The 72,089-nt window shown below is 44.4% G+C and overlaps 1 protein-coding gene across 1 annotated transcript; it reads left to right on the top strand.

Moving 5' to 3' along the window:
* The first annotated feature begins 5,833 nt into the window (after positions 1 to 5,833).
* On the top strand, positions 5,834 to 32,829 carry CDH26 (cadherin 26). Its single transcript, XM_090020497.1, has 17 exons — positions 5,834 to 6,315; positions 13,122 to 13,184; positions 14,307 to 14,429; positions 16,189 to 16,350; positions 19,178 to 19,325; positions 20,865 to 21,031; positions 21,223 to 21,354; positions 22,925 to 23,110; positions 23,251 to 23,519; positions 24,715 to 24,857; positions 25,281 to 25,514; positions 27,213 to 27,440; positions 27,611 to 27,741; positions 28,118 to 28,195; positions 28,465 to 28,533; positions 29,336 to 29,419; positions 30,356 to 32,829. Exons 1-17 carry the CDS (start codon positions 6,241 to 6,243, stop codon positions 30,557 to 30,559), a joined length of 2,496 nt encoding a protein of 831 aa, XP_089876623.1. The 5' UTR covers positions 5,834 to 6,240; the 3' UTR covers positions 30,560 to 32,829.
* Positions 32,830 to 72,089: the final 39,260 nt, after the last annotated feature.

Below are 72,089 nucleotides of genomic sequence, written 5' to 3' on the forward strand. Positions count from 1 at the left end.
GAGCCAGAGCCCTGGGGTTCTCCCAGTCCTGGATTCAGCAGCCCCAAAATGTCTTATCAACTTTGAAATATCTACATGACTCATCCACCTTCATTTCACTGTTTCCCTGTCCCTGAAAACAAATTATGCCCCTTATTCCCACTAATCAATACAAAAAGGAGTGGAAGGAAACTTTTCACATTTTACACAGAAATGGTGATGTGTCCCCATGTCTACAGCATTGAAAGTGCATCTTTTCATTTACCAAAGTTTGCCATGTTCTTCACACTATTCACAATTCATATAGACTTTGATGAGACTTTTTTTCATTTTGTTCCCTCTTTGTGGTTTCATTGAACTAATTCACTATTGTGTTGGTTGCTGGGATGACAGAGCTTCACTAAACAAGTCTTAATTGTTGCTTCTGCTTTCTTTGCAAGAGTTCCAAGTTTGAATGCAACACTTCTGCAGAGCAGAGTTTGAGACAAGCTTTTTACTTAGACCCATATATGCAATACACTTTTGGCAGCAAACCTTGTTTATATGGCTTTTGATAAGCACATGCAGAATTATTTAGACATTATCAGATTTCTGAGCAACCAATGTAAATAGCATATTTCCTTAATTTATGTCATAGCCATAAAAGGTGTAATAAAGCAAACACTTGTTTCAAATGAAATTAAGAATGCTATTAACAAAGTCCAACAGTCAAATGTTATTTTTATTCATTCTCCATAAATGATATCTCAGCCATTGCCCATTTTTTCCTATGCTGTAGGAACTCTGGCAACCTAGAAATGACTGCTTCCTTCTTGGAGCAGCTCTAATGACTGCGGAGCCATAGATAACTAGTTAGTGAAAAAACTACATACCTGACATATGCTATCGTGTACACTTTACAGAACAATCCACTTTCAATATAAGAAATTGGCACAAGCCCAGGATTTGTTCCCTAGGATCAGGAGGGATCCCAACAGGTACAAATCTCCCATCTTCTGATGGGGAAGCAGATGAGAAGCTCACCACTTTTATGGCACTATTCCTCCCATCAGTCTGTATCTCAGAGGCCTTTTAACAAAATTTGATCTGCCCAGTAGCAGAGAGCTGGGACAGTGGGTCCTGGACAGACAGAAGAAGGGAGCCCCTCACAGGCTGCCTCGCAGAGATACTTTAGAAGATATTATCTAACCATTTTTTTGCAAAATTCCTCCCATTGCCAAAGGAAGTCCCCCTTAATACAATTTCCCTGAAGCCAAATGATTGTGAAGCTCTTTAGTAAGACTTTTTTTCCATCTTACAGAACAGGGATTGGAAGGACTGCCACTAGCCAGCAGCAGGCTGTAATACTGAATACACAAGTTTATTTCAAATAAATACAAAAAGCCCAACTACCAGGCTTTTCTCAGCTGCACTGTTCAGATGGCCTTATGGTTCCTTGAGTTTATGGACTTAATTACCTTGGCCTTTATGCAGGGAACACAAGCGGCGCAGCAGCTTGTTGCATCTGAGCTGAGAGCACCTGATTTATTTTATCTCATGGGATTTTTTTCCATTCATTTTGACAGGTTGGGAGGGGAGCGCAACTAAGTTACATACAAAACAGGTGGTGGGGAAGGGGGAACCGCAATGCTTTATGGAGTCAGGAATATGCCGTAGCCCCTGCACAATGATGCCACATTCGGGTGAGGAGGTGGTTTACAGAGAATGCACGCTCAGCTACGGGTAGCAGGATGTGGGATACAATTGTAGGGGTTGGGAAGGGTCCAGGGTAGGTGAGGACCTTCAGAGAACTACAGTGATCTTCGCCCACAGATACACCACAATGCTTCCTCCCAGAGCAAAGGCAGTGTGGTTGCAGTCACACGGCAATGCATGCACTAACTAGCCCTGTCATTCAGCAGTGAGAGAAAGCCTATCTGCAGCACCCCACAAATGTATTCAGCAGTTGCTGTCAGGCATGCTACATTTTCAGTGAAGACACAACTTATGTTACCCATAGATGCCTCCAAACAGGCTATTGGCTCAATTCTTTTGCAGCAGAAAGGTCAACACTGAAGACTAAAGCCATGTTACCACAGTGGGAGACTTCAGCGCTGTCAAGTGGTTTAGGGAGGCCCTGAGGACAACTCACCTGTTGACATTGCCAAATAGCTTTCAGCAAACACAACACCCTACCTCAGCATGTGAAAAGAGATTATTTTCCCCCATTCAAGATATTATTTGCCAACTGACTTCCAGTGTAGGAGAGATTTGGCAATTGCAGACACTCTGTACTGCATCTAATGAAAGTACTATGGAGCAAAGTCCAGGGTGATCTAATACCAGATGTCAACTCTTGTCAAATCCTAAGGAGAACTAAAGAAGCTTCCAAAAATGGACTGTGTATTTAACACAGTTAAATGTAATGCATATGCATTAGTTGATCACATATTATTAAGCTGAAAAGGTTACCTGGACTGTATTAATGAACTAAATGGCTACCTAGACCACCCTATGACTATATTAAGCCAATGAAAGGATAATAACAGTCAATAATTAAACCCAGATAGGCCCTAACATAAAGTCTTGCATCTCTTGTAAGACTGAAAGGAGACACACTCTCTGAATTAGAAAAACGGCACATTCAGCTGCCATCTTTAAACCTCAATGATACTCCTGTCTTAGCTCCTATTTTAGCTCGTTCTCATCCTTCAGGCAATGAAAAAGCAGCAAGAAGAAAACCCACCATGACCAATAGCCCAATACAGCTTCAAGGAAAAGTAGCTCTCCAGGACAGCATCACTTCTGCAAAACAGTATCACCTAAATTTCAACATCAAAGCCAAGAAAAGATTGGCCAAAGCATTACCCACTGTCAGAGCAAAATTTTGATTAGATGCTGCCAACGCAGAAGATTGAGACGGACATGCATATTGGACTCTGGGAGTGGAAAGTTCCAGGGCTCACCCAGCCCGTGCCCCCCGGGTGACCTGCGGGCCTGTCAGTCATTGCTGACCTACTTTCCCCACAGACGCATGCTCAGACTGTGTCAGCTTCTGACTGAGAGCATGCTCAGTCAGAACCTGACCTGAGGTAATCTGGCTAGAAATTTCTCGGGGGAGAGCGTTCTGACGGCTACCAAATTCAAATAAAAGTTCAGTGAGCCCCTCCCTCGGGGGGAGATCGCGTTAGCGGGAGACAGAGGCTGGTGCTGCAGGGACTGTCTCTCAGTCAGGCTTTAGAGCCTAGCGATCTCCTCCTTCGCTTGGCGTTTTGTATTGCTTGTGTTATATTACAGCTTTGACTCTACGCACCTGGCTTCTGACTCACCTTGGCACTGACTATCGACTACAATTCTGGATCATACATTGGACTTTGGTTGCAACCTTGGCTCACCTCACTTGATTTTGACCTCGGCTTCCGATACCACAGCTTCTCATCTTTGTCCTACGGGACTTACATGTGCAGCGTGTTACAGTTTACGTTTTGTTGCTTGTGTTTCCCGTTTATGAGCTGTTGACCAGCCCTGGGACTTATCCGACAGGCTTGCCCTGTTGGTGAACCTTGTGGGCCAACAGACGCCTTTGTTGATCGTTCGTATTCGTTCTGTTACTGTAACGGAAGATTCTACCTACGCCATCAAAGCGTAAGTGAAAAAAACCATTAATTTGGAACTATAAGCGTGCGTACCACTCAGACTCGACCGCCGCTAATCCCAACCCATCCGTATCTGATCGCCACCCCAGCCCACCGCGACCTTGGGGCCCGATTCATTCTGTTCGGTTTACCCCGACACCCACAAATGAGAATATGCAGATTCTAAGATGTTGAAAGTGTAAAGCAGTTTCTCTTACAGCTTTTTCTAATAAAATGTTTTTAATAATAAAAAAAAAAAAAAAAAGTTTCTCTTGCTAAACCCCAACATGACCTATTTGTCCTTGGACAGATGTACATCAATCGTGTTAAACGGGAGAAAAATTATTAAAAAAAAGTGGAGAAAGATTTAAATACAAAACGATAGCATCAACTAACCTTCCTATCACTGGCTGCTGACAGAAGAAGTCACATCTATGAAGATATCATTAGTTAGGGAAATATTTGTTCAACTTAAATATTAGTTAACTATTAGCCAGTCTCAATCAGTTTCCTGAATTTAAAATACATTCTTTATTCTTTAGTTTCAGGACTTTGTTATAACTGCTCACCATACGCTTGCCCGTGATAAATGAAAAAGGACGCTTCTATACTTACATGAACCTCCTTTGTCTGTCTCTAAATTCTTTTTGTTACAGATGATACACTAAAGAGGGCTTACTCCTCATTTAAAAAACAACAGATTTTGTTATTAACTTATCTCAGGGAAGTCAAGTGGCCAGTTCTCCAAGACAGAAACTCTATTAAGTTTTGTATTTTGTTTCTAATTCCTTTTAAAAATACTTCTTGTTAACAATTTGATTGGGTTCTCTGCCATGCCAAAGACGCAACATGTGACAGATGACTGAAAGGACAGTTAAGATTTACCCTGCACTTTCCTGTTTCTCTGGAATATGCATTTTAGTAATTAAAAAATAATGACTTGATGTTTAATGCCTTAAAACACTCATTTCTAGTTCAGAGACTGCAGAGAAAAAAAGTAAGTTGGAATGAACATGAAGGTCATCTAGGGACTGAAAACTGAAAAGGGTGGACATTTATACTGGTCTTGGGTGACAGTGATGGAGCTGTCAAGGCTTGCCACATATGCCAGAAATAGAGACCAAGTCATCAGAACAACCCTTGTTGCTGACACAGGAAAAAATATCTCTCCTTGGAGCAAAATAGGCATAGATTTCTTCACAACGATTAGAAAAAAAGCTATGTACATCTTGACTATTATTCTCAATTCCCTGAAACTGGTTTACTAGAAGATACTCCAGCTAATTGGGGTGATTGTGAAAGTCAAATCTATTTTTTCCTAGAGATAGCGTACCTGACATAGTAATGTCTGACAGCCGGCCACTGTAGAGGGCATGAGTTCAAGAGGCCATGAGTTCAAGACACTGTAAGTGATGTTTGATTTCAGACTTGCAAAAAAGCAGTAGAAAATAAAAGTGCCTACTCCAGAAATCCAGGGAGGGCAGACTCTGACTCTGCGTTTAGCCCCGTAACCAGACACAGGGCTGTCACGCCAGATGAGGACAGGTGAGCCGTGGGACATAGTACTCCCATAATAAGTGGACTTGCCACCTTCTGCACAGAGCTGTCTTGAGGAGGCTTACAAGTTCAAGTGACCACCCAAGCCACTTCACAAATTATTTGAATATTCTTGGTGATTTTAGGCTGTTGGTTGTAAGTGTTTGCAGTTCGGCATTCTGCAAATGCTGACTGTTCCCTGGCACTGTTGCTAGCAAGGATTAGTTGGGAAAGGAGATGTGGTAACCACACTCTGAAAGAGCTATGTACGTTACTCTGGCATGTATAGCCCAGACACTGAAAGCGGGTACCTGTCAAGCAACCTGGCGGTACTTACCTAGCAGGGGAAGTACCGCAGTATTAGTCCAGGGGGTTTCCTGCTGTGATCCCCTTCTTCCTGAACCTCTGAATGACTATGTGTAGTAGAGGGTGGGGACCTGTCCTTGCACTGAAGGCAGCCCCCTTCCCCGCCCCCCCCCCCCAGGGATCTCAGCTTCACACCTACTTTATGGAGATGGGAGATTTCCCCCTAACTTGCTCTTTCAGGCTGTTGGTTCAGGGCAAATGACATGGCATCCAGACTCCAAGACCTCCCAACCTGGGCCTGCACACAGGCTGCCCGCCACGGCTTTGGAAGGATCTGAAGCTCCAGGCAGGCGGAAAGGTCTGGGAAAGAGGAGGCTTGCCGGTGGTAGCGCCACATGGATTTGGGCAACTGAGGTCAGCTCAGTGGATAGGATTCGGAACCCATTTGGGTAATTTATCCAGGCACACAAAATCCAAACCAAAAGTATCCGTCAAGCCACCGCCAGGATGGACAGGAGTCCCGTGTGGCTCAGCGGAGGAGTCCTTGCCTACCGGACAGCAGCCCTGCTTCACTCCCGGACACGTGTGCAGCTGCGGCCAAACCGCCCGGCCCGTCCAGCGGCGGGAGCCGCGCGCCCAGGCGAGGCCGGTGCCGGGGCCAGGCCCGAGCCTCGCGCAGGGGAGACCCCGGCGCCAGGGCCGGGACGCGCCGCTCGGGCTGCCGGGGGCGGGGCGGGGCGGGCCGGGGGAGGCTCCCGGCGCTGCTCGGATAAAGCGGGAGCCGCGCCGCGGAGGCGCCGCTGCCATGGGGCCCCGCGCTGCGATGCTGATGCTGCCGCTGCTGCTGCCGCTGCTGCTGCCGCCGCCGCTGCCGCCGGCGGTAGGTGCGGGCTGGGGCGCGGGCACGTCGCGAGGGGAGGGCTGCACGCGAGATGCCTTCTTGCCCGCGGGTCGGGAGCCCGAGCCCCTGCTCCCCTGGCACCAGCGGAGGCCGCGGCCGGGTCCTGGCCCGGGAGCCGGGACCGCGCGATCCGCGCTTTCATGTGCTGCCTTGTCCCGGCGACCAGTGCATGGCATCATGCTTGTCGAGGGCGCTTGTGGGGCCGGTTTCCTCTGGTCTGCTTGACTTCAGACTCCCCCCGTCACTAGTCCCCGCTCCCCCCGTCACTCTCGGCGCTTTGGAGCTCCCGGGTGTCCAGAGGCATCAGGCTCGCTTGGCCCTCGTGGAAGGGGGCTCTGTCCTTTATAGGCAGAGTCCCCTCCTGCCTTGTAGGGTGAATGAGCATCACGAAATTACTACCGTGGCGGGAAGGAGTCTCAGTCACGGGCCAGGGCTCCATTGTGCCTGGTGCTGCATGAACAGCAGAACAAAAGGATGTCGCAGAGGTCCTGTAGGCCAAGTATAAAATGATCGGGAGAGGGGAATATAGCCAGATGGAGATGTGAGTGCAAGGGAACCAATTAAGCTATTGTGATCAGTAGTGATCTGTGGTCTAGGTATTAAAGTTGAGGTTCATCCTCACTGGGGTTTGTGCATTTGCTTCACTCAAAGTCTTTCTCCAGGATCCAGCTTCTATACAGGTGCAGGGAGAGGCCATAAACTTGACTTAAAGAGGCAGGTTTGGGGTTTTTTTTTTTAATTCCTTCCATTATGAGTAGAAGCTGTATCACGTAGGAGCCTCATTTAAGGATTTGCTGGTATGCTTGTCCTGCACTGCAGATGCTTGGGGTAGACTCCTGTTGCACAGGACAGCTGACGTGGTAGTTGTGTGGCTGCCTAACTCCTGTTTTTGGCACTCCTGCATCATTTCAGACTCCACAAACCCCCATGCGGTGAACTGAATGCACCCTGCTCACCTGTACAGGTGCTTGATAGTAAAACCAAAGGACACAGTGGGCCCTTCTGTGTTTTAGTTCAATGCCGTAAACACTGAAGTACTTGTTCAGGGAGCAGGAGATCCAGGTTTTAAGCTCCCTTCGCTCAGAGGGAGGTTGAAAGGGAGGTTGAACCCTGTATTTTTTGCTTATCAGCAAACAATTCTCATTAGCAGATCAAAGGTCTGGTGTTATCCAGACCCTCCAGGGAACCTCCAAAATGAATTGACCTTGATAAACAAGTCACTCGGTCTCTTGAAGTAAGGGGCTCCATTCTGTTGGACCGGCCTCAAGTTATATCTACCTCACTGTCCCTGAAGCTTTGCCCAAATACAGTCTCTCCTATTATCCCAAGCATGTGCCCTTTTGGCCTGCTGTGCCCCCATAAGCTATGTGCCATGGCAAAATGTTAAGCCCCTTGAAAGGGGAGCTAAGAAGTCTAAAAGACGACTTCAGTCTCTGGCAGAGTTTATCATATTGGCCTGACTGCCCTCCCCAGAGTGTAGCTGGCTTAGCAAGTGAAGAAAATAGTGGGTCAGTGTCCCCAGTCCAGACTCCAGTAAAATGGAGGATGATAGGAGCTGTATCTTCAGTACAAACTGCAGACTTGCCTCTGATATACTGGACTCTCTCTGAAGTTGATGGTACCATTCAAGTCTTCATCTTCGTCCCTCCAAACAGGTGTCAAATCCAACTTAATTTAAATAAGCACCACTGTTTCAGGGTAATTTTCATGCCTTTCTCCCAGCTCTGCTTACCACCCTGTGAATGGCTACATTTTTGACCTATTTTCTTAACTGAGTATTCGCTTTGTAACTTAAGAAAATTCAGATCCTAAGCCACTACTAGGAGCTTTACCAAAGTCATTTGAGCGATGCCAGTTTATACCAGCCAGGAGTCTCGCCCTTCATTCCTGACCTGTATTTGAAGCCAATTTGTTCTGAAGAATTAAAAAAGACCACTAAAATTTGTATGGGCTTATATGAGCTAGGATTTTTTATTTCAGGCTTGTTAGTCGCGAACGCCGGTTCTCCAGGGAATGGTTGCAATTGTGTGTTGATGAAATTAAACTGACAACTGCATATTCCTTCTGAGACAAAAGAATAAGCTTGACCTGAGTGGGATGGGGATGGGGCTGATGGGGGCTGCAAGGTGGGGGGGCTCCAATCCACACCCCCTCCAGCTCAGGAAGACTCTAGCCAGCAGCTTGCTCCCACTCCCCTATCCGTCCTGCTTTCCTGCAGACAGGCCCAATCCTGCAGTAGATTAACCCTAGGGAGCCCAAATTCCCTAAGGCACTCGAAAGCGGAGTGCCTTCATCTGATCCCTCCTTTGATGAGGGTTAATTTGTTGTAGGATCGGCCTCTTTAAAAGCACTCTGCAGCTGTGCACGTATCACGGCGTGGCTGTAGAGTACTTTCAGGGGGCCGATTGCGTGACAAACATAATTTCCGTCTGTGCCCTGTGAGTGCTTATCCTCAAAACAATGTGAATAGTCTTGCTACACACTATAGTTCGGGCAGTACTGATCCCAGTGCTTGCATGAATGATTGTCAGGACTATGTAGGAGCGCAAGAGGATTGCCATGGCAAAACTCATGAAAATAATGTCTATTCAGACACTAATTTCTGTGCGTAATCAATCTTTCTGCACCCAAAAGTCAAGGTAAACACGCACCGGCTTTATATATGCACTTGTGCACTTAATGTGCACTTTAGGCAGACTTAAACATCTGTCGAGCTATACACATTAAAGTGGCTTACGCTAAATATGTGTAAAATTACAAACTCAGTTAGAACTATCATGGCCAACTGATGCTTCTAGTCACATGGATGTGCAACTGCCAAATTTGTATGTATATTGTGGTGACTGCATACACAAATCAGCTCTGCAATTGCCTTGAAAACTGGCTAATGCTAAAAAGTTATCACATACAAGATGAAATGAGATTTTCTTAAAATCACACTTCCTCAAATTGATCTTTCCCTTAATATCTTGAATGATAGTAAAATATTTATAAAGGTAGTGCAATTCCTCTAGCTATTTTAGGCTTATGCATAGCACAAAGTGTTCTTCTGGGGGGCGGAATAAGAGCTAGGTCTTTAAAAAAGTATTTGAATGGCCCTGATCCTGGCAGAGTTTATCCAGCCAAGTAATCCTCATTTAGCTTTGCTTCAATTTTTCTTTGGGGAACATTTTTAGAAAGGCAGTTGTATCAAATGGAAAAGGCTCCTTAAGGGGAAAAAAAGAAGCTTGAGAAAGAATAAGTTTATCAAGGGTTACGATCAGTATGACGAGGGATGATGAGGTCGAATGGTCATAAACTACTACAAGGCCGTTTCAGGCTGGAGTTAAGGAAGAATTTCTTTACCCTCCGAGCCCTCAAGGTCTGGAACAGCCTGTCATCGGAGGTGGTTCAAGTGCCTACACTGAACACCTTCAAGAGCAAATTGGATGCTTATCTTATCTTGCTGGGATGCTATGACCCCAGCTGACTTCCTGGCCTGTGGGCAGGGGGCTGGACTCGATGATCTTCCAAGGTCCCTTCCAGCCCTAATGTCTATGAAATCTATGAAACCTATGAAAGAGAAAACATTGATAACCACCAGTGCTAGATATCCTTAAAAGGACAGTCTTGCCCTGGAAAGTCATAGTCCCAAGTCAAATGTGATAACAAATGAAAGACGAACGAGGTTCTTTGGGTGGATCTGATTTTTGATTAGATCATCATAAATAGTTGGAAGAGAACATGCCAACTGCAGAAACTTCCTCAGCCTGACCAAGACATTTTTGAAAGCTTGCTAAAAATTTCCACCCCCCAGCCATTTAAGTTGGTTTAATACAAAATGTCAGATTCACCCAAAGAACCTTGTGTGTCTGTGTCCTTAGATCAACACGGCTATAACCTATGCCCCTTATAACAAATAGAAATAAGAGATAGTTGAGCTAATATAGAGGCACAGGAAAGTCATGCCAAGGGTCTGCTAAACTGATCGTATAGTAACCCTTCCTGTGGGCTCAAAACAGAATTTATGAAGAAGTCTAAGGGCTGGATTCTTCAAATCCAGTCTCTTTCTTTTTTAACTCTGTTATCCTCCCTTTCATTTCCTCTGTTTATTGTAATATTCTTGTAGCACACATTGATTCTTGTTCAGCATGGACATTCCCGTGATATGTAGCAGGTAAATCATTTCACCTTTCTTATCTAAATCCTGAGAGATGCATATGACCTGAAGTCAACTTCTAATGCAGGGTGAGCTTAGTCAGATCTAGTTGTGTCTAGTAAGACTACAAGCCTTTCAGCCACCACTGAATTTTAATACATTTCCTTTCACTCTGCAAAATAATAATTTACTTATTTTTAATTTCTGTATTTCCTTCTCTGCCAAATATGACTCTAAGTTTTATCTGTTCCTTACAACAGCAATATTTCTCTAAGAGTCTCGTTCTGTTGAACATCTAAGATCACGTATTTGGCTTCTCAGCCCTTGTTTTTTTTTTTTAGGCTCTGATCAAACATAGCTCCTTGCTATCTCCAGGCCAGCCACATTGTCAGAATTAGCTGATATAATAGGTTTCACAGCATACTGTTAGAAAATGTTTCCTGTTATGCTGTGAAAAGTACTTCCAGGTTTCCGTTCACAGCGGGAGCTGTCCTTAACAGCCTGTCTGGTAATGGCACAGTAAATGCCACTGAAGTAAGTTCCTACCTTGTACCCTATTATTGGTCAGAGCTCTGCAATTTGTTCAGCTCTCAGGTTCAGCACTGTTCAGTTTTTTTTCCTTAAAGCACCTTTCAGAAGAGCAGGGGGGAGCACGGGAGCAGGGGAAATAGAGAGAAACATTTTACCTCTCTAGAGTCCTGGACCAGATGCTCAGTGCACATAAATCACTATAGCTTGACTGACTCCAGCCATCATTAAAGCATCATTAAAGAATGCCTGAAAAATCCATTGTAATGCAAATAAATATCCATTCACAAAATGTCCTTCTTGAACTAAGTAACTTATAGAGAGAACCATTCAGGCTGCTCCTTTCTACATGCTTGGAGAGTATCTGCTTTTTGGAGCAAGCCGGCATGTTTCAAAAACTAGATTCTTACCTGCGTGTGCGAGCCCCTGGATGTAAAAGGGGGAAACAGAGATGGTTGACCATTTAGTTATATAGAAGTAGCTTTGCACATCCTTGTACTTGTAGGGGCTTCAGTTGGGAAAACGTTAAGGTAGTAACAATCTGCAAAACCAATGTGGAGCAATAATAATACAGGAAATCTGAGAGCAGCTGACACCAAATGAGATCCAGGAGAACAGTACTCCCTGCTCCCAGCACTCCTCTCAGCTGCCTTCTAGAAACATACCTACCATATGTCAATAGAGAACAGTATCCTTCCTTATTTAACTTAGTACGGGAACAAAACTCTTGAAAGGATAATCTCTGTTGTGTTGGCACAAGCTGCTTTATCCACAGCTGAATTGCAGTGTTAAATTGATGGTACAAGGAGTGGAGCTACTCTTGCAGGTCACTTTGTAGGCATCAAATTAGATTCCAGTTTTGTGGTTATAAGTGCCTGGAAAGAAGATATTTGCTTCTTATTTGCTGAAGATATAAACCCACTGGATGCCCAACAGAAATCTTTCATGCTATGCTGGCAATATTGTTTATTGTAGATTTTCAGTTTCTAGAGGAGCCTAAAGGATTTAGGTACTTTCTCTCATTCCTTTCCTTTTTCAAGGAGTCAACTGCAGACCAAGTAAAGTTGAGGTATGTTAAGCTGAATAGCACCGGACTCTCTTACAGCACAGTCATTTAGTGCACCAAAATGCAAGTGCACGTGTAGATGGTGACTGGGACTGGCTGGGGCATGGTGGGACTACAGTGTGGGGGCTGCCCACCAGCTAGCCCCCATACTGTAGCACCCTCATGCCCCAGCCAGTGCTTCCTCATGGGACAACGTGGCCCCGGGCTGGCAGGCTGACCCTCCTGGCCATCTGTGAGTCTGGGGCTGCTCTACCCTGGCTCAGTGTGCTGCAGTCCCAGGTGCACATGTAAATACTGTGCCTGGGAGAAATAAACTCCAGAGCTAACTTTGCCAAAGTTTATTTCTGCATGCTAATTGCACACTTAGATGCACCCAGTGGCTGTGTCCACATGAGCATGGATGTTGGGCTCCCAAGAGTCAGTTAGCAGTGACATCTTGTGCTGCTGCTGCTTATGCTGCTCTGCTTTTTATGCATGGGGTTTTTGACCTGTGGATATCCCAGGGTCAACCCCACCCCCAGTGTTATTACCTTGCAGTGCGGAGAACAGTTGAATGTGCAGTATGTAGGACCACAGACCTGTCTATGGCACCATATACTGCATGGCTGCATACTTCTGGACGTGGCCAGTGATTTCTTTCAGGAACAACAGTAAAAGCAACTTAATTAATTTAGAGATAGAAAGTAGAGAAACAGCTGATCACTGAGTTGCATAGGATTGGCCTTGTGTATCAGGATCTTTGCATTTTCTAATGGTGGTTTGGACTGGGAATGTTAGCTAAGTAAAAGCTATGTATGGAATTGGGCATGGGGTAGTAATAATGCAGAAAGACTACAATAATCTGACAGTATCACTTCTAACTTCTGTACAGAGAAAAGCATCTTTAATCAACCAGTTTTATACCCTTTTTCTATCTGATAAGTACTTGAGCCAGTTGTTCTTTGAACCTGTTTTCAGGTGATAAGGACACATGCCTTCTGTTGGGCAAGCTCAGGTCTCAGTTAATATTTTATAATCACTATCCTCCTAATTGTCACCATCTTGTTTTATAAGGTTACTTGTGCCAGCAGCTTGCCTTATGAGAAGGAGGATGTCACCCGAGAACTTACCAACGAGGTTTGTAATTCAAGTTATTTCATAAATGAGATATCTGAAGTCAGGATCGGAAAGATAGGTAAACTTCAGCTTGGTTTACTTACAAGTCAGCAGTCACCAGGAAGTAAGAAGGATGAAGCAGAATTGCTTATAATGCATGTATTAAAAGCCTTTATCACTAGGGGTCTACTTAATTCACGATTTCTATGGAAACTGCAACAAGCTGTTTATTGCATTGCATTGCACTGTTGCACTGTCTGCAATTTCCTGCAAAATCAACCTAACCCGCCCCAGCATATTTTTCATGTAATATTCTGTGTTTGAATGTCCCAATGCTTACTGGAGTACAAAGACAAAGTGATAATCACTGTAGGGATAGATCACATGATTTAGAGTTACTGTCTGTTAGTAACATAGACTAAGCGAAGGCACCAGTCACAGTAAAGTGAAAATAATGTTTCAGCGCCATCTTTTAAGGAGTTAAATGCAATGCAGCAGTCTGAAGTTGAGTGAAAAGAAATAAAACTATGCTAAATACATTTCTGCCCAGGATCAGGTAATGCAGTTCTCTGTAGGAACCTTGCATTCTGATGGTGGTAAATTGTTGGTAAATTGTTTTGTTCATCTTGCAACATGACTCTGGATGTATCAAGGAAAAATAGTGTTGATCGCCATTTATAATATATTTAAATTTAGATTTAAATATTTAGCTTTATAATAACATTATAAATTATGATATAATCTACCTTCTGCAGAATTTGCTATTAAATTATATGGCATTATCATTTACCAACGTTATTATGCCTGTGTCTGTTCATTTGTATATTTGGGGAAAGGCCAGGTCTCACTAGTGGGGGTATTGCATAGTAAGCTGATAAATCACTTTCCTCATTTTGTCTGTTGTACTGAATATTAGGCTGGGGTAATAGGAATGGAGAGGGGGAGCGGGGAGTCAGGAAATGATCAATTCTCATCTTAGGTCTATTGATAACTTCAATTCAATACTAGGTTTATTACAATTTCACATTTGGTTATAGCTACATTTTGCTTTTCTGATTAAATCCTGTGTCAAGAGAAGTATTCTGGTGTAAGAAACTAGAGTATGTGAGTTTTGTGTCACTAATGTACTGTTCTACCTAAAAGGCACCAGAGCTTTATCGGTCAGACAGTTTACGTCCCCTCTGGCGCACAAAGAGGGCGTGGGTTATCACCACTATGGAGCTTCAGGAGGAGGACAAAGGACCATTTCCCAAACTTGCTGGAGAGGTAATTAAAAACAAACCAGAAAACCCCATGAAACCAAAAGCAGACACCAAACACGTAACACCATCATAAAACACACATTTTAAATGAGAACTTTGGCTACTTTTCTCTGTCATATGAGGAGGTCCTTACAAAATCAGGGGCTGAAGTGACAGAGAATTAGCACCACTAAATTTGCTTACTGTATCTTCTTTTCACATGGTATCAGACAGAAATACAGGCTAGATCATGACAGCTCCAATAAGCAGTCCAGTATTTCTTCCCTGACAGTTTCCCCTCCTAGTTGCTTCTGGGAAAGGTTAAGAAACCCTGCAATGCACAATTCTGTAATGAACTTGTGTCCAGCTATCCCCCAAAGCAACCCTTTGGGCTCTGCCAGCCTCCCACAATCACCTAGGCTCCAGTCTTAAGCAGAAAGTCTGCATATAGAAGTCACAGCCCTCCGGATAGGTCTGTGGGAGCCCATGTCTCCCAGGGCTGTCAAAGATCAAGAAGAAACAAAGATTTACAAGAGCATGCCATGACTCTTTTTTTTCCTCAAAGCTTCTGGCAGGCCATGGCACAACTCAGTGCCCACCAGCAGGTTTCTAGCTTTCTATTAGGTCCTCCTGTCCCTCAGAGGGAAGCACAGGAGGGCCCAACAGCCAGCTGAGAACTTCTGCCCACCTCCCCAGGAGCCAAGGAGAGGATACCTGCCCTCCCCTGCCCCCCATTTAGGACCTTTGCCATAGGTTAGACATGCCTCCTTACAGGTGTGGTAGGGGCAGGGCTGTTTGAAGCCATAGTTCCTCCTTAACCCCGTCCTGTGTGGTGTGGGATTTGTAGTAATCACACACTTGCCCATGAAGAAGTGTCTTCCTAACCATTAATTCCTAAGGCATTGAGGTTTATATAGGGGAGAAAATCCACAGAGAATTAAAGCTTGTATTTGTCTATGCCTTCTCCTACTTAACAAGAATCTTTTGTTTCTCATCTGTAATGGGACTTCACCTCTGACCCAGAGCTACTTACTTTTTTAATAGCCTTGTGTGAGAGGCTTTGAGCAAAGTCTGAATCAACTGTTACTTGGTTATCCTTTAGCTTGCCATCTCTGGATGCATTCAAAGAATACAAGGGGAGAAGTTTCTAACAAGAACAGGCCTAGTCTCCCCTAGTGGATTCATTTAGGCATTTCTGTTTTTAATTGGTTTTTCAGTTCTGTTTTTAATTGTGGTTTCAACCAATTTCATGGGTACTGATGTGAAGTTTCAGTAATTGTCGCTCCCAGTGCCTCTTTTAAAGACAGGTGTATTAGTCTAGCCGCTGATTCTAATGAGATGCAATAGGTGGTTGATAGCAGTTAAGATACGTTTTTGTTAAGCTGGTTCAGAACGTGTGTGTGTATCATCCTGAGCTGGTGAGCTGTTGTTCTTTAACATATCAGTTTGTTACAACTGCTCTTTTGAACCATTTATGTAGTAGGCTTTCATTAGAGCCTGACTGAATTGTCTTTCTATCAATTGCTATCATGGTCTTAATGTCAAGGCCTTGATCACTATTTTTAAGATTTTCTATTCCAGGCAAAATCTCTAAAAATTATCCCATACATCATTCATTCATTCTCCAAATGGGAGGGCACACAACCATGATTACAGAGTGCACCAAATCAATACATTATCTTAACATTTTAATGGTGTCTCTTTTTAAAACCTTTGAATTGGGTGTTGAAACTTCATCCTTCTAATGTGACCAAATTTTCACTGCTATTCTGTTTCTTTTGTAGCTGTTCAATAACAATTCAATCCACCATTTCGCAAAATATCTAATCAGTGGACCTGGAGTAGATATGTACCCAGACATTGGGTTGTTCAGTATAAAAGATGATGCCTATGGGCATGTATATGTACATCGCAGCATTGACAGAGAGAGAAACTCCTCTTTTTTGGTAAGTATAGTTTCATAGATTTCATAGATTTCATAGACATTAGGGCTGGAAGGGACCTTGGAAGATCATCGAGTCCAGCCCCCTGCCCACAGGCCAGGAAGTCAGCTGGGGTCATAGCATCCCAGCAAGATAAGATAAGCATCCAATTTGCTCTTGAAGGTGTTCAGTGTAGGCGCTTGAACCACCTCCGATGACAGGCTGCTCCAGACCTTGAGGGCTCGGAGGGTAAAGAAATTCTTCCTTAACTCCAGCCTGAAACGGTCTGGTAGTAGTTTATGACCATTCGACCTCATCATCCCTCGTCATACTGGTCGTAACCCTTGATAAACTTATTCTTTCTCAAGCTTCTTTTTTTCCCCTTAAGGAGCCTTTTCCATTTGATACAACTGCCTTTCCAAAAATGTCTCCCAAAGAAAAATTGAAGCAAAGCTAAATGAGGATTACTTGGCTGGATAAACTCTGCCAGGATCAGGGCCATTCAAATACTTTGTTAAAGACCTAGCTCTTATTCTGCCCCCCAGAAGAACACTTTGTGCTATGCATAAGCCTAAAATAGCTAGAGGAATTGCACTACCTTTTATAAATATTTTACTATCATTCGAGATATTAAGGGAAAGATCAATTTGAGGAAGTGTGATTTTAAGAAAATCTCATTTCATCTTGTATGTGATAACTTTTTAGCATTAGCCAGTTTTCAAGGCAATTGCAGAGCTGATTTGTGTATGCAGTCACCACAATATACATACAAATTTGGCAGTTGCACATCCATGTGACTAGAAGCATCAGTTGGCCATGATGGTTCTAACTGAGTTTGTAATTTTACACATATTTAGCGTAAGCCACTTTATTGTGTATAGCTCGACAGATGTTTAAGTCTGCCTAAAGTGCACATTAAGTGCACAAGTGCATATATAAAGCCGGTGCGTGTTTACCTTGACTTTTGGGTGCAGAAAGATTGATTACGCATAGAAATTAGTGTCTGAATAGACATTATTTTCATGAGTTTTGATAGAACAAACACATGGAACCTCTTAATTTTTCTCCTAGTGCTAAATATTTCATGTGAAAGAAATTCCAATAATAATTTCAAGTCTGTATTTGTTTCTACCTTTGAGTTACTATTTGTATAGCCAATGGTGCCTATCCAGGCCAATGGTGCCCGCATTATTTAAACATCAATCAGTGTCAAAGCTTAGCTTTTTTTTTTTTTTTTTTTTACTTTTTCCATAGTTACAGTGACTGTACTGTGAACCAGGTCACACTCTGAAGGCAGAGACTTGTTCAAAATATCAAGATAAGTTACAGGCATAGAAGATAAAAAACTGCATTGTAAAACCAAAACTCTGAATACTGTCAGTACTACGGCACTGTTGCTTTGATACTGGAGGCAAGCTTCTGCTGTGGCGTATGTGAAGTGTCCATGATGATTATCAAAGGAGTTGAAGACTTATGATGAGATTGCGTTAGGGTAGCCAAAAGGTTGCCCTATAAGATCGCGTTCAGATGAGCACGGCCATGCGGTGCCACATTCTGCACGCTCCATTGTTCTCTTCTTTGCAAGGGAGCAGCATGGAGGGGTGTTTTTTGACTCTTGGATATCCAGGGGTCAAAAAAAAAAAACTGGGGAGAAAAAAAGGGTGGAGCGATGCATGAGGTGGCAGTATGCGCTGCCTGAAGGCTTTGCTGCCAGCCAGGCTCCACGTGGCAGGAACGCTGCGGCTGCAGTTCTGGAAGGCTTGCAGGCCCCCAGGTAAGGCTGCTGGGGCCAGCCCAATGCTGGTCCCAGTCTCTCCTACCCCACCCAAGGTAGTTGGTTTTTACAAAATGTATGAAGCATTCACTTTTTATTTTCAGTTCAAAGGATAACTGAACCATACTTACTTAGCCAAGTGGAGTAACTTTTATTATTTGTTGGTGAAGCAAGGTGCACACCCACTAGTTGTCTCCAGGGAACCAAATGTCCGTGCACATCTGGACACAGCCTAAGAGGAAGCACTTTATTATTGGGCAAACTGAACAAATAGTTTGGATTATGTATCTGCTAGCAGGTATCTTCAGTAGATTTCAGCTGCCTCGTAGCAGTTTCCCTTCTGGATGTTCAGTATTTCACGGTGATTTCTGGACAGAATTCTGCCCTCTGGGTTAACCAGAGTAAATCTTTTTTCTGATGAGATGAACATGTCAGGACAGAAGTTCAAGCTATTTGTTTGAGTCCACGAATGTCTGCAAATGGGAGTTCAAAACTTAATCACTGAAGTGTTCATGGAAAGTAAACCTGCAAGGTCCACAAATTTAGCTACAGCAAATTCAGTGCAGTCATGATTACTGATATTTTCCCACTTTTTATTGCTTGTTCCTTATTCCCATCTCTCTCATTTTAAATATGTATTAAGAGCCAGCATAAGATCTCTTTAAATTGTACTTGTTGTTAAAGTTCTTAAAAGCTCTTTGCTTGCTTTGGGTAGTTATGAACAAAATAGTTGCATGACCAAAACTGAGTCCATACAATTAGAAACTAGGGTTGAAAATCTAGCCCATGAAAGAGCTGTATTCCCTTGTCTGTAGTTTTCCTGAAGTGCCTCAAACACACAGCTGCATTTTTTCCTGCCCTAGCAGGTTTTTACAAAATGTATGAAGCATTCACTTTTTATTTTCAGTTCAAAGGATAACTGAACCATACTTACTTAGCCAAGTGGAGTAACTTTTATTATTTGTTGGTGAAGCAAAACAAAGGCATTATCAGGGTATAACTGAAACAGGACACAGCAAAATGTGACCTACTTGCTTCTGAAATTTAACTTGGTATCTGCATTGGTGTCCATTTTAGATACGTTTTGATGTTATAAACAAAAAGACTGGTGAAAAAGTAGACACATCTTTATTCTTCAGAATTAAGATTAAAGACATTAATGATAATGCACCTGAGTTTCCTATGGCAGAATATAACGTTACGATAAAAGAAAATCACAGTGCAGGTAAGTAGATATATAAGGGACATCATTGGCTTATTCCCGGCTATATATTTTAAATTGCTTTTCTTCTCCCTGGATTGTATGCAAACATAGATTGTTTCAGGGACTCAATGAACAACATCCCATTGCTGTTTGAGTCAGAAGTAATATACTGTAATATATATTCCTGGTTAGTCTTGAGGGGGTTGTTTCTGTAAACTGTTGCTCCTAGGTATATTGCTTGCTACTGTAAGTAAAATGACTTCAGTCTCATCCAAAACCTGCCAGGAAGTGCAGGGATATTGTAAATCTCTCCCTCAGTCACCCTTTGTGACTTCAGTATTGTAACATTAACCAAAGAGATAATCAGTCTGAAATTCATGCTTATATGAAAAATGCAAGAAAAGAGGGAATGACGTATTTTTGGTGGAGTTGCCTTTAATCTGAATCTGAATGGTGTTGCCAAGAATGAGTCTGAAAGTAGAATCTCTTTCAAGTTTAGAGGAGCTTTTATAATGAATGCTTCCCTTAAACGTCTTGGTGCAGATGTGCTTTAACCCTAAAGTTTTTGCTTACATTAACTTTAAAAAGAGAACAGCAACACCATGGTGACCAGACAGGGATGGTAGCTCTTCAAAGCTCTTAGGTCTTTTACCTTTCACAAGGTTCAGAAATCAACGGTGAATAAAGAGAGAACCTATGAGATGGGAAGTAGGCAGGGTTGATTCAGCTTGGAAATAGTTGTGGGTCATATGCTCCCCAAGACTATAAGAAAACATGTGCTCTGGCACTGGAAAAACACATATTGACTTTAGTGAGAATAAACAGTCCTCAAGACTATTTATAGTGAGAATAAGACCTCCATAGATGTAATCCATATCCCATTCCTTTTACAGTCCTCAGTACAGAATGATTGTCTTTCAGTCTCCAGGTCTCCACATAGGCCCTTTAACCAGCTTTTTACAGATAATGAACAAACAGAAATGTAGAGAGATGTGCTCAGTAGTAGCAGTGATGGGAGCACCCAGTGGTGGGGTTAGTTTCTTTGAGGCTGATGGACAGCATGCCTGGATTAAAAACTGATGAACCATTTGTTTCCAGAAACACTGAAATCCAGTGAATACCTAAGAACTGCCATTTAGTGGATCAGACCATAGGTGCACCCAGTATCCTGTGACAGAGTGGATACCGAAAGGGAGAGTGAACAGGGTATGAGCAGGGTTTTTTTCCACTGTCCCTCTGTTTTACAGCCTCTAGCATATCCTTATTTGCTACAGTATTAGATACAAGCTGGTCTCCCCAGCGAGGTAGTTAAGCATGATTACAGAGGTAATTATCGTGGGGGGGGAGAAGAGGCAGGAGCTGCAGAGGAGGAGGTTCTCTAATGGCAAATATCAGGTCATTTGAAGAGGCATGTTGTGTAGGGATTGAGAGGACGTCTCTGTCAGACAAGCGGATGGTGAGGCATGGAAGTGGTGGAACATGATAAGGGCCATTGTTAGGCCTGAGTAGCCTACATCAGTACTGAGCACTTGTAATAAATGCCTTGATTTTTCATCTTAGATGAGCCAGTACTCCAAATGACAGCCTTTGACAAAGATGAAGAACGCACTGATAACTCTAGAGTGGCCTATTACCTCACTAAGCAAACGCCGCTCTCAGATGAGCCCAGATTTACTATTGATCCTACCAGCGGGCTGATACATATTTCAGGATGCCTAGATTATGCGGTAAGGTACATATTACATTCTTTTATTTATTGTGTGGGTGCTTACTTGCCACAGGCATCTTTAGTCTCTTAAGGAAGTCTGTGGGGCAGTGGGGCTCTCAGAAGTATGATTAGTTGAAAGGATCAGCATTGTAGCAATGATCAGAAAAATGAAGTCATTGTTTCTGAACCTGAACTGTTTTGTTTTTCCAGGCTGCCAGCTCTTTCCAACTCCTGATTGAAGCCAGAGACCATGGAAGCCCACGGATGTCGTCCACAGCTATAGTTAACGTTGCTGTTGAAGATTCAGAAAACAACTACCTGCCTGTGTTTCTTAAGGAAAAAGTGAGAAGAAAGTAGAGCTACTTTACTGAGCCTCCTGCAAAGGAGCACATTCAATTGTGCAGAGTGTTGAGGGCATGTACTGGTGAAATTAGGAGCTCTTGGCGTCTTATTAAATCAGGCCCAAATGTGTTTGAATGTGGGGTCTGGATTAAACAGCACTGTGTCAGGAAGGGGAAAAAACCTCTTTGAAGGCCAGAACATCAGTGCCTGGGTGTTGTCAGCTGTAAATTTAGTGGCTGCTAGGAACTGAGACTGGCTTCTAAAAGGTTTTGATTAGTGCCATTTCTACATGAAAGTGCTAAAAAGCCTGGGGTAGTTCCTGGGAGAGTAGGACCACTTGGGTGGTTTGGTTTCATAGTCAGGATCAGGGCATTCCTGCCACTTTTCCCTTCTACTCCAGTGTATTGGTTGAATTAGGCTGCTTATTATAACTTTTTGGAGCACAGGCTGAATGTTACTAGAGTTTCACAATGCATCTTAGAGCCTGCGCTCTTAACTGTTTGTTGAATCCTACCTTTGCTGGGCCTCGAGCTGAGAAGCAGAGGAGCTCCAAGAACCAAGGAGAACCAGACCTCTCCTCGGGATGCAGCCTTCCTGACTTCTCAGGGAAACAAAGATTCTCTGTTGGAGAAAGAAGCCCTGGCTTTGACCTGAAGTGAACGTAGTTGTAACCACCCACCTATGTCTTGATTTCTAGGGAGCATGCTATCCTCCATCACAGTCTTTTCTATTTATTTATTAGTGGGACAAGAGCTAACAAATCAGCTTGTGAACAGGCAGAGGAATTGAGGGTTGTAGCCCAGCAAATATTTTCCATCTGTGTAACAACAGGTTAAAACTGGTTTTGTAACTTGCAAGTTCAAGCGCAGAAAGGTGGGAGGCTTCATTGTCAGTGTTGGCAAAAAGGACTGAAACCACAGACTATAAAAAATGTTCCTTCCTGGAAGTATTTGTCACACATTGCACAAGACAAACCTCTGGCTTAAGTTTCAAATCCGAAGAGGTATTCAGCTGTGGTCCGAGAGTTTGCTAGAGGTTGGTAGGACAAGGTTATATGCATTTGCCCTAGCAGGTTTAAAGGCAGGGTTTGGTTTTGGGGGGATGAAGTCCACACTAACAGCTATGGCCCTAGTAGCAGTGGTGATTTCTCCAGTCTACCAGTGTTATCCTTTAATTAATGTTTAAAGACTGAGGCCGAGTGGAGGTGGAGGGGTTGGGGTGAGGAGGAAACGAGACTCTCAGGAAGCCTAATGATGGCAGTTATCTTACGTAAGTTAAGACTGAAAAAGATTCTACCACAGTCTCTCTGAGTCCTTTAATGGAAATCTGATTGAACAGAGATCACCTAGCCGTGGGTATTCACAGCACCTCCTTTTTATTGATGAAGAGGGTCTGGTAAAGAGTGGGACCGGGAGCTGCTAGAACCACTGCAAATGCCGAAGGCCTCTGTACGAAGCAGATCAGAAGGACCTGGCATTGCAACTGTGATATAGAACCTGGCCTGCCTGGTTAGATGAATGCAGTGCTTCCTGATTAGACAGTGTTGAAACAATCCGTTTTTTTCTTTCAGTATGAGCTGCAAATTCCAGAAGGCAAAGAAGAGGCAGGTGTGCTGAGGCTCCAGGTGAAAGATCCAGATTCTCCCAATACACCTGCATGGAGAGCAAAGTACAACATAGTGCAAGGCAATGAAAAGGAAGAGTTCATGATTGAGACTGATCCTGAAACAAATGACGGGATTTTAAGCGTTATTAAGGTAAGAGTATTGACTAAACGTGGGATGCTACAGCAACATCAATAATTTCAGCTGCTGCAATGTGGAAACATCTTCTCTTGTTTACAGAGAGAGAAAAAGAGTCATGATCACTAACGGAAGTTTCTGTTTGGGATTTGCAGCCTTTGGACTATGAAGGTGCCATACAGAGGAGACTTGTCATTTCTGTTGTAAACGAGCAGCCTTTTTTTACATGCAACGCAAGTAAGAAGTGGAGCCATCCTGTCACACCCACCACTGCATCTGTGAGTGTCAACATTGTAGATAGAAATGATGCTCCTCGATTTGACCCTTCCAAACTTATTCTTCAAAAAGACGAAGGTGTGAAGCCTGGGACGAAGCTTGGAAAATACACTGCGGTGGATTCAGATGTGGTGCCAAATAAGATAGAGTGAGTGGAGACACTGCTACATCTTGGCTGGGGAAGGCATTAAGAAGTACAGTGAGCTTTTTCATCATCAGCAAGAAAACCTCCTAGTGCTGCTGTTGTAAGGATGCTGGAGCTTCAGATTAACTGAATGATTTTAGACTTGAGCAAAAAATGATTGGTCCTACTTCGGCAGCTGTAAGTGCAAAGGGCCTGATTTTGCTGTCCTTGCTTGAATAAAGTGGACGCTAAAAATGCTAAGGACATTATTTAGCCCACAGTATGGGCACAGAATTGAGCCCGTAAATAAAATTATGGCACCTTTTGATGACTCTCTTCTGATTCAACTGGTATGGAAGTTAAATTAACTTCTTGCTGTAGCAGTTGTCCTTCCAGGTGAGGGATGAGGGATAAGCCATATTACTAGCAGGTGGAATACTGCCTATACAGGGTCTTCATAAAGTCCTGGTGCACTTTTAAACTTTACTAACTTAGGTTGCAGGTATGATGGAAACAATCTGTAGATGGCATTTAAAAGCAAATTTATTAAAGTTTTATGACAACTAGAGTACACAATGCTAGACTTCATAAGTAATAACAAATTTATTCTTAAATAAGATGGAGCTCTGTGCCACTACACTCTGAATGTATGACAGTTCCTAAACGACTTTTTCCCAGAGAAGTGGATAGGCAGAGGTGGACCAATTGCTTGGTCACCTCGTTCACCTGACCTCTTGCTGTTGGACTTCTTTTTATGGGTACATGTTAAAAAGTGTAGTCTACTTGTCAAAACCACGTTATCTGGTGGAACTTAGGGCTAGGATCACCAATGTAATTAATGCAATAACTTAAGAGCAATTGGGAAACATTTTCAAGGAGCTGGAAGATAGTATTGATGGTGGTTTTGTTGAAGTCTAGCATTACGTACTCTAGTTGTCCTCAAACTTTAATACATTTGCTTTTAAATGCCATTGACATTGTTTCTATCATACCTACAACCTAAGTTATTAAAGTTTAAAAGTGCACAAGGACTTTATGAAGACCCTCTATGGAAGCCTTTTCACTGGTAAACCAAAACGTAGTCCCTACTGACTTCTCCATTTTTCACCAAAAATCGGCACTAACAAAAAATTGGGAACCCCACTGTTGCATCATAATGATATTTGAATCCCAAAGTGATTTTAATTATGGGGTTTTGGAACCTCTTTGACTTTCTTAGATACAGACTAGTCCATGACCCAGCCGGGTGGGTGAATGTCGATAAGAACACTGGACTTGTTACTGCTGTAAAAGAGCTTGATCGGGAATCCCCATATGTGAACAACAGTCTGTACTCCATTATTGTTCATGCTGTTGATGATGGTAAGTTCCTGCACAAACCACAGAGAAAAATGCCACCATTCCTGAACAAGGGCTTTAAGTTGTGACCTAAGGGGATGAAAAGTATAAAATAGCTCCTACTATCAGGGTGAAAATGAACAAGGAAAAGCGCTCCCTCTACCCCTGCTTCTCCTTTGGGAAGTGGGGATGCTGGAGCCAGGGTAGAGTGAAGAGTGTGTGAGCAGATTGTGGGTTCATTCATTTTTATTGTTCAGAAAGTACATCTGAGATGCCAGATGGGACAGAAATACAAAGTACTGCTCATGGATCTGAAGAATCACAGTGCAGAAAATCCTAATATCTTTACACCTTACTAACTGAATAATAACGCGATCTGGGGAGAGGAACCACACCAGACTCTTGGTTCTTGGCACTCTTTTAGTCACGCTCTTTCTTCCTGACTAGGTATTCCACCTCAAACTGGCACCGGCACCATTCTGCTTTACCTGTCTGATATTAATGATAACAAGCCAAAATTAGTTGCCCCATTCTTGGAAGTTTGTGACCAAGAAGGAAATATAACCCTCGTCGTAAAAGCTGAGGATAAGGACTTGGATCCATATTCTGGTCCTTTAATATTTGAGCTGGCAGATAACTCTGATACTGTTAAGCATAACTGGAAATTAGGAAGGCAGTTCGGTAAGTTTTTTTTTTTTCCAGACATTGTGAAATCCCTGCTTATGTTGTCATCCTCTGTCTCACAATGGCACAGTCATTTTTAAAGCTTACAGTATGTTATCATGTAATGGGTTAAATTTTACGCTTCGGTATCATTCAAGCTTGTGTTCAAGCTGCTCCAAAAATTCTGATGGGATGGAAAGTTTTCTTTTGAACTTTTCTTCTGATTATCAACACAGTACATTAACAAATAGACAGTACATAGAAGCATTAAGTGCTGCTGTTTTTTGGCTGTGGTAGCCAGAGGTTAGCAAACACTAAACACATTTGTCCACATGGTTATCCAGTTTGCACCTGCAGTCTTGGTAGCTATGTATCAAATCAACACACACCTGTGCACCTAGCCCAGGGGTGGGCACAGGCAGCCTACAGACTGGAACCAGCCCATGGAGGGGCTTTGTCCAGCCCATGGCCGGTCCTACCTGGCCCAGGTGCCACCTAGCCATGGCACATCCTGCTGCCCCCTGGGCACACAGCGAACCTGGGGTGGCTCCATGGCTGGACTGCCTTTCTAGGCAGCCCAGGCAGTGGTAGCTCCTTCCACCTGCTGCCACTGGCTCCAGCCCCACGGTTCCTGTGTGCACAGCCCCGACCCTGCGCACCCTGTGCCTGCTCCGGACTCACCTGTCCAGGCTCAGCAGTGGCAGCAGCAGCAGTAGTATTGGGCAGAAACTCTTGGTCAGCACAAGGGAAAAGCTGACCAGCTCGGGGGCGGACATGCGCGGGGGGTTCCCATGTATACCATACCATACCCGCAAACCCACCCCCACAAATCTCACAACTACACGCAATCATACACGCACCAAACATTGCACCCATCCACACCCTCCCTCACCCCCCCCCCCACAAACCTGACATATTTGCACATCTGGGGGGAGCCCCACTCACTGCTACACCCCCCCCCCCACCACACGCATGCACCCACACAAACACTCCAGCCACCCTCCTCCTCCCCACACCCACCCACGCATACCCCCCACCTTCTCCAACTCATATCCACTCACACACACCCCATACATCCCCATAAACCTCCCATACCCACACACCCACAGCCACTTCCATGTCCCCACACCCCCCACAGGCCCCTTACTCCCCCATCTCTCCACACCTCTGCAATATACTAGAGTAAGACTGCATTTTGAGATATTATTCAATCACTTCTGTATACACAATGCAAACGCACACAAATCAGGACAACAATTTAAAAAAAAATAAAATTAAAATATGTTATTGAGAATGTAACATTTTTAGCATATATAACTTTTCTGATTCCAAGATGGCAAACCTTCTTCTCAGAAGAAGTACTTCTGGGGGTAAGGGTGGGGGGAGACTTCCAATGGCAAAGGTCAGGGGGCTATGGGGAGGGACTTCCAGCCCCAAGATGGCAATCAGGGGTCAGGAGCTTGTTAAGGGGTGGGGTCACCCTTGCGGCCCTTGACAGCCCACAAAACCTCGTTAAGCAGCTCTCCAGCTGAAATAATTGCCCACCCCTGACCTATCCTTGAGCATTCTGCTTTTTGGTCCTACAGATAAGTTTTCCCATTTTGCATATGTAACTTAGAAGGATGCCAAGTGGAAGAAATCCCCATCTGCCTCAGTACTGTGTTTTCAGGCTGTTTGTTGCTTTTAATTGAGAAATTTTTGTGCTTCTTTTTCCAGGTGACTCAGCTGAGCTTTTAATGTTGCGAAGCCTCTCGCCTGGTGATTATTTAGTGCCTCTCAAGATTCTGGACAGACAAGGATTTTCTGAGACAGAGATCCTGAATATAAGACTCTGCCTTTGCCTAGATGGGCAAACGTGTCCAGGGCAGATTGTTGAACCCATGAAAGTGAGGTTTGGAAGTGGCGCCATTGTTGCAGTTTTGGCAACTCTCCTGTTGTTACTATGTAAGTAATTGCCTAGGATTTGCAGACAATTGCCCATTGCCTGTTGCCCATTTTTCAGAGACTTAAGGGGCTGGTCACGGTCAGAAACAGGGTATTGGACTAGATAGACTACTGACTCAGTATCTTAGAGTATCAGTGGCAGCTCTGGTGACCTCCTCTCCTATTTTCAGTGGTTACCTGTGTTCTACTTTGGTGTACTTGTGCATCAAGAAGCAAGGAAAGAAAGGTCTACCCACCATTTGTAGAAGGTGTTCAGACTTTGATGAACTACAATGCAGAAGGCGGAAGCTCTTGGTCTCAGGTAAGGTATGCAGTATGCATTTACCAGGTCCAATAGACATCAAATCTGCTAGAGATGTGCAAATTAATTGTATTGCTCCTATTTCCTTTTATTTGCTATTGAGCAGAACACTGTCCCCTTTCTTAGCTGAACATGGTGGAAGAACGATGCATTTTGTGGTGCAGGTTATGGTAGCAGACAGAACGCTTTTCCTACCTTTCCAGTAGATTTCCAGGCATTTCCTGGACATCTTATCTTAATGGTGTGTAGTAAGGCAGGATGGTTAGGTACTGAGTAGAAATCTTAATGGCTTTTATGTTTTTATTTGCAATGTTATACCAGCCTGTTTATTCACTATACTCAGTACATCTGATTAATGTATTTCACTCCTGTGTAGGCTAATCCAGATGCTGTAGATCATGCTATGCAACCCATACTGCATACAGAAATTAGAGGAGGAAAACAAATCGTTCAGGTAATCACTAATTCTTGCAAAGGCAACTGTCTCTTTTTGTACAACTGTAGTTGTGGCTGGCTTGCAGCATGGCGTAGAACACAAGAACTTAATATAATCCAATCTGAAAATAACCATACTGTCACTGTTCAAAAAAGTTTTTCTTAAGCTGACACAGTCTATTGAGGCTGACACAGTCTATTGAATAGTCTTTAAAATAATTTTTTTCCAGATTTTTAACTAAAATTTCTGATAAGATAATTATGAAATTTGAATTTTTCCCATTTTAGGTTGGAAACACAGTGTCATTATCAACCCCCACTACACTGACTCAAAGACATTATGACCTGGGGTCATCTGTAAGTAAATTTTACAAGCTAGTTTAGGGTTCTGAGGAATGTTTCAGGTTGAGCAATTTATTTTGGTGGTGCTGGGTTTTTTTCCTTTAGTATTAACCAATAATCCCTACTTCAGTCGTGCCACCATTTCTCGTTTGTTTAAAAGAATGCCAACAGACTAATGTAAAGTTAGAGAAACACAATTGGGATGGTTTAGTCAGAGATGCTTCTGCCTTGAGCAGAGCATTAGACTAGACCTCTTGAGTCCCCTTTTGGCCATCGTTTTCTGTTTCTCAGTTTACACGTAAGTGACAATCACAATTCTCATGTAACTGTAATGCCTATAATTGCATTACATTCACTGGTGGGCCCCAAGAACAATCTGGGAGACAGTTAGAAATAATATAAAGCATAATATCATTTTTATTTTGTGTTGAGAGGAACCCCATTCCATCATACTTGCTTAACTTGCTAGTCCTGTAAGTAAGGACAGTTTGCATGGTTGTAGCATGGCGACCTATATTTGGAGTACTTCACTAGAAAGAATACTGTGAATCATTATTAGGAAGCTGGTTGTTGCCATAATCCTAAGGACTAACCAAGGCTGGGGGCTGCATTGTGCTAAGCATAGAAACTTAGAGTAAGGGACAGTCTCTACCTAGAAGAGCTTGCATTTTAAGTAGACAAGAACAGGTCCCCGGGGAAGTGGGTGTAAAGGTACAGTAAGTGCAGATTAGTTTCTTTATGACCTGAGTGACAAATGTAAAGCCTTCCCCGAAGACATTCGCTTTGCTGAGGCTCTGAGGCCATGCCTGTTTTTCAGGGTATCCCTTATTCCAGATCGGATGCCAGTTTTGGGAGGCTCCTCAACAGGATTACAGAGACAGTGGGTGAAATGCTGAATGAGGTAAGGAAAGCTGCTTTGGAAGCCTTCCCTTGACATATGGCTCATGGCTGTTGAGCACAGGAGTCGCCTGGGGAATTCAACAGTTCTGCTGCAGCTCCTCTCGGGAAAATAACACTCTCCAAGAAAATGGTACTGGCATCGAAGGAAAGCCCAGGGAGGAAAGGATGTGCCCTTCCATATCCCACCTCCAAAATAAGAAGTGTAGGCGAAGAGATGAGATATATACACGAAGGTAGAGCAGGCAGGATGTTTTCAGTGACAGTGATGTGAGCCACTTGATGAGAGCAACATAGAGGAGGAGGGAGTGAGAAGAGGTGGCCATCCACCACTGGCTGTGAGCCCCTGCCACAGAGGTCTCATCACAGCACTTCTTGCTGGGTCATGCAGGTTACCTGGCTGCTGGCATATCTAAATGCATACACCTCTTTCTGTATGGGCCAGCTGTGGGTGCCAGGGTGCTGCCTGCTCTAGGACTCGATGATCTCCCGAGGTCCCTTCCAGCCCTAATGTCTATGAAATCTATGAAAGCCAGGCAACCTTGTGCTCCAGTCTGTGCTGGCTCTGACCTTGTATTTTGTATTCAAAGCCTTTTCTTACCACTTCACTGTGCCATTCTGTACAGCTGCTGCATATGCATTGGCATTTTTTCTTCCTGGCCAGGTTCATTATCTTTGTGGGGGAAGATCAAATCGACTTTGCAGCTCTTAATTCCAGGGTAGGCTTGGGTGGAACTGATGCTTCTGTCACTGTTTGACAATAAAGCGAACGCTCAGACCACTGAGGGAGAGAGTACCCGTATTTCTGCAGTATCATCCTGGGTATCATCCTTGCTGACATGCTGCTTGTTAAGAATCCCTTTCACTTCCAAAAGGACAGAATAGTTTGGGAAGCCTCTATGGTGGTTTGTTGCCTGAATGTTTTCTTTCTCCTTTGCAGAAGCTCTTTCACATCAGTGACCTGGAGGACAATGTAATCATGTACCAACCTCATGTATATGTCGAAGAGGGAGAGCTAGACAGATATAGTTCCTGCATGTCCATCCCCGTGACTGATGATGAGTTGCCAGTGGATTTCTTGAATACTCTGGGACCCAAGTTTACAGCTCTGGAAGAAATCTGCCAGAAGGGATTTCAATTGTAGCAGTGATGGAGCTGCAGGGCCTATATCAGACTAGCTTGGATCTGAAGAGACTCATGCTGAGCACAAACATCTGCTGAACCTGGCAGGCTCTCTGCTTCAGGGAAAGTCCTGGCACAAAGCTCTGTGCATGGCTGAGCAATATCCCACAAATGCAGCCAGACAGTGGTTTGGGTTTTACTGTTTTGTTTTCATTTTGTTTAAACCTTTGCTGGGTTTGTACCTTGAAGAGCTGACAGGCAGATGGTGGAGACTTCAAAGAGTAGCTTTTCATCTCCCTTCCCTTCTCTGCCAGGTGTGCTGGGTCCTTTGGTACCAGCGGAAGGCTTTTTTAGTTTAACTAGAGTTAATCCAGTTGTTTTAGGTGAAGAGACTGAGGTCCAACGTCTTTGACATCACGTAGCACATCCCTGGCTTCCTTTGGTAACCGATCAAGGACTCAGCACTTTCCGCTGATGTTTTCCAGTGGCTGAGTTTATTTTTGAATCCTCTTAAACTAATCTGACAAAGGCTTTGTATGCATGCAGCTATCTCTAGGCAGACCTGATGACCAACCTCAGCTGCCACCACTGAGCCACAAGCAGCTTCTCACAGTGCTCTTACAGCCACTGTGCCACCAAAGTGCCAAGTACTCCCTGGGAGAGCACCAGGTGCTGAATGGACTGATCTGACAACATGGAGGTGCCTACGTACACCTTCATCTGGGCATCAGCCTTGCTCCAGCTGGCCGAGATGAGGTGACTCCATGCTCATAGTAGATGTGCTGGGGATTTAGGGCAGTCAGCAAGCCCCAAATTGTAGTAAAGGCAAAGTTTGACTTTGGGAGACAGTGAAGGCTGAGTTCTTGGTCGTGCCCAAGTGCATCCACTGTTCTTTCTGCAGCTGGCTTAACTTCTCCCCCTCATGGTGGTGGCTCACATTTTGTTTGTGTGGGTCAGAGCTCACTTCTGTCTAACTGAATGTGCAAATGTGAGCTTTGGCCTGGCAGTCTGGTCTGTTTGGCTGCAGGGAACGAAAGGACCAGCCACCACTTAGATACTACATAGTGGGAGTCTGCTTTGGTAGAGCAAAGGAAACAGATGGAAGTGCCTATAGGGCTGCATATCAGGGAATGTTAATCATTCTTCAGCGGTTGCTGCAGGGGAGTGCTGAGCACCCTGGCGGGGAGGACACGGGCTTCCTCCTGGCAAAATGAATGTCGTGATCCATGCAGCAGCTGGCACAGGACTGGGGGTGGGGGGAAAGAGGGAAAGCTTCTCTCTTAAAGATTATGGCACAGAACTCGCCTGTCTTATTCCATTCACTAAAAGCTGCACCGTCAGTCTGTAATATACTGGCCAGCCTGCAGGAGACTTTTGCAAGTCCATATTAATGTGCTCTCTTTTTGGGAGGTCACAGAGGTGGCAACAACAGTCAGTGCAGGCAGCAAGATTAACTTTGATTCCAGGGAAGGGATACTCTTGAGTTTTAGGATCAGAAGGCAATGAGCTCTAGTCTGTAGCTGGGGTCTACACACCCTGGGTTTGTGACCCGTGGTTTTGTTAACGATTAATCCTGTTCAGTGTGGCAGTTGTTAAGTGCCAGCCACAAATGGGGCTCCTTTGTGCTAGGCACTGCACAGCTCAAGTTGTGTCCCAATGAGCTGCAGTGTGAAAAGGTGAAACAGGTGTGGGGCATGTGAAGGAGCAGAGAGCACAAGCAGAGCAAACACAATGGCAGCAAATGTCACATTGGTTCCAGAATTTTTGGAGAGGATTAGCTGAATGGAAAGGACAGTGATGGGCGAGGGGAACCTGGAAGGCATGGGGTAAGGCAGGGAGAGGAAGTTTTCCAAGCCTGGGGTGGAGCTGAAGTGCAGACATTGTGAGGATGAACAGGGAGAGGGTTGAAGCAAAGAGCCAATGGATACAGGTCCTGGCCTCAGCTTCTTTTGCAGCTGCTCCTACCGTCTGAAGTCTCTAACTGCTGTCTGGATTCCTCCCCCAAACCCACAGAGGTGGGGTGAGGTCCAGTTTAATTACTTGTTAATGCAGAACATAGCCCTGTTTTAGGTATAAGGGCAAAGTGCCTCCTAAGGGACTCTATTTGCAGTGTCTTGCTGGGCTAGGGGGCTGTCACTGTCCAAGACAGGTACTTCGCTGCATGTATAAGATGCTTTTTTACTGATTTTTTTTTTTTTTTATTAACTGTTATTTAACTGGCATTTCTCTTTTGCTTTGGGGAAATCTGGATTGTGCTTTTTTTATATGTTTAAAATAAACAGGTATTTCAGTCTGTGAGTTGCACCTGCCTCAATAGCAGGGCCTTGTCTCTCGAGAGCCCTCTCTGCAATTCTCACCTGCTTGTGCACATCAAGCCCTGGTGTCTCTGTTCACGTTGTCCTATGTCCTTATACTAAATCTTCTTTAGGTAAGACTTGGTCCTGCATACCTGCTGTAGGGCTAAGCTCTCAGCAAAAGAGTCACACTCCAGATTATATTGAACCACTAAGTGATAAACTTCTTGCCTCCATTTGTCAGGGGCTGGCATCTTCCATTTACAAAACTGTTTTTCCAATGCCCATTAGTTGTTTTCAGGAGTTAACATAGCAGGGGGCAGGACGGCTCTCCAGATTACAGACTCCTAGAGCCTCTCTATACCTGCAGGCAGGTAGTGCATTAGATCCCATCGTGTCTTATTGCCAGTGCAGAGGAAGCCTAACCCTGGGCTCCCCCTGCACTGGCAAGAAGCAAACCCCTGGAATTAAAAGCTGAGGGGCTCTAAGCTACCCAATGCACCCTTCAGGCTGAGAGATGCAGCTGCTGCAGCCTCCCAGCCTTGGGGATGCATACAACCCCTGGGGCTGGGAGATCGTGGCAGCTACGGTTCCAGCTCGGAGAGGCACAGTACAGGAACCCAGTGTCTGCAGCTGCGGGATTATGTGGGGTGCTGCTGGGCCCCAGAGTGGGAGCTGCTGGGGCTGAGTCCCCTCAATTGCAGGACTCACAGCCCTGGCTGGGCATGGTGCGCCCCTGGAGCTGGGAGCGCAGGCAGCTGATAGGGCTCCCAGCCGCAGGGGTGACCCTGCTACATATGCAAATTAAAGCTCTGTACCAACCAGCAAGAAATTTAGCATGCATTTTCGAGGTCTAACTTTTTATAGCTTTTGGAGCTCTTTATGGCTGCTTTGCACATGTCACTGGTCTCAAGGGAAATATGCAATTAACTGGTTAATTGCGTGATACCTGTGATGTGTAGAGGGGGTCAGAGAAACGAATGGCTGAAAGGGCCCTTCAGAGGTCATTTAGTCCAACCCGGTGCCAGAGGTAGGATCATCCCTATGCGGTGAGATACGGTTTGGATATCCCAGCATAGTCTTGAGGAGAATGAATTTCTGCCAAACTTGGTATATCACGATGTGAAATGGTTACAGAAACAACAACCGGCTCCTTCACTTCAAGGGTCCTCTGAATATGAAGCCTTAGATTTTTTTTCCCCTTCCCTCTACATTTATATTCTCAGTTTAAGCTTTTCTTATCTAGTCTTAGGGGGCCAAAGATCATGGCTCAATAGGACTACTTTCTGTTTCAAATCTTCAGGCAGAACTAAAAATCCTAGCTTTAAATTGCTGCAGCACGTTAACCCCATAAATCCCAGACCTCTGCACATTCCCTGCCTAGCCATCTGCACCTCTGGTGCAAGAGAAACCATTTGGTGTCCAGAAAACCCACCTGAGAGCGAGAAACTAGAAGTGCTCCATCTCTCTTTTTAAAAAGAAAAAAAGGTTAAGAGGTCATACATGCTTATACAAAGCTCTTTAATCAAAGGCAAAACAAGATCCACTGGCTGGAACTTGAAGTCAGCAAAGTTCAAACTGGAAATAATGTATGGTTTTGAACAGCGAAAGCAATTATCCACCAGGAAGCTCATTGAGGAGCATAGTGAATTCCCTATCACTTGGGGTCTTTTAATTGTGAGTGGATGTCTCTTAGAGATGCTCTCTGGACCAGATGCAGGAATGGGTGGGTGGATTTCTGCGGGCCGGTGTTAGACGGGAGGTCAGTGCAGCTGGTCACTACTGTGCCCTCCGGCTTTGAAATCTATGACTCTGAGAGGCAAGGCACTTCTGCTGTCAGTGCAGTTATTCTTATGCAAAGCTCTTAAAATGACTTGAAAGCCTTGCCATATTACCCTGCCAAGTTATATTAAACCGCTGAAGGTTACGGTGCACTCCCAGTATTGAGCTAGTGTTACACCCTGGTGAAGAAAGCTCTAGTTTGTTCACTGCTGACAATTGGCCAGCAGCCAAGGGCCAGGCTGTCCGCTTTCTCCAAACACCTGTACCTCCATGTTTCCTAGTTGTTAAGGGCTGGAAGGGACCTTACAGATCATTGGGTCTAGCCTCCCTGCACTTGGGCAGGAAAGGCTGCTGGGATCAGAAGACCCCAGCAAGATGGGCGTTAAGCTGGTTTTTGAAGATTGCCCATTTGTTCAGCAGACTGATTAGGATGCTCATGGGCTCTTTCAGGCATCCTTGATAAAACTTTTGCTGCTTATGACAAAGAATAGAAAGAATCGAATTTCCACATTAAAAACATGTATTGTGCAACGATATACAGTCGGGTGCAGAGCATGGACCCGAGTGGACACATGCATTTGTGCATGCACAAATACACTTATAACATGACAGCTGAGCTCGGAGAAGAAGGATGACTTCAAGAGGTCTCGTGCTGACATCCGTCCGAGAATGAAGAAGCAGAAGGTTAACTCAAATCCTACTTCTGCTGTACGCTTTCTTTGTGATAAAAAGAAAGTGCTCCATCAGAGGCACGCTGAACGTCCAGTATCTCAGGCGCTGCACTCCCATTTCAAAGTTTACTCAACCAATAAATCATCCCTTGGCTCATACGCCATTAACCAATAATTCAAGGCTGGAAACCTTCAATCAAGTGTGATTAAAGAACTCTGGCTGAATGGCAGGGAGATAAGTTTTTCTAAATGCCAGCAGCAGGATCTGTTTACACAATAAATCATTACTCTGATAAACTGCCCTTAACTAATAATTCCAGATGGGGCACTTTAAATCAAGCCCCGTGACTTGGCAGAACTGCTGCAAACTGTCAATAACCAGGATGACTGTTTTATTACAAACTGTAGCCGTACGGGTAGGATTTGAATGAGGCTGTCTTTTTTTTCCTATTTAGAGTACTGCAAATGTACAAGATTAAAAACAATATAGGAAGCCCTTTGTAGGTTCACAATTCACAGGAGCATAGGTGCAGTCGGTGCAGCTTACTGCTATTGTGCCTACACACAGCCCGCAGAACCTCAGCAGCGATCAAACCCCTGATCCTTAACCAAAAGCACAGACCTATATCCCTTGAACTAAAGGAGGACTCCTTTAACTCAGGGAAAGTAAAGGGCTGCATATCCACCGGGAACAGCCATTAGAGGCAGTCACCATTGCATGCAGTATGTGTCTAGTCTAAAGTAGCAGCTATGGTGCCTTCCATTCAAGGATTTCAAAGCCCTTCATATACACTGTCCTCATTTAGGTTCCCATCACCATGGAGAGGTCTGGAAGTCTAGTTTCCATTCTCTAAAATGGGGACAAAGGCCTAAGTTACCTAGGAAGTCTGCAACAGAGCAGGGAAAGGAGGTGGGCTCTTCGCTTTAACTACATGACCTTCCATTCACCTTTAATACTCGCTAGAGCAGGTGTCTTTTTAATGCTACCGTTTAGGGCCTGACCTTTCATCTATATGAGATAAATACAGGCTCTGCTACTGCAGGCTCCAAGCCCCTCCGTATCTCTAGTGTATTTCTTCTGGCCCCAAACAAATGCTATTATCCCTGTTTTACAGACGAGGAGCTGGTGCATGATGAGATTAAATGAAGTGCTCAAGGCCAAAAGTAAAGGACCGAGCCCCCAAACCTCCAGGGCAGGCTTTCCCTCAAGCCTGTCAGTTGTGCAATTACCTGGGCAAAATACATTCCTAGCCTGCTGTCAAGCATTTGTGATCACAGACTGGGCAATTTCACACCTAAATACGCACTGCCAGTTAATCTGTGCATGCAGCTGTGGTAGCAGCCCATTCAATGCGAGCACAGGATTAGGGGCTTAATTTATTTGAACACCCATCTTAATATTTTTTCCAAGTGCCTATATACCCCTTGCTAGTGATGGGAAAGTTTTCATCTCAAGATCCCAAATTATGCTGCCAACACCTGACTGCGTAACCTCCTCACCGTGCAGGGAGAGGTGGTGAACATGCATCATCCCCAGTGCGGAGGCAGAGTCAAGTGGAACGACTTGTCCAAAATCAGACGGGAAAACAGAACGAAAGAGAGAACCCCCCAGAGCCTGGTCCCCGCTCTAAATCCGAGTCGGCTCGCCTTCCTTTGTCAGTCACTGCGTGGATTTGACTGAGATGGCATTCGCTCTCAAAAGGGTGTGAAGGAAGCCTAAATTAGCCCATTAATCTCCTACTGGCTTAAAAACTAGAAACATCTGCTCAAGTCATGAGCGACTTTTTTAGCCGAATTTGGCAGCAGGGGAGCCCAAGCTGATGAGGTCTGTCGTCACCACTAGATTACTACAATCAAAAAGGATTATTTGGAGGCTTTAAAGAGACACAATGATTAATAACCACTGAAAAAGAGGCATAAATCAGGGCATACCTCACCTAAACTGCACATTTGCATCAATCACACTTTTCTAGACATGACTGCAGGAAGCCATTCAGTAAATGGTCCTTAATCATGTGAGACTCAGCTAGAATCCGGGGCTAGACACATTTGTGGGTGTCTGGAGGCAACACGTTTTCTTGCATCACATGCCACTGGTACATGCATCCCTACTGGAAAGATGCCTCTGTCGGTCTCTAGGATCCTGTCAGCACCCTGGCTGGCGTCATTCTGCCTCTGATCGGTGATAATGATATAAACCATTAGCGTCCTCAGTTCTGGGTGAATTTTTTTTTTTTTTAATATCAAACACGAAAAACTACCGAAACTCTCAAGTTCAGACCCCTGCCTCCCCTTGCTTTTGAAACATAGGGCTGCGTTTCGGTAGGCCTTATTCAACTCTTCCTGAAATACTTCAATGTCTCGCCATTCAGATCTACAACATTCGTATTTGTAAATGCTTCAAGACACAATTATTTTTTTTTTGCAAGAACAAGAGTAAACTGGTGGGACTTTTTCTTGAACCTTTTGAATGCATTGCATTTTGAATGTATGTCCTTTTGACCATATTGCACTGATTCATCTTGTATCTCATACCTCTGCCTTTAGCTAGTAGGAGAATTCTGGTTCCATGGGCGTGTTAACCTTGGAAAATGTGCACACATGTGGATGCAGCATTTTCCTGTGCGAGGACCAGCCTGATCTGTTTCAAAATCTGCTTTATGGGGATTATTGCTGCTGGACTAAATTAGCTAGCACTTCTATGGCACTTTTCATGTTCAGAACTTAAAACTAATTTGCACATTATCAAGCATCGGATGAATCAACCTGCCTAAGTGAGTAAAATAGGACCTCAGCCTTCTCGTGTCCCACTCGGGTGTCCCTGGCAAGGAAGATCATTGCAAAACAGTCCCAAGCAGGAAAGTTAGAGTGAGAAACAGCTTCAGAAGGAATTGCTTTGGAGGCAGACCAGATGATGCTAATGAGAGAGTTCATAAGATTAATTGCAAGATGGCTCAATGAGAAAGGGGGCTGAGAACTGCTGTGCATTCAGGCAAAGAATCTGTATGCAAGGAAGTAGAGCAGGGTGATCAAACCAAACCCTTCAACAAGCAGCAATGCCTGGGGGTGAGTTAGAGCCAGTTGTGCTTGTTACCAAACCACAGGAAGGGAGAGGGATATGGGGCCTGATCAAGCCCATAGGACTGGGGCTAAGGGATCACAGCACTGATTGTCCAGCAAATGCAGAGACAGGGTGACTGCATGGGGCCACAGGGTTGCTGAAGCCATGCTTTAAACTAAGTGATTTCATGGCTCACGATTTGTAAATGCTAGTGATGGACTAGGGTATTTCAATTACCTGTGCACAGTGAGGGGTCTGATCAAGATGCCTGTGAAGCCCCATTACTGCTGGTCCCTGCTGTGCTCCAGTCTGTGGGAGTCCCAGCAGCACAAACATTTATCTCTGCACAATCTTCATCTGTGTCTTTGTTTTGTCTCATTTATAAAATCTTACTGAAGAGTAAAAGGACAGGCAATCAGGCAGGGGGAAATTAAGTGTCTTAGGACCACACTCTTCCCTTTGTGCTTTAAAACAGCCAGTAGAGAGCAGGCCAAAGTCATTCATCAGACTCTTCCACACCTTCATTCAAAACCCAGGAGTGTCAGACTGCATCAGCATCCTGGGCTCTAGCTCTTACTGGAACATATTTTAAAGCTAGAGAGATCTAGGGTAAAAATTACAGATGTACGTAAGGAACTTATAAGCCTAAGTCCCACTTCTTAAAACGACAAAGACTGTTAGATCTTAAGTCTTACAAACGTTCATAGGAGTTAGGCTCCTGTGCATTTTAAAAGTGCATTTTAAAAATCTTTTTAGAACTAAAAGCCTTGGGAACTAGAGAATTATCTGCTCAAGGAGAGCTTCTGTTCTGTTCACTGTCATTTATTCAACTTACGAGCTATTTATACATTTCATTCCCAACACCTTGTGTAGAATTTCCTTGGAGGACGACCTCAGCCTCTCATGGGTTGATGACCTCTCTCAGCTGTGTCCTTTCAAGCTTAAGCACACACAACTTGAAGCATGCAAGCATGCCTTCAATGGAAGTAAATGAGTGATCTACCTGAAGTCAATGTGACTACTCATGTATTTTCGGTTAAACAAACTCATGGCTTAATAGCCTGAAGCCCTAGAAGAGTCCATAGGAATGAGGTCCTCCTGCCTGAAGCTTGTCTTCTACCTGCCTGTCATGGCTATGGCAAAGACAGAGGATCTTCCAGTGGATTCAAGCTGCCATCACAAGAGGAGGAATTTTAACGAGATCTTTATACACCAATCTGGGGTCATTGTCTTCCCTCTGAAGAAGCCATTTGTCCTGATTAAGGCATTACTACAAGTCATTCAAAGGGCAAAAGGATGACAGGAGGTTTTTAAAGAAAAGGGTGAACCAGGTGCTGGATAGGCTATAATTAGTTCCCTCCATTAACATCTTAACTGTTGTCATATTTCATTGTCCTAATAATTAAACACTTAATAACAGTGTTGGATTAGCATTAAAAAAACTCCCAAAAAACTTCGACCAAGCTGTGGATGTCTCAAGGTTTTCCGATAGCAAGCAGTGAGCAGACTTGGCAGGGACTGTGCTAGTGGCAAAGTTTCACAACTCAGTGCAAAAGCCATTTAGCACCTTTAAAGAAACTGGAAATGGGCTTTTTCCTTTTTATTCATTTTTTCCATGTGTGCTGGTGCTGAAAATTGAGAATAATGAGAGAGTTATTAAAAATGTGGCTTCAGCTTAGCCTGTAATTGCATTCTGATTGCAGAACTGGCAAAAAGGGAGGTGGGAGAGGAGTGGGGGGGGAATGGAGGGTGGAACATCACTTCCCCCTGTACGCTCTGTCTGACTCCTATGGTTCCCACCTGTTAGTTTTGTTATGTATTTGAGATGTAATTGGCTTAGGGCAGAAGCCGGAAATTTCCAGCTGATGATGTACAAGCTGAGCATCTCCATTCAGTCCCCAGCATCTACCTTCCAAATCGGCTTTGGATGCTTGTCCCCTGATTGGCCTTCCTGGTACTAAGGTTACAACCGGTACTATAGTGACAACACATATGCCTGGGACCTCAGTGCACAGATAATGCACACGTGAACTGCAAATGAGCTGCCTGGGTAGATGTTTCATCCTACCCTGTGTTAATTTGTGGGAGCACCATGCTCCCACAGAAAGGGCAGGGAAGAAGCAGCCAAGAGATTGTGGCACTGGCTCTGGGCAAGTGAGATGGGATGCAGCAGATGGCCTGTGCAAAACCTTTAGAGTGAAGTTACACATTATACATAGACCATACTAAGCACACTTCAAATATGAGCATCTGTAGGTTATAGTTCATTAACTCATGCTAAGTGCCCACCACTTTAGGCAAGGGCTAACTCTGGGGTATGCTACCTAGCTCACGTTGGGGTAAATTTACTCAGCTCCAGGGAAATCAAAAGAGCAATTTTCAGTTCTCCAACATCTTTCCCACCACCATCTTGCCCAGAGCAGGGATAGAGCCCAGATGTCCTGGCTCCTCAGCACATCCCTGCTCACCAAGCAGCGGTATGAACTCTTAACACGTGACTGCTCCCAGCACGTTCTAACTTGAACACTGCTTGACATTTCACAGATTTAGTACGGTCTAAGTGCAGCGTGACTGTACCCTCACTCTTCTACGCTCACCTGACTCCAGAGGCCTGGCATGATGACCTTGATCTGATCCATAGCAATTCAGAGGGAATTTCCTACTACTAGCGCTTGATTATGTCAGGTCTAATTATCTTAACCTGCCTTAACAGCAATCAGCCTGCATGTGTGCTACTGAGATGCTGGTAGACAAGGTTCTTTGGGTAAATCTGATATCTTTTATTAGACCAACTCAAACAGTTGGAAAAATTCTTCTTTGCAAGCTTTTGGGTACAATTACCCTTCATCAGGCAGAGGAGTGTCTGCGGATGGTCTGTGCTCTTTCTGGATGGAGTAGTAAAGCAGCCAGAGGCCAGTACATATGCAAGAAACTGCAGCCTCTGGCTGCTTTACTGTTCCATCCAGGAAGAGCACAGACCATCTGCAGATGCTTCCTCTGCCTGACGAAGGGTATTTGTACCCAAAAGCTTGCAAAGAAGCATTTTTCCAACTATTTGAGTTGGTCTGATAAAAGATACCAGATTTACCGAAAGAACCATGTTGGCTTATGTCCTTAGACCAACACAGCTACAACCTACAGCACTGAGATGCTGAGCAATTCTCAAGAAATAGAAGGCACTTGGCAGACATACCCTGAAGATACTTTTTGCCCATCTTGTGCTGGATTGTTGCTTGACTTGTTGGCACCCCCAGCTGGATTCTGTTTGCCCTTCTTGCCCTGAGAAGCAATAGTTCAATCCCAGGTTCACAAAACTCCTTTTACTTCATGGATGTCTTTCTCTGTTTGATACACTTTTTGAGCATCCCCTTGCCCTGCCAGCAGTGCAGCTACTTGCTTGCAGCATACAATGCCCTGATATGCAAGTATATAAAACAAGAAGTTCTAAGAAATGAAGGAAGCAATGTCTCCAGCAGCACAGGACTTCTCAGTCCTGCGGCAAACCTAAAATTTCCCACAGCACATTCAAGATGACTCTATTCTTCACCACCTTCATCACCAGAGCAGCTGAACCCAACTAACATCTATCACACATGGTTCGTTCCCTCGCTCAGCTTCTCCCTGGTTGAGCACCCAGTGATTTGGAAAACATCTGGGGTTGGACCAAAGAGATGTTCGGTGACAAAATGTGCTGTAAATATTATGAAACTGGCATCTTTTCTCAATGCTCAGCTGTGCAGAATATATCGAAATAGCTGGAATCACTCACTCTTAGCCATTTTTTGTAGAACATTGATTATTCATAAATGCTGAATAGGATAGCATTATTAATATTTCACTACTATTTTCCTTTGTTCTACATTCTAGAAAATAAGGAAAGAAACTACTTTAGGGATTGAATTAGAAAAAATTTTCAAGGCACAGATTGTTTCTGATGGAGGAAGCAATTCAGAAACTATCCAGAAGATGGTGGAAGTAAGCCAGGTATGGAGTCTACAGGAGCAAGCCGAGAAAGTGAAGGAAGAACAATCACAACTGTTGAGTTTCACAAGGAACCGCTCTACAAGCAATGTATTTAGCGGTTAGAAGGTAGTCTGGGGTGTGTGGCTTTTTCTTGGGCACAGTCTGTCTGCTCATCTGCATCAAGGGAGGAAAAGCCGGGTTAATGGCTTTATTAGTGCGCAGAACCAAGAAGACAGGCAAGAAGACCATCACATTTTTATCTTTACCAGCTATTTGTGCTATGTGCTTGTCTTTGACTTCATACATTTCCCAAAGATCTTTCTAGTTGTCTGCATATTTCTGGGCAGCGGAAGTTAGATTGACATACACAAAGTGTGTTTCTCTTTTCCTCTTAGCTTAGTGTTGCTCAAATTGGGGTACTGCAGAGGACTTCTGGAGGATACAGGAAGGAAAAAAGGTAAGGGAAGATGTAAACAGAGGAAAAGTAAGAAAGAAAAAGTGAAGAAAGGCTCCAGTCTCTCTCTGGTTGCAGGAGGGGCTGCAGAGGAGATGCTGTGACACGAAGTGTTACGTTTTTGCTATTCATAGCAGGGAATCACAGAACAAGCCAATATACTTAAAAGGGGGTACACAGCCTAAAGGAGTCTGAGACGTACCGCTGCTCCACTGACTTGGTTCCCTTCTATTTGCTATTTTTTTAAGGCGTGACTTCTCAAAGAGCTCCCCAAAAGTGCAGTGCTTCTGAGAGAACCCATTTACACAAGCAAGTTACCACGTGTAAGCCAGTGTGCAAATGTTCACATGTAAACTGCTGTACATGCCAACATGCTTCTCTCATTCTAGGTGCTTTACAAATACCTTCAAGAAGAGAGGTGATGTTCAGCACCATGCAGGTCACTAGGTCACCAGGCGATGCTGGTCCAGAGTTTGTCGAGTAGAGGGCACTTTTCCCTTCATTTTGGACATTTAAATCAGTAGCCAATGGCATTAAGTAGACACCGGATTGTGTAACGCTGAAGCTCAGCAGAATGCAAGCATGCTCTGAATCAGCTTGGACTTGCCAAGGCAGACTCTGCTGCTTGCATGCGCTTGGGCTACCACACAGGAGTGAACAAATGGGGAAATGCAATTACACAAAGAGTCCCACTGGGACTTGGGTTCAAATCCTGATTAGGTTGCAAGTGAAAATGAGCGTGGTGGTCTTTATCCTCACCTCTGTTTTTCCATTAGCTTGCAATTTGCCACAGTTCGCCACAATTGGCAGCCTCTGCTTACGAAAAGCTAAGAGCTGGATTAGCAGGTTTGCTGCAGGTCAGGATTGAAATGCGAGGGCTGAGCTGCGCAGGGAGGTTTGCACATGGCTGGCTAGGCATCTCGCACATTTCTAAGCAATGAATCCCTTCCAAGGAGACGAGAAAGGAAACGAGGCTGGGGACTGGAAAGGATAAAGATGCTAAATTGTAGGAAAGGGAAAGGCATTAACCATTTGATTCACTCCATTTGAATTAAATATGGAGGGTGGGAGAGGGTCCTACACTCTGCTCCACAGCTGGGAAAAGCTGTGGAGAGGCAAGGAGGATTCAAGAGGCCAGGCCAGGGGGTCCATCTTTGCTTCAGAGGACAGAAACTGTCTCATGCACAGGGGCCGGCTGGGGAACCAAAGGGCCCAAGGATCCTTTGGAGTGGGGAGGATACAGCCATGAGCTGCTTTGCAGGTGGCTCATGGGGTTGAGGGGGGCCTGATTCTGGTACACGCAGACCTTCCCCCTGCCGGGGTAGTTTACTGCACCGCTGCGTTCACCCAGTGTATAAGGGAACCCAGACTCCGCAGAACTGCGTCCACTTGCACTTTAGCCTGCCATGCAATTCCAGCATTGGGATACTGACTGCAAGCCAAATGGGAGAGGTTTGCAAGTATATTGATGCAACATTTTACCATTACCCATCCCTTGGTATCCAAAAGCCTCTTTGGGAGGGAAGTAGTAGCATCCCCATTTCACAGGCAGAGAACCAAGGTACAGAGGAGCAACCAGCCTTGCCCATGTCTCAGCATAGCCTCTTGGAGAACGCATTTCTGCCGAACCTGGCACATGACCGTGTGACATGGTTATAGAAACAACCACTAGTTCCTTCACTTCAAGGGTCCTATGACACAGGGAGACGGAAACCAAGGTCCCCATGTCTTAGAATAGTTCTTTAGTCCCCAGAACATCCTTCCTAACAATACCTGAAAGTCCATTAATTGTAAGCTTGGCCTGTCAGCTCTTTGGGGCTGGGATCATTTCCTCTGCTTGGCATTTGCTCAGCCCCTAGCACAAAGGCTCCTAGTTGCTACTGCTATACAAATGACAAATTAGGCACTTCCTTGCCATTCGTGCCTTTGAAAACCTGCCTGGTGTGTTTTGCAGGCTTGATGTGAAAGCATATTTTGTCCTCCTATTTGCCTCCTGTCTTGAACGGTCTCTCAATTCCCTGTGATAGGAATCTCAGAGCAAAATAAGAAAAATGTTTTCTGCTTCTGTATATTTGGTTCGAGAGACTCATGCCATGGCCAGGGCTATTATAACAACACACCAACTCTATCCAGTTCAGCCTGTCATCTGGCCAAGAATGCCGGTTAGATTAATACACGCACCATCAGTCTATTTAATTGAATCACATTTAGAAGAGACCCGGAAAAGAATGAAAGGTGATTGTGGATGTTGTATCAACAAATGTTCCAAAGAACACATTACACATTTTTACACAACAAAGCAGCAGCGAGCGCATTATAAGGCACCAACACTCACACTTGTATCTAGGAAAGAGCTAACAAAGAAATGGCTTTTAGTATAGAATCCAGAGTGTATTCAGGCTCCTGAAAAGCTGCTGACACAGGCGGTAGCTGATGGAAAACCAGCAGAACCTGTCATCTCCATGTTATATTATTGACAATATAAAGGGTATTTTCATTTAGAAATACGTTTTAAAGTGGTAGCGATGAGCGAGTCCCTGTTTTTGAAATCTATTTGTGCTTGAGAGAATTTCCCATTCGAGGGCCAGATTCTGCCTTCCTCTTTTCTAGAATTAATCAGGACTGACTCCATGAGAACCAGTGGAGTCAGGTGGTGTAAATGGGGGCAGGGGAATCGTATCAATACCATTTTCTTGGTCAAAACATCCCTGACGGCGTGAATATGCCAGTGCACTTATTGCTGCCAGCATTATAGAGACGGAGCCCAGTTGCCTCCTTGAAGGCAGGATACTTGGGGAGGAGTACCTTTAGAGGGAGACAAGCATACTGAGTTGGGGGGAAGGAGGGGCAGTTCAGCGAGCTTTACAAATGATGGCACAAGCTGAAGGAAGCGCAGCTCTTACAAGCTGGGCAGAACAAAGCAGCCTCCCTTGGCAATTTCTTATGTGCCTGGCCCTGGCAATCTCACTACAAAAATAGATCACATCGAGTTGGTGTTATCGACGAGGAGAAAGATCAGGAATCCTGGAGTAACACACGCAGGAACAGCCTGCAATCAAATTCACAAAGGGCTAAATTATGCCTGTTCGATCTACCACTTCCCTGGGGAAAGTGCCCTGCTTCAGAAGCCAAGACACATTGAGTGTGGACACACAGTGTTTGCTCTGCTCCAGGTTGCACAGCTTACAGCAGCGTTAGTCGCTCCTCTCCAGTGTAGTTACTCCTCCGTAAGTGAGAAATAACTACACCCTGGTATAAATCACACTCGTGTGCCTGCTCCTGTCAGTCATTTCATTCTGAGGTTGCCCTTGCCCTAGGCAAACCATCTACCCCGACCACTTCGAATAGGTCTATTCTATCCACAGCAGCACATAGCTCATGCAGAAACAATAAGCCCTATGGATATGCCTTGGAAATGGGGCAGCAAGGATGGGAGGCACTTCAAGTGGTCTATCTTGAGCATACTGGAAGAAACCTGACTTATTATGGACACTGGTGTTGGGGATCCAGTCTCTGCGAAGAAGAAAGTTTCCTGGGGAAGCACACAAAACCCCTGAATTCCCCCATTGCCTGAGGGTGGGGAGGGGAGAAACACCATACTTCCCTCTCGCCTTTGCTCTGCCCCGACCCCTCTTCGAGCCCTGTCCATCCTTTTGGGAGTAACCGCACCTTTGCATGGGCTGCACAGAAGGGGAGAGCTTCCCCTTCTCCCTGCCCTGGTCTGTCCCTGAATGCCCACTGAAGTGCTGAACTAACTAACTCTAGGAAATCAAGGAGAATGATCTCATTTCACCCCTCTGCAGTTCTTATACACATCAGCTGCCTCCAAAGCAGGACAGCCGAGGATCACACCCATGTAACAACTGCAGCAACCCACTCACAGTGCAAGATCGCACTGCCCATTAGGGCTTGGTGAAGCTTCGGGTGGTGATTTGATTCGGAGGAGATTCGGCCCGATTCGGTGGCCAAATCTCTGAATCCAAATCAAATTGGGGGACCAATGAAAAAGTCTGAATCAATTCAAAGCTCTCCGAATCTTTGGAAAAGATTCGGAGAGCTTTGATGATTTGGGCAGTCCCCGGTGGCTGCAGCAGGGAGCTGCAGCCAACCTCAAACTGGTAAGTACCAGGGTGGAGGAGAGGGGGCTGGGGGTGGGGACTCCTGCCAGCCCTCATCCTCTCCCTGCTCCCCCCAGTGCCTCTGGCCCTTACCCAACCCTCCCCCCACCACGGCTGCCCCTGCCTGTCCCAACTCCCGGTGCTTTAAAGAAAAGCCCCCACTCACCAGATGCTGCCGAGCCGGGGGGGGGCAATCCCTGTTGTTCCCCACTGCCCCACACTGTATGGGGTGCTCTTCCATGAGCCCCCCAACCCCCCTCACTCTCCCAGGCCCCCCATGGCTGTCCCACCTGCCCCAGCTACAGCCTTTTAAGAAAAAAAAAATGGAGAAAAGCCCTGGGACCCACCACTCCTGCAGCAGCCTCGGGGCTTTGGGGCACTTGTGCAGAGTCCCCCACGTGGCATGGGGCAGTGGAGGGCAGAGGGGATTGCCCCCCAGAGTCCTGGCCTGGGTGATTTGGAGATTCAGAGATGCAGGAGCAGATGGATCTCCCAATCAGATTCAGCCGAACTGATTCGGGACGGGGATTCGAATCACCAGGTAGAATCACAGTTCCCCGAATTGGCCAAATCCAAATCAGAAGTGAATACTAGCCACTTTGCACAGGCCTACTGCTCATCCAACATACAGAACAGGGTTTAAAGGCCTTGCTGAATCACCAGCAAATATGAAGGGCTTAATTCTGGTTGTTCTCACTCAAGCCTCATGTGACCCCTTGGTGAAATACTCTCACATGAGAGGATTAGGCAGAATTAGTCCTGTACCATGAAAAGGGTGCTGTTCTGCAACAAGAGGCCTGGATGCATTTCCCTTCTCTCTTCTCCATGTGATCTTATGCATGTCTCTTAGGGGCATGCATATTAGAAAAGTTTACAGGTGCCTAATTCCCACCCAAATTAAAGGGTGGTAAGCATCTAAATGCCTTTAACAACATCCAACCCTTAGCCAGCCTGTGCCTCCACTTCCCCTCTGTATAATGGGGAGAAGAGCTTTTTTCCGCTGTACAGGCGTGTTATAAAGGTAACTACATTAGACAACTCTTGTACCAGAGCAGAATCCACACAAGTACGTGAGAGAGAAATGGAAGATATCCCTGCACTGATGCCACATTGATGCGCTGAATAAATATTGTCGTTAGGTGTTTTGCAGTATTCAGGTTTATGATCCAAATGAAAATGAAGTGCAGAAGATATTTTTAATGTGCTGAATAAATATTCATCAAGATATGTGAGGTTTTTTTTTTCAAAACTAAACACCCAGAATGTTATAGATACTCTGCCCTTTCATGCAAGAAAGCTAGTTGCTCGGGGAGAGAAGAGGAGGACTGCCAATCTTCTACAAAGCAATAGGGAATTTTGCAAGAAGGAAATTACCAGGACCAAATCCAGCTTGATTTACTTATGTGATTAACTGCATTGACTAAAGGATAATAAAAGTGCTCAGCAACTCTGAAAAATAAATGTCCTGAGTTTAGATACTGAAGTGGTTACCTATAAACATCCAAGTTGGAAAAGTCACTTGCCCTATGCCATACAGAGCATGTCTATGAATGCAGTTAATGTGCTTGAATAAACTCTGACACCATTTGCAATGGAGTTTATTGCTCCTGGGTGCATCATGTACACATGTGCCCAGGGCCACAGCACATTGAGCCAGGGTAGCACAGTCCCAGCTGGCAGGAGGCGCAGGGGGTCAGCCTGCCAGCCTGGGGCTGCTCCAACCTGGCTCAAAGTGTTGTGGAGGGGCTGGCTGGGGTAGGAGGGTGCTGCAGTGCAGGGCTAGCTGGCAGGTAGCACCTTCATGCCCCAGCCATCCCTGGTCACTGTCTACACATGCGGTGCGGTGGAGTAAATAACCCTGCTGTAGGATAGTACTTGTATTGGGCAGTACGAACCTATGGCAGAGTTAATTAGTTTACTCCAACCTAATAGCTCCACATGTGTAGACAGTGATGCTTTACTGCAGAACTAATTAGGCAACTCCACAGTAAACATCTCATGTAGATGCCCCCACCGTGAAAGAGTGGCAGAAATAGAAGCAAAAAATTTGGTGTCCTGACTTAAAAATCTCACAGCTTTCCTGTCAAACTGCACTATACCTCATGGCAAGATTAACATCTGCTGTCTGCTGCTAACACAGCAATTATTTCCAGGAGCAAAGAACCCAGAATTTCATACAAATGCCTAAATCCTGCCTTAACATTCACTAATGCCAAGTTTTAAAAGAAGTCTTCAAATACTCAATACTCATTGATTATCTGGGGGTTAGGCACAAAAATCATAACCATGGTGTCAGGCAGATGGCATTACTCAGGACTAAATCTATCACTTCCAAAGCTCATGCCTCCTCCATTTACAACAGGTATCGTACACGTGAGAATATTGTTGGGTATTTGTCTCATGAACAAAACGCAGATCACCTTCCATGTATTTTCTGGGTTCCTGATCTCTTAGCTGAACGCAGGAGGAAAGAAAGTCAGATTATATCCATGATAATAGGTGAGAATGTAGATTCATTGCAGTTGGAATGAAACAGAGTTGTGGAAAGAAGAAACACAAAGGACTAAGGAGAGACACAATAGACTGGCTGGTTACTCGACATCTGAATTATAGCAATTACCCACCTACTCCTTTATCATTTTACAGCTCAATCCTGCTCACCTTAGGCAGGCAAAATGCCAAACTGAAGTCAATGGGAGTGTCACCTGAACGATGAAAAGAAGGTTTAAACCCTTCATGCACCACAAGCTCACGTGTCTTAACAAGAAGGCCAAAGCAGGGCACAAACTGCATTGATTTGCTGGAACTGCCAGTGTGGCCTGCAGGAGGAGAGGTGCAGATGGAGGACAGGAGCTGTGCACCTGATGTTCAGGAGTGGTAGTCATGGATCATTCTGCTCAGTACTGTACAACCATAAAACAAGATGATCCCATCCTCAGAGCTCACAATTGAGTATTAAGACAAGAGACAACAGATACATACAGATGTGGAAGTACAAGAAACAATGAAATACTATTAGTCATTGTGATAGTCTCAGCACATCCACAGCCCAACTCCTGTTGAGTTTTCTGTAGGCATTATCATGGCAAAGGAGAGTTTTAAGGAGGAATTTAAAGGAGGACGATCAGATAGCTTTGTGAATGAGCTCTTCTCACGGGCGGAAGAGAGCAGAGGTTGGCGAGATTGACATCTTTATCAGTGAAACAAAGGGCTGTGAGGAGGCAATGGAGAGCAGCCAAGAAATCATGGATGTTGACAGATCAGAAGTCATGGAATGGTGAACGACCGGATAGGAAGGCAGGGTCTGATGCTGAAGGAGACTGGAGAGGTGATGGTTAAGGAGAAAAGAGAAATCAGAGAGAAAGCCACATGTGATGAAGGCCAACTACAGTGAGTAGAAGAGTTGAAACAGTGCTGCAGACTGCATGAAGACGTGTTGGGAGAGGAAATGTCTAGCCACGGGGTTGGATGGGTCACCAACAGGGAAGCTGGTATCATCAAGGAGGACTGGGGGAGGTAGTGAGGAAAGGATGAGAGAGTCAGGAGTCAAAATCAGAAAGGAAAGCTGGTGGCAAAGAGCTGGTGGAGGGGGGCAACATGGAGGTGGATGGTTGAGGACAGACCTCTACTCTGGAAATCATCTGAAAAGGCTACATATGTAGGGAAGGAGTAGGAGCACAGTGGGGTAAATGGAGTCGTGGGGGAACTAGAAATACATCTTTGATTCTGGACTGCACACCTATGTCAGCAGCAATGAACATTTTTCTTAAGAAACACTAGTTATATTGGGCTACACCCAGTGGTCTTACTCAATGCTTAACTCACGCACAACTCCCCCAGATTTCAGTGCAAGATTGACCTGAGCAAACACCAAATGGGTGCATCAACACAAGATGCTGACTACACAGTAGCCTAATACTACTATGCAGTAGCATCATATGGCAAAAACCGCGATGCGATGCCACTGTGCAGTAGTATTAAGCTAGTGTGCAGTAGTGTCACAAAAAAGGTGTTCACTGGCCGCTATTGGACAGTAACTCAGGTTATTGTGCATTTATTTAGTACTTCTTTATGCAAGTATTAAATAAATGCACAGTAACCACTGCTGCAGTAGCATCTCATACAGATGTGGCCAGCTACAGAATTTAGCCTGCTGTTAACTTGGTTCTGCTCTGCAAATTTCTCTGTGTAGAAAAATGATATACTAAAAAGCATGTGTAATGGCAATCTCCCTTTTCAATGCAAACCAAAGGCCAGTTCCAGCTCTATTATAGCCAATGCCAAAGTTTCCACTGACTATCATGGCCCCAAACCAAGTAAATAGGATGGGATGTATGAATGGGATGTTCAGGTATCTCCTCTTCTGTGGACACTGTGGTGCCTGCTCTGTTAAGGGCAGTGAAAGTTGTCAGTACGGATCAAGAGGGAATAACTCAACAGGGACAGTGTGATAAACCCCAGAACTCTGCTCCCAGGTAGGACTTTCCTTTCTATCTCACGTTCAGCACACTGGCTCACATTGAAGAAGTGGGTAATTTTCAGCACCATGTATTAGGCAATAAGCACATCGTTCCTTTACTATTAATAGGCATCGCACAACTAATACGCTACTGAAAATTTACTTCGAGGGTCTGATTTCAATTTGTCAGGTAGACTCAGGCAAAGCCAGCAGCGACAGTCCTTGCTTCATCCATGACCACTTATGGCTCACCTCCAGAGCCTACGCTATTGTATATATTCTTTCATTATGTGCCTTAAAAAATGAAAAATAGGGCAGAAAATTGCAAGGTGAATGAGCTAATACATATCCCATTATAACATTCAACTGCTATACAACTGAATGTCTCCTATTTAATTATGAGGCAGCAGAGTCAGTACAGTGGAGTGATATTAATCATTGCGGTGCTGAGATTTTGTTACCAGGGTGGTTTTTTTTAAAGGGAAATTCTTCCTATATGTAAATTAACTTTGTCTCAGAGTGATTTCTTCACCACACCCCAATTCAAATACTTATAAAATATTTACAGGCATAATGTCAAAGGGGTAGTCTGGGTGGCAAGAGCTCACAGACATCACTACATTCTCCCATAACAACCCACGGCCATTTTTGTTTTGGCCATATTATAAAGTCATTAGATTCCCCCCCTTCCCCTTTACACATTTGCAAGTGTATTTTAGTGTTCATGGAAGTTGCCCTAGTGGCAACCCTGAAGTTTGAAGTGCTTTATTCACAGACCAGGTGCAGCAAGAATAATAGAAAAATAGGCTTTTATACCAGGCTCTTGACATCTCTGGAATTAGGGAGCAAAAGTGTGCTCCCGAGCCCCTTCTTCCCACTTCTCTGGGTCCTGTAACAAGCACAACTTGGCTGCATTGAGAAGCCTGATCCAGTCACTGCTCAAATGTGTCGACATGGTAGAATATATTCTTGCAACGTCAATGGAGAATATCCCAAAGTCAGCTGGGCCTTTATGGGCAGCTTGGGCCCAACATCCATATATGCCTGTTTTTTTTGCCAAGTCATGTGACAGGAAGAAATATGTACTGGAGGAACTAGAAAAGGTCCATTTGACTCTATCTTAGGGGACACAGGAGGAGTAGGAACAGTAGCATAATTAGTAGGGCAAGCAAGCAGAGCACCAGCCCCAGGCACCGATTAGACTATGAAGGAGTGCCAGATACCCGCCCTGGGAGCCTTTGCCATGGCAAGGACAGTCCTGTGCCCAACAGTGTATCTGGGGTGGGCACAGCAAATTCCCAGGCACTTCCTGCTCTGAGCCTGTCCATAGACTGATTAAAGAAGCCTGGAAAGGGCTGTCCCCAGAAAACTAGGGAAGGCCTCCAGCAAAGGCCTGAGAAAGGTCCACACTGGATTGGGAAACTACCTAGGACCTGGAAGAATTACTTTTTGGTCATAGAAAAACTTCTCCGAAGAGTGTTTTCAGCTTTCCTGGATCCTGTGAAAATTACACTGAAGAATCTGGGTAGCACTTGCCTCTAGATTTCAGCGCTTACCTTTAGCCCACAGATGGGCCATTGCACTACAAACTAAGCAGAGCAAGTTGTCTGAAAATGAACAAGTGACACAAACTGAGTAAAAAGAAATGACAGATGCAGTGTAATTAGGAGCATATTTATTCTTAATACTCACGGAAGGGATTCCATAAATCACGGTAGCTTCTAAGCTAAAGCCTAGTGAAGAGATACAAATATTGGGAGGAAAAAACCTGCCCAGCCTGGATTAGAAAATGCGAACAGAGCATGACAACTACATTTTTTTGAGTAGATAATTCTTCAGAGGGCAAACAAGCAAAAGCTCTCTAGCTGAAACATGCACAGCAATTGTGAACTTCTCTCACTAAGAATAAAATCTTCCTGATAACACAAAATGTAAGGAGGGGAGGAGAGCTCAAAGACCCCGCCATTGCCTATTGGGGTCTGGTGAAGAAATCACTTGGAGACAAAGGTAATGTCTCATGCCTCTCTGAACTAGAAGGTGCCACCCTGTTGTGTGCACCCTTCTGCTCCGTAAACAACTGCCTTAATGGGACTAATTTCTAACTAAATAGGAAGTTATAGATCAGGTTAGTTTTATACTTGCATGACTTTCCCCACAAGCTCTTGACATGTTCTCCAAATATTTTCAGCAACGCCTAGATTTATATTAACACGACTGTCTAAGGGAGAACAGCTACTATGTATACAATACCATATTTCCTATTGGGCTACCTCCCTGCACCTGCCACAGAATTTGCCCTTTCAAGTGTCAACTGTATAGCAAAAATCACCAGATAGGCCTTTTCCTCTTTCAAAGTCTCTTATCTAAATGTGGCTAGCCTGTGCTCCCAGCTCTGAAGGAACCACTGTCAAGAAAGTAGGACTAGAATTCACGAAAGGGCCTAAGAGATTTAGGTGCCTTAATCCTATTGAACTCCACTGGCAGCTGGGTGCTAACTCCCTTCAGTTTCTCTTGAAAATCCTAGCATTAAATGACAACTCTAACTCACTAACAGTAAAGTCTATTGGACTGTAAAACAGCCTCCCAAAAGTATGGATCCATCCTAAATCCTTATGCTCACAAGTTATTGAGCTATACACTAAATAAAGCCAGTCCTATCATGTTAACTCCCTGCTTGCCAATGCCTCTTACCCCGAGCTGCTTTTCCTTCTTAGCTCCACTTTTTTGGTTTCTAGTGGACTGAATAAATTCCCTTTGAGGCAAACGGTGATCCATGCCATGACCCCAGTGGGCACTGGTTCAGACCTCAAGTGAAGGAACCTCTACCCAAGTGGCTGACTCCACAAGTAAACTGTCCAAGGTTTTCTTAGCAACAGTTCTTAAAATCCTGATCATCTGGGCTAGAGAAAAGCTTGGCTGGACTCTTCCTTTCTTGAGCCTGTTCTGATTTTAACCAAACTCCAGTACTTCTACCTTTTGATGAGGTTTCCTATAATTTCTCTCTCCACGAGTGCTGTGTCTATCTCCTTTTGTCAGAGAGCAAAATGACCCGCGATGCAAAAAAGTGCCGGTCCACTCATTTCAGTGCAACTGCCCGAGGAACTGTTTTCAAGGAAGTCTCTCAGTAGCATTGCTTGGGCAGACAGTGTTGTTGCTGAGGATACAGGAAGATAGCCCTGCCTGGGCATGGTACAGAATCCTAAATGCAGCATTTCGTGAGACCAGCTTCACTACATGGTGTTAAATCTTTTAGAGGTTTTTCTCTTGTATTTTCCATCAGTTGCTTAATGGGTTTGTGCCCTTCCATAGCTCATCTCTGCTCAAAACAATTCTTGGATCTGCCACAGGTCAGAGTTTGGTGGGGGCCTCTAACTTCTCTGTTGCCTGTTTTGGTGCATTTGGGGTTGTTACCAGAGCAATATAGTCAAGTCTGCCTTCTGCACACCTTACTTTCCCCACAACTTGTATCCGCTTTGTTTCTCATCTTATTCAGGGCTGGGCTGCACTGCACTGAATTGAACTGTATCATCTGCTCCAAATGGAAACCCAGAGAGCATCTGGGATGCAGCCCCTTGGCTCCCCAAAGTCCTTAGGCTGCCCTTGCATGCAGAGGGACTGGGAGGGATCATTACTCTGTTTCCCCTGCGTGGGTGTGTAATGGCTAGTTCATTTAGATCTCAGTCTTTTTCTCAACAGTGAATTGCTAGGACCATGGCAATTTACACGCCAGAGGCAAACATTAAGACTTTAGCTCTCCATTCTGTATTACTGCAAGGTGTCCTTCCACGTTCCCCTGGTGTTGAAAGAATAAGACTAAAACACCTTTCCAGTTCAGAGGTAGCGAGTGTACAGTAGGTGGCACTCATTCTCTTGAGGATATAGGAAATGTTACTGACTTTTTAATTAGAAAAAGAAGGCAGCCCATCTTATCACTTGCAAAATTAACAGCTCAGAATAGGTAAATCACTAACTGTGGATCAATTTAATTAGTGTCCTGTCAATGTGTGCACTCACCCCTTTTGATCTATATCCATATGCATATATCTGAAGTAGCTCTCTTCCTATGGTTTACAAACTGGGGATTAGGGAGAGAGGACTCAAGGTTGATGTTCTGACTGTACCGAGAGTCAGTACAACTGTACGGATCCCAGCCCATCACTCAAATGTTGAACTTATTAAATGATTGAGCTGTGTCTCTGCTCAAACCTTAGCAGTGTTTGAGTAAACATAGGTGTGAATCCTCCTGATCAGAGATACCTGCAATAATGTTACACAGCACTGGAATATAAAATAAGAGATGCCCTTTGCTCAAGACACAGTGGTCATCATTTAGTCATCTGCACTTAACAACACACCATTTCTTGCTAACTTATGTAACCAACAATTTGGGGCTGCTGCACTACCCTTGTCTGAGATGCTAAAGCCATTCCCAAGTCTAAATCAAACTGAGTGGCCTGGCCTCTAAATGTCTTTATTTGGTAATTTGCAGAATTGTAAGGCAAGGGCACCACCTCAGGAACAAATTTCAGTCATTTGTACTTAGCATGATCTTAAAAGATCTTAATGGAAAGACTAATTGATATTTTACTTGACAAGTTAAGTACACACATTTCCATATTCCTGGGGTCAAGTGTGTGGGCAGAATGCTTTTGTTACAAGGCTGTGATAGATATTGGCTTTATAAATGTTGACTACAGGAGTGGCGCTTAAGGAAAATGTGGTACAGCCATTCAGGAGGTAGTGTCTCTGACCAGATGAAGGTAAAAATCACAGGAGTAGGCCCACTAAACAGCAACGTGAATGAAAGTAATAAGAGGTTTTCCCCTACAATGACTCGACACAAAGTGTGGGATTTTCAAAAGCTCTCTGTTGCCCCGGTGCTCTGCTCACTGAAGTCAGTGGGAACTGAGTTCTACCAGCGCTAAATGCCTTTGAAAATCCTACTTGCAGGGGTTGGAGATGACTGCGTGAGTGCCGCGCCTGCTAAGAGTCGATAAGCAAAAACACGGAGAAGGAAGCATGGGCTCTTTGAATCGGCCCACTTTTTGGCCCGTTTGCTGGTGACGGGAGTGTTTTCCAGGCACTGTAGCTCCTAATAAGCATGCTGCAAGGTCACGAAAGATTACTTATGTCACAGAAGTTATATCCCCTTCCATGTTAACGCATCATAAACCATTGATAAGCAAAGACACAGGCAGTGGTGCGTACCAATCACCCCACGCAAACCTGTTAGGTCACTTGCTTGGCCAAGGGGTACCTGCCCTGCATGGAAGGCACAGAGGTGGCAGGGCATGGTCTGACCTTCCATCTCCTTTATGCTGCTCAGGACCTCTACGGGGTCCTTTCTCTCCAGAGGCATTTTTTCCTGAATATTTAAGGTATTTGAAGCACTGCCCCCCCAATCATCTCAATAGCTCTATATGGTGAGATGTGCACCAATGGGATACTGAGCGGGACGGAGGGTAGGGAGATGAAACCAGGCTGTCATGCCACAAGGAGCTTTCCTAGAAGGATTTTGGGAGCAATTGATTGCACAGGAAAAAAACAGTTGCATAATGAGGTGGGGAAAGAAATCTCTCCAGAGAATACTCAGGTTCTGCTCTTTTAGACGAATCTGATTATAGTGCCTGATATTATTGATGTTGGCAACCACTGTAAAATGAATTTGGGGAGATTAAGCGCAGAGGGGTATTGCCTGTAATTTTTAATAATTCTCTTCTCTTTCCTTCTGGAAAAAAGGAACATGATTGTTGTGGATGTATTAATGGAATCTGCCTGTCAAAATAATGAAATTGAGAAAGCTTTTACCAGGTACGTACAGCACAGAAACGTTAGCATTATATACATCCCTTGTGCCCAATGTGCTTTATCACAGCAATAAGAGCAGCAACATCAGTTGGAATAAAGTATATAATGAGGCTTACAAACCAGCCATGTGCACTGACGATGTTATAATACTGACCAAGCCAGTGAACCTCCTCCCTTTCCACCCAAAGAAATCAGAATCTTCCCAGAGGCCTTCCAGACTGTTACTACCAAATTTTAAACCTTTAATGCAAATGTTGCCCTTAGAAGAAACAGTTTACACAGGGGTCAACACTTACTAACAATCTAATCCAGAACACATTCTGGATTACACTTGAAGTATTCATTTGGGGTGAAAGCTGACATTTCCTCCTACTGGATCCTAATTTGTGCATGCCAACAATATTTTGCAGTCAGGTATGCAGCTGGCCACATATGCCTACAAACACTCAGCATGGACTAGAAACCGTGGCTGAAGGTTTGTTTGAAGCTTGCGGCAGCCACGCTTAACAATACTATCTCTTTGTCTTCCAAGCTGAGATGATCTAGTCCACTGAGTCCTCTAAATGGCCTATTTGAGAATAATACCACTGTTCACACCCTCACTTTCCAGACAGGATCAACATTTGGCAAGTCTTTCTTCAGATGAGCTCTTAAGGCTGAAGTTTGTCTCTGCTGGACTAAGCAGAGACATAGTGCATGCTTCTAATAAAGCAGCACTTTTCACACTGATTTGCAGTCTTATACATTTATAAGTGATTATTTTGCAGATCCTGTATGTGCTCGGGGTGGCTTTAACACTTCAACCTGGGGTTAGTGTGGTAACAGGAAGCATGGGCAACATGAGGCCAGCCTTAGCTGGCATACCGCAGTCTGTTTTGGGCACTCAAAATTAGGACAGAGGTGGACAAATTAGAGGTCCAAAGGAGAGAAAAAACATGGGAAGAGGTTTAGGGAACATAGCCTGTGGGGAAAGGCTAAAAGAGCTGGATTTGCTTAGGTTTACAGAAAGCTGAGTGGGCATCTGATAACAGTCTTCAAATATATAAAACATGGTTATTAGGGCTGTGCAAAGCTTTGGGTGGTGATTCAATTTGGAGGAGATTCGGCCCAATTCAGTGGCTGAACCTTCAAATCTGAATCAAATCAGGGAACCAGTTAAAAGGTTCAAATTGATTCAAAGCTCTCCAAATAGATTCAGAAAAAAATTGGAGAGCTTCAGTAATTTGGGCAGTCCCCGTCCGCTGCAGCAGGGAGCTGGACCCAGACTCAGAGCTGGTAAGTAGAGGCTGGGGGAGAGGGGCTGGAGGAGTGGGGAGTGGACCATGGGGGGACCCCTGCCAGGCCCCATCCCCTGGGGGCTTGTGCAGAACCCCCCATGCAGCACAGAGCAGAGCAGTGGGAGGCAGTGGGTATTGCCCCCCCACTGGGCAGGAACTGGTGAGTCAGAGCTTTTTTTTTTTTAAAGGGCCAGAGCTGGGGAGGGTGGGGTAGCCCTGGGGGAAGTGGGGACTGGGACAGTGGGGGGCGGGGTGGAGCGGGGAGCTCATAGCAGAACTCCCCCCATGTTGATATGGGGCAGCAGGGAGCAGTGGGGATCACCACCCCTGCCTGGCAGCACGCGGTGAGTTGGGGCGGGCAGGGCAGGCATTGAGAGTGGGTGGGGGATGGGGCCTGCATGATTTGGAGATTCAGCAGCAGCCAAATTTCCAAATCAGATTCGGCTGAATTGATTAGGGACAGCGATTCGAATCACTGTCCCCCAAATCAGCTGAATCCAAAGTGAACACTAGCCGCTTCGCACAGGACTAATAATTATGGAGATATTAGAGAAAAATTGTTTTTCATGTTCACTAAAGGTAGAACACATCCTGAAGAGCTTCACTTTCAGCAAAGGAGATATAGGGTACATATCAGAAAAAAAACTTCCTAACAGGAAGGGTAGTAAAGCACTGGGACAGACTATCTGCAGAGGCTGTAGAGCCATAGCCATAAAAGATCAGACAAGCAGGATGTATTGTGGTGTACTACATGTAGCTGTTTCACCAAGTCCCTTTCAGGCTCTACATTTCTCTGACTCTGTGAGAGTGCAGGGTACTGGACCGAGAGCCAGGAACTGGCACCAGGGGATTTATTCTTAGCTCTTCTAATGCTCCTCATCCAAACAAAATGCAACTTTAATTAACAATTCCATGCCTCAGCTTCCCCATCTGTAAAATACATATCCCGCCTCTCTGTAAGGCACTTGAAGGTCCTTAGATGAAGGACATTGTGTAATGGTTAAACAGCATTAATATTATCACGATGCTACCTTGTAATTTAACATAGTTGGAGTGCGGATCCTACAAGGATGCAATTAGAAAAGTCTAAACAATGAGGGAGGGAGCAGCTTTGCTCCTAAACAGCAGTTTAGTGAGGCAGAAAGTGTGCAGCCTTGACAGGGCAGGAGGTGCTCCACCGTCGGTAGACTGTGTGTCCTTGCAAGGCAATGAAATTGGAAGTTTATGCTGGGGCTGTAAATACACCAGTTAAACAGCACTGTAAAAATGCAGAAATGTAATTGCAAAGAATGGCTAAGAACAAGGGAGCGGTGCAGACTCTCTCTTTCAGGCTGCATGTGCTCAGGCCAGGGCTTGTTTGGACCCAGGGCTGGGGTGAGATGCTCTGGGAGGGCTGGAAGGTGCACATATGTGGGGGGCTCGTTTGTTTTTTTCTGCTACTCAAAATGATCCATTTCTGTCTCCCTCAATGTAAAGCAGCTGTGGCTCATCCTCATTAATCATGGAGGCAGAGATTGGGGCTGCTATCCTCTGTGGGCAAGCCTGTGAGCGTGGAGTCCTCCGTTTGACTCCGGCTAACTGCTCAGCCTTGTGGGAGCACCTGCAACAGGAGCTGCCCCTGCGCCCGCCTGTCGAGGCTGCGACTGCCTCTGACCTCCAGCAATGAGACAGGGAGCAGGCAAATCCTAACGCTTTCCATTCAATTAGCGAACACCCCTGCTGCTGGCGATGCAGCCAGCCACATCTGGTCCTCAAGCTCTAAGCTCAGATGTTGCTGCGCCATTTACATCAATCCAAGCCGTTTGCTTTTGTAGGCGTATGAAACAACGAACATATTTGAAAGGGCTATTCTCTCTCAGCCTTACTTCAGCTGCTGGCAGCCATTAGTCTGTTTGTCTCCTCTTTGTTGAACTGGCATTGCTGGGAGCAACACCACTGGCACGATGATGATTGACGGGAGATGCAGCTTTGAAAGGCGTTAATTGGTGACACAGGAGCGGCAGACCGCAGCTTGCTGAGCAGTCTTTAGCAACGGCGGGGGGGGGAGGCTTTTTGAGTAAACCAAACTCTAGAAGAGGAGGAAGGGGCCATGTATGAGGCAGGAACACAAGAGAAAGGAAAGACCTAAATGAGTGGGAGAAACTCGTGTCATGCAGTCAGTCCCTGCCCTGCAATGAACTGACGTGCCTGACTACTATTCTGCTTGGGGTAAAAAAAAGACAAAAAGAAACACAACTAGAATTACTGGGAAGTGCGAGAGCTGTCTTGCCAAGCCCTGCCGCTGGGAACATCCTGCCTCTCACTCCGTGCTAGGGGCTGTCACATTTCACATGGGAGGGGGACAAAAGAAGGGAGAAGCAGGCCTCATATCTTTATAGAGTTCATTTAGTAACTCACACTGATTTCCCACTCCCCGCTTTCCATTCATCGCTGCCTCCTCACCCCCCAAGTTCCTGTTCACATTCCTCTGGCCACTACAGCCGCTGCTGATGAGCATTTAGGAGCTCCTCTTTATTTTCAGCCTCTGCACTGAAGAGTCTGACTATCTAGAAACAAGGAAGAGAGACCACTGTTGTGCGTCCTGCATGCCCTTGAGTTTGGGAACCTCTTCTCCACCTTATTTTAACCACAAACTTAAAAGTATATGGCTTTTAATCTGGAGTGGTTATATGCAGCTCCTTATTTCTCTCTCTCTTTCCTATTCTCGAAGGAGCAACCGGGTTGGGATCGTCTGCTTCAAACAGTCTCACCTCCCATTGAGGACACACTCCTCCTCTGCCCTATCACAGCACCTGTCATGCTGTATCTTGCTTTACACTTCAAATGTCATCTTAATATTTGCTAATCAAACCTTATGACATTTACAGCTCTATATAAATATTCAACTAGCTATTCTGCTGGTACCAATCCATGGTGCTCCTTGAAATCCATGCATCTGCCCCAATTTACACCAGCAGTGGATGGGTGACAGCACCTATAACAATTCACTGGGCAATTTAAAGGTTGGCCAGTCCCCACGGATCAGGCAGCCCTATAAGGCTTGCTACAAAATCAGCTATCAGCTACATCTAGTGTGTTAGAGGTCCCAGTATTATATTCTGGGTTATGGAGTATCTTCTGAATGGCCTGAGGACTTGCAGTTTTCTTTAATAAGTGGCATTTGGACAATGAAAGAAGGCATTCGGCCCTGCTATTCTAATTTCAAATGCCTCGCCACGGCTAACAAAGACGAAGGAGAGAGATTCTGTAAAATGCATTGTGGTTGAGGATAAGAGAGTAAGAAAGGGAACGGAACAAAACAAAAAACACAACATGCTTTTGGTGAGGGAAAAGATCAAAGGTAAAGGCAGCGCTATTGCCTTTCGAAATCTCTTCAGGAGGGCGTTTCATGTGAACACCTGCTGTCATGCCGTCTGCTGCTCTCTGCGTTTGTACAGTCTATGCCAAGGAGACTTTGGGGGAAAGTTTATTGGAAATGTGTGAATTGCTGATATAACTGGCAACTAAGTGAAAAAGTTGACTTGATTTTTTTATTTACGCCATGTTTTTCCTTCCTGGGATCAGATCTTTCTACGTGTTCACGTAGCACCTGCAATAATGGAGCCCAAACACTGCTTGTGTTCTCGAGAGCTGCTGCAGTACAAGCGAGTACTAATTGCTAACAGTACAATAAGTGCTAGATCTAATCAGGGCCAGATTAATGCATAGGCAAATGGGGCACATGCCCAGGGCCCTAAGTGAAGAAGGGGCCAAGTTGTACTTATTTTACATATTATAATTATTGAATGAAAAAAAAACCCAGGGGCCCACAAATTTGTTTGTCTATGGCCCACTAAAGGGTTAATCTGACCCTGGTCCTCATGATTTTTAAAGCGAGTCTTAAACCTGAAGCAGCTTTAAAAATAGCTTCAAACATGTTCTTAAGGTTACTGATAGCTTATAGGTGGGACACATTACAAGCTGGGTTCACTGGCATTTTATGGGGTGTGAGCGGACACTGATGCTAAGTATCTGCTTTCCAAACAGGAGACAGATGCATGGGATTTCCACAACTGAATAACTTCAAACATCAGATCTGAACCATTCAGTCTGAATGACCTGAAAGCCAAGTGGCAAAACCCTTTGGATAATATTCCCATTATGAACTGCCTTACTAAAAAAACTAGTTTAATACTACAAAATGTCTCATAAGAAGTAGTTTCTTAATTGTTATTTTTATTGATACCTTTTTTCCTGAGTATTAAACAGCACTGAAGAAATATGTGAGATTTGGGAGCTATGAATTACTTTTAACTCCTGGGTAAAGTTTCCTTTCTGACATAAAGATTCAATGCATGAATACAAAGGCTTTTTTTAAATTATAAAACAAAAGCTGGCCAAGCAACTAAGTCTCCTGTTCATCTTCTTGACAGTCCAGCTCAAGACATAAATACCTCGAGTGAGTAATACATTCTCAGTGTGACAGCACTGTGCCATCACTCACTTATGAAAACCACACAGGCTGCTGTCCCGGCTAGCTAAAAAAAGAGACTTGGGCATGGCAGGTCTGCTGAATATCTTGCAAACCTATCCTGGCAGCACAATATTATTTAAAAGAAAGGAGAGCAGGTTCATAAAACTATATTAAGAGAAGTTTGAAGTGTTCTTGCTAATGCTTAGGGACATGTTAGCAGCAGTAGAAGCATGTGTGTATGTATGTGTGTGTGGGGGGCGGTGTTTAAAGGGACAAATGTTCTTCTTGCGAATGGTAGCCTTTGTTTCTGACCACGGATGAAGACAAAGTCGATGTGGATATAATCTGATGTATGAAACTTAATTAAATATAACCTGTCAGGTGTGCAATGCATTCAGGTCCACCTGAAGACTTCAATTAGCATTTTGGTTATAAAACATGCTGGAAACCCCAAAGAACCTGTCTCTGAGAAGCTGCTGTTAAGGAGCTATTTCATCATAGTTTGAAATATTGCTTATATTCCCCCCTCAATGTTCACAAAACTTCCCTTAGCAGTGGCAGAAGTTTCCCTGAGCAGATCTCTTATAAGAAGAATAAACCTCTTTAAGGGCTGCAGAGTTGATCTATCACTGAATGAAGAGATGGAGTGACAGCCGCTTGGGGCAGAAGTCCGGTTTTGCCTTGGTTTAGAGGAGTTCCTGCACTTCCTTTCTCATTGGTAAAGCAACGATCCCATTGCAGATCTACAGCAAGGAGCAAAAATCAAGGGCTTCATTCTGGTAACCTTCCAAGGTCCCAAGGCAGACGGTTATCCATCCAGAGACAGGTTTCAAATGGGCTTAATTTCAATTCTTTGCCCTCCTTTCTTTGGCTTTGCTTCCTTTCTCCTTCCTGTATAGCTCTCTCCCACTCATGCCTGTAGAATTATGTGCACAAACCAGCTATCTGCAAAAGAGCGACTCTCTAATGGGCATTCTGGCTGTGTCCAGATGAGCCTGGGTGTGCAGTATGTAGCGCTGCAGGCCTGTCTATGGTGCCACACACTGCACACGCAGGCATTCCTTGTGCTGCGACCCTGGCATCCCAGGGTCAAAAAACCCCCATGCCTTAAAAAGTGGGGCAGTGCACGTGGTGGCAGCATGCGCTGCCCAAAACCAAAGCCTCACCCACCATGTTCCCAGCTGCAGAAGCACTGAGGCTGCAGCTCCCCAAGGCCCCCAGGACCCCGGTAAAATTGCTGGCCCCAGCCTCCCCTACCTCACCCAGGGTAACCTGGCGTGTGCCAGAGCATGAGTGGCATAAGCGTTCCCTGGGGACAAGTAGCAGTAGCACAAGGTGTGCCTCTGCTACTAGTCCCTGAGAAAAGAAAAGTCCGCGCTCATCTGGACGTGGCCTCTTTGTCCTGTTTGCACAGCCCAACTTGTGGCCATACCAACTCATGACCTATTGTGCTACACACTTTCAACAAGCAATAACACCTGCAACCTGGCTTCAGTGCTTGCTGTCATTATGTTCCTTTGGCAACTCTGTGTTCTCATAGATCTTGCACATTTTGGACTTCTTATCAAAGGAGAAGAGGAAGAGCTACCTCTGTAGAAATCAGATTGATGCACATGATTACATGGACTGTTAACTTTGGTTTAAAAAAAATTATTTACCTGCCAACACTCGCAGACACCTTCACAAAACACTTGCTGATGACTCTTCTGTTCACCTTGGAAAGGACAAGAAATGAAGAGCACAGTGTGACATTCTTAATAGATTGCCTAGAATTTACTGTTGAGCTTGTATTATATGACTCAAGTCATGTCCAGTAGATACAGCTTTCCTAAGAGACTAGAATGATTTACTTAGAAAACAAAGCTTATATGGGTATACCATCACAGCACTTACACTGACTTAATGTTGCAGTGCTTTTATGCATCCTGTTTACAAAATATGAAACAGTAATTTTAAGGCCGAAGCAAAATAGTCACATGGCAATGCAGAAGTACTGCAAGTCAAGGTTTTTTCATATTGAAAACTTATGAAACTTAAAAAGCAACAATTTCAGCAAATAATTTTGCTAGAAACTGTATTTCTGTGTGAGTAAGGCTGTCTAGTGCACTCTTGAGATAAAAATGCATAACTCCATCCAATCTCTGCATTTAATGAAAATTCAGCACTGACAAGGGTCTTGCTTAGGACAGAAATGATCCGGCTTTACTGGAGAAAGCATCCAAAAGGTTGCCGCTCTACAGAATTGTGCTTAACCTAGAGAACAGGTAGTGGTAATTGGGTCTCACTTTGGTAGAGAGCGCTAGGCCAAACCAGCAATGTCCAGGCCCATTGCCTAGACAAGGCCTGCTTCCATGCTAACCAAAGCTTAATCCTCCTTCTTAATCTTAGGAGGCTCCTGTGGACCTAATCAGGGCTGCCAACTCCAAACATTCAAAAAGCATGGGCCAGACACCAAAAAAATCAGGAGGCTTTCAAAATGGACGCATATTAGGTTCTGACTTTTACGTTTTGTGGTTCATATTTTCAAGGTTTCCTTGAAACTACAAGAAAATTTTTCTCTTAAATGAAAACTGAGATTCCCTTCACGTTCACCTGAGGCCAGAGTTCTAATAAAAACCACAAAATAATCATGTGTTTCATGTGTAGGCTCCTCTGTAGCAGTATAGTCTGATTTTTCAAGGGTGCTGAACTGAGTGCTTGCTACTTCTATTGATTTCAGATTTGTGGTTGCTCTGCACAGGGCTCATGTTAAGTGCTTGGATTTGAAAAATTTGATCAGTGACTTTTAACATCATTAACCTCTTACTTCCTATTGCCACGGAAGACAGTAGTCTCATCATTAGCTGCTATACTTCAGTCACATGTACAAATCAGCTGTGACTTCAGCTCAGTGGCTGTATCAAGATTAAATACCAGATTACATGTCAGAGGTGTCATATCTTTGAGACAGAACAGGTCCTGGCATTTATGCGTGCTATCCCCCTGGATGTCACTAACAGAGCATGTGAAACATCTAGGCCTATTGCTGGTATCTTGGCCTAGTTCTATTTCTGAAATGTGCTAGCTGAACCTTCTCCCAGATCCAAACAAAATGCGGTTGGTAATGCCATATGATCGCCATGTGGGCATTAGGGAATCACACTGTTCAAAACCATGAACAGAAACTGAGGGCATACTCTTGGGGCTCATCTACACGCCACAATTTTTGTCCTTTTATGCGCTGCAGTGGTGTGTCTGTTTGCATGAGTGGGATTTCCCAATATTTTAAAAGTCTTTCTTGTGCATTAAATTAAAACTTGGACATAGTTTACTTTGCTTTGCTGGGAATTAAAGCGTCTAGTCCATGGATTCATTGTGGCGCTGCAACTTTTTTGTAGTTCACCCCTTTGACTAGCTTTCACTTGCGAATTGCTTCCACTTTTTTTTTCTTGTGTGGTTTGCCTGCTCCCTGCTTCCATAGCTGTGTGGCAGGGCATGGGCATGGGCATGGGCATGGGATGGGTGGGGGGCTCCGGGTTTGGGTGGCAGTGCTGGACTATCTTGCTGTCCTGTAGCCCCAGCCAGGGACCTGGCTTAATCTGTTTGAAAACCTAGTACATCTAAACACAGATGCAACGCTCCAAGACTTAATTTGTTTGAAAACCTAATGCATGTAAAAACAGATGCAACATTCCAAAATAAACACGTTTAAATTTTATAAACCTATTTAATTTAATAAGGAATAAAACCTGTGGTGTGTACAGGCACCCTTGAGCCCTAAGGCAAAATGAAAACCCCCAGAGCTGAAAATGGGGCCAATGAAACCTTTTATGTTTCAGGTATTCCCTATTAGGGCTGCTGTAGACATGTCTGAAGAACAAGGATCTATACTGGTACCTGCGTTCCGGCATGTTTTTCTATGACTCCTAAAAGGAGTACATGCAAGAGGCTTCATGTCTGGACACAGTGAGGACTATATTAGTGTCCATGTTTCTTTAGATTAGGTTTCCCTTCTGTGTCAATATTTTCACTTTGTGCTGTTAAAAATAAGGGAGCGGACACTCAGAGAGCTTGAAATTCAGGACATAGTTCACCATTGCCCCACTGCTGCACATAAAGGCTATTAAGTGCTACTAAATCTGAGCAGTGTTTCCACTTACTTGGCATAAATAAATATAGGAAATGGAGGCCAACAAGAAGAGCCCTTAGTGAAGAAGACTACAGCTATTTCTATTATCTTCCTCCCCTGGAGAGCTTTATTTATGCTTCAGATTAGAGGTGCACCTTGTAGACTAACTATCCTGCCTTCTCCCTGACTTCATACTAACACAACTAGCTATTTCTCTGGTCATTTTTACTCCAGTTCAACAGGGTTGCACTTGAGACTGTGCACCCTACATTGTTCCTTTTCAAACATATACTTTGTCAGTAGTTATTACATGATCAACAATACAAGGAACAGTCTTATTTATTGAAGTGTAGCAATTCTCTAAAAACAAAGACTATTAATTCTCTATCTCAGATAAATGTGCCATGTTGGAAGATAAAGGCTTGGGATCTCTCCAAGAGGAGGGGGGAGAAAAGAAAACCAAGGTTTGTTAAGACAGTGCTTCTTTGTCACCAAGAGACGACGCGGTTTGGGTCTTCCCCCCCCCCCACCTTGAAGAAATTTGCAAACATTTTGCAAGATGTCAAAAATAATTAGACACAAACAGTTTCACAAACCCCAGGATAAACAGTACATACATTATAGGATCAAAGGACTTCTGTTCCCCTCTTGTAAATCTGAGTAAAAATTCTTGAAGGAAAAACTGGAAGGAATGGTAAGAGAAGAAATCAGATACAGCATGCTCATCTGCTGGAGTACATGGCCCTATCCAAACTGTTATAAATAGGTTGGGATTAACGGCAGCTGATCTTACATGCCATTAGGTGCTGAGCTTCTGCAGCCCCTGTTGAGTTCACTGAGAGTCGCAGGTTCTTAGCAGATATTCGAAATGGAGCAGTAATGGTTTGTCAGTGCACTGGCCTGAGGACAGCAACATGAAAATGCACTTTACAGCACAAAGCTGGCTGAATTGGAGTCCACCCAGACATTTTCAAGGACAGAAAGCAACACTGTCCATATAACACTGAATTACTGTTAAAAAAATATTTTGCCTGCTGTTGTTACCAGTGATATTGAAGTTGATCGTAACCAAAAGAGAAAATATCTATTTTTCCCATCTGTGCTTTCAATAGCTCTTTGCCTTTAAACCTGTTTCACTGGTCTTACAGTAGTCAGCCAGATTCGCTTGATTTGTGTAGGTCTGTTGCATAGCAACAGATGAGAATCCCATTTTAAACAAAATAGTATAATATTGTAGTACCATTAAGAATGACACAGAGCGGCCAGGAGTAGGTGTAATATCTGAAACTCCTCTCATGGCTGAGCTGATACTGTCCCTTCTGCGCTCTTGTTTATACCTTCTGTTTCTCACGGTCCGGTCTTCGCTGGGTCACCAGTTAGTTAGCCTGTGCGAAGCAGCTAGTATTCGCTTCGGATTCAGATTCGGCCAATTTGGGGGACAGTGATTTGATTCGGTGATTCGAATCACTGTCCGGATTTGATTTGGCTGAATCTGATTTGGAGATTGAGCTCCTGCTGAATATCCAAATGAGCCAGGCCCATCCCTGCCAGCCCCCCATGGCTGCCCCGTCTGCCCCTGCTCCTGGCCCTTTAAAGAAAAGCCCCAGTGCTCACCGGGTGCTGCCAGATGTAGGGGACGATCCCTGCTGCTTGTTCAATCGCCTTTAAAACAGTGATTCTCAACCAGGGTGCCATGGCAAGCTGGCGTGCCTTGCGATGTTTTCAGGGGTGCCCAGGGATGTCATGCAATGTTGGTAGGTAGGCAAACATGATACATTAGATAAATCCAACAATTTCAAGAAGGAATCCATGGTGTTAAAGTAATTCTGACCTGTTACGGTCTGAGAGCTTTGCAACAGAAAAACTGCTCTATTATTTTTCCTTAGTCAAAAAAAAAAGGGAAAACTGAGATCTGACATTTTGTTAGGGGTGCCTCGAGTTTAACAAGGGGTGCCTCAGCTTAAAAAGTTGAGAACCCATTGCTTTAAACCATAATAAAGGACACTTCATATAATTAATTCCACACAAGATATTCCCATCTGCCCACCTAACTTCACTTGACAAAACTCTTGTTATGAAATGCTCCACCCACTGAAGTACCTTCCTAGCTGAAGCTAGTGCTAAGACTGATGGTCAGCAAAGCGCATTTCCTTCCTGTCCCACACATAAACCACAGACAATCTATCATTGTTTTAAAATGAATATAATCTCCTGTGGCCCAAGTGCTTTGAAGATGTAAAGTGCTATTTAATTGCTAAGTATTACTATGGCAGATTGAGGCTTCCAAGCGCCCACAGCACAATATGCTAATTCAAATGCCACCCATTTAACCAATACTAATCATACACACATCTCTCAACTCTTCTTCAGTACATGGGTGGAGATATGTCAGATCTGTCAGGATAGCAATTTATTACTACATCTACTGTACTTATTTCCTATTAACACACCTATCATAGCAACCTTATCAAGACTGACAAGGTAGAATCAAAATATCCACTCTTGCACCTGTTAGCATCAATCACAAGACAGGGACCTCTCAAATAACTGTAACAATTGGGGTCTGGGGGCTTATCTTCAGGTTAAGCAGCAGCAAACGATTGGGACCAGATAGACATAGAACAATAATTATTTTCACCAACATATGGCATCATTTGTATGAGATGTAAGAGGATAAAAGCATATAAAAGACAGAATGGAAATAGAAATTTGCACAGTATTTTACAAAAGAGGGCGGGTATCGTGGTTTCCTTTTTACAGTAGGGAAAATGAGGCATGGGGTAGGTAAATGGGTTGGTACACAACACAAACGCATCATTGGCAGGTCACGTGCATCAAAGCCAGTATCATATTCACTGGAACACTCTTTCTTCTGGCAAATGGAAACAGGGTAGGCAGAATAGCTAAACTACAAACTTTTGAAAATTGGTGTGTGCTGGAGAAGGTATAGTTTTATTTATAATTGCCCTAGAGTTTATGAAAGTTAATTTTAAGCATGCAGGCTTGAGGGTTCAAGAGCAAATTTGAAATTCACACTTGAGCTGCCAGGTGACTTAAATCACAGGGTGGAAACAGTGTCATGGGATTTTCTCTAACTGCTACTAAACATAAAGTGCCCTTGAACATATATCAGTTTAGCAACTTTGACTTTTGTTTACATGGGGGAAGTGAGTGAAGAATCTAGTCCAGAACATTTAATATTTGCAACTGATTTTTTTTAGCTCAATCAGGAATAATGATCACCAGGTTTAGTGAACACTGACATACATGAATAAAATCTACACACCAGATTTTGTTCTGGAGCAGGAAGCAACCCCTATGTCTGTCTTTGATGAAATGGCTAGCTACTTAACTGAGGGACCACTCCAAATTCCCTGCTCCCCCAGGATCCCTTTACAGACTTTCTAAATGATAATTTCTATCCCCCTCCTTTTCGCCTCCCCTCTCTCCCTGCACCTTGGCTTTGGATATTAATTTTGAACTAAGGGTCCAACTCTGTACCCAATGAACTCAATGATAAAGTCCCATTTGCTTAAATATGAACAAGCCGTGATTAACAGATGCTGTAACAGGTGTCTTAGGGACAGAAAAGGGCCAAATTGCAACTCTGTCAAAATTTGTCCCACTTTCCCCACTGAGCCTGGAGAAAAAAAATTATTCTGTTCTGACTCTTTAGTTGGTACAGGTTATTTCCTTCCTTCCCCCAGCTTAAGTCCTGAAAGGGGAAGGGAGAGGGGGTGGTTACAAGTAGAGGCAAGCATGAGTTCAAGTCCCCCAAACATGTGGCATGGGAAAGGACAAGTCAGAGCCTATGCTGTCCCAACAGTGAGAAGACTGAAATGAAATTTGTTCATACTTCCCATGAAACCACATATTTTCTTCTTGAATTTGTTTCACTAGAAACTTTACTGGTTTGGTTTTGTGATGATAACAAAAATGAGCAAAAAGTTGTTGGATCCATTTGGAAGAATATTACTTGGAGTTTTAGGGATACTTTCCCTTTCTAGTGCTTTCTTTTCAAAAACCCAACAGCAATTTTTTTTTTGGTCAAACAATTTATGGCCATAAAAAGCCCTATTGCTTCCTCCGAGAGAAATTTGGACAGGTCTTTTGTGGTCCTTTGTGCTAACGTGGCACTGCCTAGTGCTCCTCTCATTGACAAAAAACTCTTGAATGTAGGCAAGGCAGAACACGTGGCCTGTGCTTCTCTCTGATGCAGGATTCAGTCCCCTTTTCTTCTTTTTTATCATCTTGATTTGCATAGTGCTTATGCACAATACTCCGTACCTGTACTATGAAGGAACAGACCCCATCTATCAGCCCTAAGTATCCATACCGGGCCCTCAAGGTCTGCTTATCATAGTTGCTATGCAGCTCAGGCTTTCCCATATATAAGCATATGGTAGGGTTCTTGAAAGCAGAATTGCTGTTGTTATTTTTAATGATCACAACAAATCTCTTTTCGTTAAAATAATGGGAAACTGGAGCTGATGAGCAGCTGCTTTATGAAGCCCTTACCAACCACCTGTAGCCTGGGAAGTTGTCAGGAAGGAATCATTAGAGGTTTAGGGATTGCTTTTTTGTAGCCACTCTAAATTAATAACCAACAGCTTGGATATTTTCTGATTAGAAATGCATTCTCTTTGCTTCATTGATTCCTAATCGCCCCAATTGTGGGTTTCTTTCACCCCAATTAGCCAAAGTCCACACTTCTAAAAGGTTTTGCAGGTGTTCCTTTGCTAATTTTGGGCTAAATTGCAGCTTATTCCTCTCCGAGTAAGGGTGATGTGTAGCTCCGCTGCCCTAGGAGAGGAGGAGTGAATTACAAGTCTCACTGAATTCCCTTTCTAGCTCCTCATATCACAGACAAACTTATCCCCTTTGAGCACAGACCACTGCAAGATGACTTGCCTTTCTACAGTAGCATGGAAAAGAGCCAGGCTAGTCATTGCCTGCCTCTGCCCAGCCATTTGCCACCAGCACTGGAGAGGGAATAACACGGGCACCGAGGGATTGCCTTCTCTGCAAAGCAAACTCCAGTTAAAGCTCATGTGCTGCTCCTCACTTGACCACCATTCACACACACAGAAGCCATTTGCTTGAG

This window comes from Crocodylus siamensis, chromosome 10, assembly GCF_052110815.1.
Source record: "Crocodylus siamensis isolate JL-2025a chromosome 10, ASM5211081v1, whole genome shotgun sequence".
Taxonomy (NCBI): domain Eukaryota; kingdom Metazoa; phylum Chordata; order Crocodylia; family Crocodylidae; genus Crocodylus; species Crocodylus siamensis.

Bases quoted from the DNA above. Each gene is read 5' to 3' on its own strand.
- CDH26 (XM_090020497.1), top strand. From the start codon at position 6,241: ATGGGGCCCCGCGCTGCGATGCTGATGCTGCCGCTGCTGCTGCCGCTG. The intron at 6,316-13,121 runs GTAGGTGCGGGC...TTGTTTTATAAG, and splicing joins CGCCGCCGCTGCCGCCGGCG to GTTACTTGTGCCAGCAGCTT. The intron at 13,185-14,306 runs GTTTGTAATTCA...TCTACCTAAAAG, and splicing joins CCCGAGAACTTACCAACGAG to GCACCAGAGCTTTATCGGTC.